General features: G+C 37.5%; 1 protein-coding gene across 1 annotated transcript; it reads left to right on the top strand.

The window, feature by feature from the left end:
• The first annotated feature begins 29,635 nt into the window (after positions 1–29,635).
• Positions 29,636–55,997, top strand: LOC128662225 (dynein light chain Tctex-type 5-like). The gene is made up of 4 exons (XM_053716043.1): positions 29,636–29,756; positions 31,124–31,231; positions 40,648–40,695; positions 52,945–55,997. Exons 1-4 carry the CDS (start codon positions 29,670–29,672, stop codon positions 53,290–53,292), a joined length of 591 nt encoding a protein of 196 aa, XP_053572018.1. The 5' UTR covers positions 29,636–29,669; the 3' UTR covers positions 53,293–55,997.
• Positions 55,998–72,089: the final 16,092 nt, after the last annotated feature.

Below are 72,089 nucleotides of genomic sequence, written 5' to 3'. Positions count from 1 at the left end.
CTTTGCTTGTTATTGTTTTCCACTGACCATAGTGTGATTCAAACTGAGCTCTAATTTACCTCTTTGGATTTCAACCTAAATTATTATTTTGAGGATTCACTAAACTTCTCTTGCTGAAATCAGCCTACATCTTCTGTTACTGGATTGTCATTTTCTCTCAAGCCGTTGCTGCCAGCTTGCTTCATTCAGCCTAATCCTCCGCCCTGCATCGTGGAGCTGTGACGTCACACGCCAACATTTTCGGCATCAGCGCTGCAACCGCTTCACCTATTCAAGCCGTGAGATTTCTCCTTAAACTTTCTCAATACTTTGTTTACCCTCAAGGTACAGTCTGTAACCGCTTACTTATTTTTCATGATATTATCTTTCTTTTGTAATAACTGCTACGCATACTTGCCATAATACCTGATATATTGTGGTAAAGCTTTTTACTTTCTTAGTAGCTAATTTTTGTGTTAACACTGTTTCATTTTTCCTTTTTGGTTATACTGATGGTTTTTCTGTTGTTCCTCAAATAATCAGTTCTTGATACAGCTATAGAAATATCTAAATTCCATTTAACCATATAACAAACTTGCAAAGTTTATACTCGGATTCTAACATTACTTCCTTTAGTAATCCATGTTATTATCTAGTTTAAACCTTGCTACAAAACCTTTGTACTCAGCAGTTGTGATTCATTCATATATTTTTCATACTACAACATAGTATCTTTAACATTACAGTAAATCTCACATTTGATGATGGACCACAGGTTCTCAATGGGGTTCAGATCAGGTGAACAAGGAGGCCATGTCATTAGATTTTCTTCTTTTATACCCTTTCTTGCCAGGCACGCTGTGGAGTACTTGGACGCATGTGATGGAGCATTGTCCTGCATGAAAATCATGTTTTTCTTGAAGGATGCAGACTTCTTCCTGTACCACTGCTTGAAGAAGGTGTCTTCCAGAAACTGGCAGTAGGACTGGGAGTTGAGCTTGACTCCATCCTCAACCCGAAAAGGCCCCACAAGCTCATCTTTGATGATACCAGCCCAAACCAGTACTCCACCTCCACCTTGCTGGCGTCTGAGTTGGACTGGAGTTCTCTGCCCTTTACCAATCCAGCCACGGGCCCATCCATCTGGCCCATCAAGACTCACTCTCATTTCATCAGTCCATAAAACCTTAGAAAAATCAGTCTTGAGATATTTCTTCACCCAGTCTTGACGTTTCAGTTTGTGTGTCTTGTTCAGTGTTGGTCATCTTTCAGCCTTTCTTACCTTGGCCATGTCTCTGAGTATTGCACACCTTGTGCTTTTGGGCACTCCAGTGATGTTGCAGCTCTGAAATATGGCCAAACTGGTGGCAAGTGGCATCTTGGCAGCTGCACGCTTGACTTTTCTCAGTTCATGGGCAGTTATTTTGCGCCTTGGTTTTTCCACACGCTTCTTGCGACCCTGTTGACTATTTTGAATGAAACGCTTGATTGTTCGATGATCACGCTTCAGAAGCTTTGCAATTTTAAGAGTGCTGCATCCCTCTGCAAGATATCTCACTATTTTTGACTTTTCTGAGCCTGTCAAGTCCTTCTTTTGACCCATTTTGCCAAAGGAAAGGAAGTTGCCTAATAATTATGCACGCCTGATATAGGGTGTTGATGTCATTAGACCACACCCCTTCTCATTACAGAGATGCACATCACCTAATATGCTTAATTGTTAGTAGGCTTTCGAGCCTATACAGCTTGGAGTAAGACAACATACATAAAGAGGATGATGTGGTCAAAATACTCATTTGCCTAATAATTCTGCACTCCCTGTATATGGGTAAGGTTTGCAATCCCACACTGGCATTACATTACCTTAGGTAATTGTTTTGTTTTGTGATTTCTAGTTATTTTTTTGGATGCCTGGGATATAGCTTATTAGCCATGTTATACAATGGGGTGGATTTGTCGTGGTGTGAGCGGGCATGATGAGATGTAGCGTGTCTTGTCCGCTGCATGTCGATAAATTCTTCTCATATATTATCTATGTGTTGTATTCGGATGACTTCTATATTTTAATTAACATACTGCTTACTCAACGCTGTAAATGAGGCATTGCGCAGGTAACTAAAACGGAGGCTGTGGCCTATATCAGTCTATAGAGTACCTCTTTTCTTTGCTGTGATCCAGTTGCAGGAGTGATCGGGCACTGTGTGAGGATGTCTGAGCTTGACTGCGCTCTTCAGCAAGGCTGACGTTTGACGGGTTTAGAAATCTAGCCTCTTTGTATTTAAGGGCTGATGCAGGCCTGCATGAATGTTGGCTTGAGCCGAGTCAGTGTAAAGAAAACTAAGATTTTGTTCCTCCTCTCTTCCACGGTCCCTTGATCAGGTCAGCGGTGTTGGACCTTACATCTCAGTCCCTGCCATTTTCGGAATCCACCTGGATGCAGTTAATTCTTTTGGCTGCGCGCGCTGCCAACATTCCTTTGAGGATGCGTGCGCAACCATCAACGGCGACGGACGCATTACAAACGCGATTATAGTATAGTATAGTAGTATATATAGTAGTATATAGTATATAGTATAAGAACTTTATTTATATATCAATCTTAAACCATCCAAATTTATTTATATATCAATCTTAAACCATCCAAAAGTATAAACAATCCAAAATGCCAAGCCATGCCAAACCCTATAAATGAGGCAAAGTGTTAAACCATGGAACAGAATAGATAGTAGTTGTTTTTTTGTAGGGTTTTAGACTGATAGATTTTTAAAAAAAACTTTTATTTAAAGGGACAGTCTAGTCAAAATTAAACTTTCATGATTCAGATAGGGCATGTCATTTTAAACAACTTTCCAATTTACTTTTATCATCAAATTTGATTTGTTCCTTTGATAGTATTTTTAAAAAGCTAAACCTAGGTAGGCTCAAACTGATTTCTAAACCGTTGGAAACCGCCTCTTAGCTCATAGCATTTTTCACAGTTAGACAGTACTAGTTCATGTGTGTCTCATAGATACCATTGTGCTCACTCCCGGGGAATTATTTAGGAGTCTGCACTGATTGGCTAACCTGCATGTCTGTCAAAAGCACTGAGATGAGGGGGCAGTTTGCAGAGGCTTAGATACAAGGTAATCACAGAGGTAAAACATATATTAATATAACAGTGTTTGTTATGCAAAATTGGGGAATGGGTAATAAAAGCATTATCTATCTTTTTAAATAATAAAAAAGATAGTGTATACTGTCCCTTTAAGCTTTTTACTTATACAGCATATATTCAAATCATATAAATGTTGACATCTTCAAATGAACATTCATCTTTAGCAATTTCAACAGATAAAGAAAAATAAACAATATGGTTTCCAATAAAATAAATTAGTCATCTTGAACAATGGAATAAGGAAACCCTATCTAAGCTTAATTTATATATATATATATATATATATATATATATATATATATATATATATATACACACACACACATAGAACCCATTGTTATTTCATGTATGTCAACGTGCATAATCAGAATTAAATATCATAATATTTGTACAAGTCAATAAATAAAGCTAATCATCTCATTTGAGTGTAGAAACTAAGGATAATTAAATGCATAAAGTAATCAAAACAAGTGTCAAATACGATAACATGCATTACCCAACAAGAAAAAAAAAAACACAATGGAAAAAACTAGCATTTGCTATCATATTCTTATAATCGAAAGAGATAGGGTCTCAGTCCTTTATAATATTTTATTCTAATATTAAATTCACTGGTCTCTATTATATTTCTAGAGTAGACATAAAAAAAAAACATAAGGGAGAGAAGATGAAATTCTGCGTTCACTAGGCTGGTTAGAGGGGAGAGAAGGGGAAAAAATAGATATGAGGGGAGGGGAGTAGAGGAATGGGATTTAAATCCTTCTTTGCCAAAATCCTGGGAAGCTACCTCTGTCAATCTGTTGTTTGAGCCAGTCTGATCCCTTAAATGGAGAGACAGCTTGGATTTGAACTTCTAGAGGCAAGGAGTCAATTTTAATCAATTTTTTAATTTTAAAGCCCTCAGTTTATGCCGGGGTTAGGTTTCAGGAGGAATGGTTGGAAATCAAAACTGTTGTAAATTGAAACCCAGTTTAAGTCAATGGGAAGTGAGAGAGTTAGGTTCCAGGCCCCTCTCAAAATTTAAATAAGTAACACCTAATACATTATTTTTAAAGCTTTGAAATGAAGACTTTAAATGCTAAACAGCATTATAAACCTCATAATATAGATGGTGTCATCATCAAACCAAGTTTAATGAACAAAAACATTTGCTAAACATCACCTAATAAAATAATTACACAACAGACTGCATCATCATCAAACTAAGTTTAATGAACAAAAACGTTTTTTTACTTGCATTTTTCTGCAAACAGTTCTCTGCATTGTTAGCATGTTAGATAATATTGGGTCTGCACCTATTCTATGCATTTCAATCTGCAGTGCTTAATAGGCAGTTAGGCACCTTCACCTGAAGCTGCTGGACAGGAAGATAATAGGGAAGTGGCTGCTAAATTTTGCTTGATAGATCTGGTCTGATCGATGTACACAGATTCATTTAAGGCTGTTAAGTTGCAGAACTTTGCTGCAAAACAAGCAAGCAGCTCCACCTACTGGCTATTTTAATTAGTGCATTGCTTTCCAAATGACTGAAAAAAAAGGTTGTTATTCTGAAATGGCGCAAATTGAACCGGCGTAAACCGAGGGCCACCTGTACAGTATATATATATATATATATATATATATATGTGTGTGTATGTGTATTGATCTGAAACTTACTGTATTGGATAGATGTCTGCTGTATTGAAGGGCTGCATTGGTGAATGTAAATGTGTTATAGAATCTCAGAATAATAACATCTGTTTCTTTTTATTTTTCAGACATGTAATAACAAGATGTCCTATGAATATTGGTCATAAACATAAATCCATGCACTCAAAAATTCTTAGAAACATACTGTATTCACATTAAGATACAATATAATGCCAGGATGTTGAACGCAATGATTCTGTGAAGAGCCAAATAGTTTACAGTATAATTGCTTACTAGTATGATACTGGAAGTATACTCATGTTTGGTCTCTATAAATACATGCTAAAATTGAATTAGATGGGATAGATATGTTGACCAGATAAGTTTCTTAATATCAGGAAATAATGAGTATATTAAAATATGTAGTAAACTGTTAGCAATATTGATAATGAGACTGCATTTCTGGTTGTCTGCTGCCACCTATAGTTCAAAAATGGTATTACAAACAAAAAGTATTTAGAATCAAGGAGGCATCTCCCAAATAACCAAGAGATGTTCAGCTCGAAGGGCCTATCACAGACAAGTTTCCCTGGTGCGTATCCCATATTCACCAATGATTAGAATAAAAGGTGTGTGGTATATCACGTGATATAACCTCACTCAAGAGGAAGTAAAAGGAGCTTGGCTGCTGAATTTTGACTGACAAACTGTTGCCTTGGAATCCCGTCTCTATAAAGCAAATCTGGGCATAACTTCCTTATCCATATTGCAAAAATACCTCTTTTAATTTATGAGGTGAACTTTAATTTTATCTGGTAACGTATTTTTTTGCACCTACCACCAATTTTGATTTATTTAACACTATACTAGATGCAAACATTTTTATACGTAAGATTGTGCTTAAGAAACATTTTTTTCAATACACTCACTGAACAAGATACTTTCACTTCGTTATTACCTCTTACGTCACGTTTTCCTTCAGTAGGACTAAATTACACTGAACTTAAAGATCTGACACATCTTATCACTTTATCTGCACAAGCTTACACACATCAACAATCAACTTCAGACACCAAATTTAATTTTAAAGATAAATCTCACTTCTATCCAATACATAGTAGAGACATTAATATTGATACGTATCAAAAAGCTATTGAAAAGGATTTAATTTCCCTTAATAAACAAATACAATTTGAGACTCATAAACATAAGGATAATCTCTCTAAACTAGAGAGAAAAGCATTGAATGAATTGAAAAATAACAGTGACATCATTATCACTCGGGCGGACAAGGGAGGGGCGGTAGTCATTTTAGATAAGGACCAGTATCACAGTGAAGTAATGTTACATCTTAATACTGAAGAACTTTATATGAAACTGTATTTTAACCCCACCTTGCCTTCAGAGAGGTAATGATGTCACTGTTAGGTACAGCCGTTGAAAACAACTTTATGGATAGAGACCTTGTGGATTACTTGTTGGTTGAAGATCCCAGAACACCATATTTTAGAATTACACCTATGATACATAAAACAGTAATTAATCCACCAGGTAGGCCCATAGTGGCCAGCAATGGTTCCCTCTGTGAGAGACTTGGAGAGTGGCTTGACCATATCCTTCAGCCTGTAGTACTTGCTCTTCCTGGTTACATCAGGGATAGCTCCCATCTAATAGAACAACTTACAGATGTACCATGGAAAGACAGATATAGATGGTTGACTATAGATGCTATTGCTTTATATTCTAATATACCCCATAATTTGGGCCTTGAAGCTTTATCAAATATGTTGTATAGACATACTGAATATGACAGCAATTTAATAACATTTATTGTTACAATCACAGAATTTCTACTCTCACATAACTTTTTTGTATATAAAGGTGAATATTATCTACAAGAAAATGGGACGGCTATGGGGGCTAAATTTGCCCCCGCCTTTGCCAATATCTATATGGGCTGGCTTGAATATTGTCTTATCTTTTCCGATTTTTGTCCTTTCTCCGATAATATCATACTCTATGGGAGACTTATTTATGACCTCATATTAATATGGAAGGATGATGACATACACACTATTGATAACTTCCTTTTATATATGAATTCCAATAAATACAATCTTCAGTTTACCAGTCAACACAACAGAATAAGAATAGATTACCTAGATATTCATTTATATATTGGAGCCAACCAACAGATAATGACATCAATATACAGAAAACCCTTGGCCAAAAACACTATACTACATGCAGATTCGTGTCATATCCCACATGTAAAGAAAGGCATCCCTAAAGGTCAATATTTGTGAATACGCAGAAATTGCTCAAATATTGCTATGTACTTTAAACAGGCTAGAGAACTTACTGATAGATTGATAGATACATAGAGGCTATAATATGACAATGCTTCTACAACTCGAACAAGAGCTAAGATAGATAGGAATACCTTGTTTTCATCTAAAAAAGACGCCTTAATACAAGAATTCAGGATGATAATATTCTGCTTATAACAAAATATAGTTTATAATACACGGAGATCTGTAATATTCTCATAAAAAATTACCTATCCTACACATAAATGATACTTTAAAACAAATCACAAACAAAAATAGAGTTAGATTTATAGCAAGAAGGGCTAAAACTTTGGGAGATATCACTAGAACGGATTTGTCAGATAGGGATAAGAATAAACCTTTGACAAAATGGTTAAATCCAACGAATGGTTTCTATAAATGTGGACATATCCCTTACAAAAGCTGTAACTACACACAAAAAAGTAAAACATTTAGTTCTTCCTCTACAGGCAAAATATATGATATTAGAAGCAGAATTGATTGCACTACACAATTTGTGATATATCTTATCACCTGCCAGTGTTGTTTCCTTCAATACATTGGGATCACTACTAGATGTCTCAAAGAAAGAATTAGACAACATATACTATCTCTCGAGGAGAAAGAACCCAAAACTCCTGTAGCGAAACATTTTAGACAACATGGTAAGGGCACTAAATATTTCTCCTTTATAGGTATAGATAGCAGCATATTGAAAAGTGCCAGAGGAGGCAATAGAAATGACCTAATATTAAGGAGAGAGGTCTTTTGGATTTTAGAACTAAATACTAGAGCCCCAGAAGGTATCAACAAAAGATTGGATGTAGATGCATTCATTTCTTGATAAGCAAAAAATAAATAAAACATTTGTTGACATAAAATGAATGATAATATAATGAATTATATATTTTGATTATAAGTGCTCACTTATAGTTTAGCCAAATTTTTAAGGACCTATACTGTTATATAAAATTGGTATTTCCTTATCTTTTGTTTAAGATTTAGAGTGAAATCTTGCTATATTGCATTTTTCTCTCTCTTTTTTATTACTCTTCTCCCTAACCTCTCTTGATCTTTATACACCTGTTTAAGACATTAATATATCTTCCCACAAATTACAGGGAGTGCAGAATTATTAGGCAAGTTGTATTTTTGAGGATTAATTTTATTATTGAACAACAACCATGTTCTCAATGAACCCAAAAAACTCATTAATATCAAAGCTGAATAGTTTTGGAAGTAGTTTTTAGTTTGTTTTTAGTTATAGCTATTTTAGGGGGATATCTGTGTGTGCAGGTGACTATTACTGTGCATAATTATTAGGCAACTTAACAAAAAACAAATATATACCCATTTCAATTATTTATTTTTACCAGTGAAACCAGTATAACATCTCAACATTCACAAATATACATTTCTGACATTCAAAAACAAAACAAAAACAAATCAGTGACCAATATAGCCACTTTTCTTTGCAAGGACACTCAAAAGCCTGCCATCCATGGATTCTGTCAGTGTTTTGATCTGTTCACCATCAACATTGCGTGCAGCAGCAACCACAGCCTCCCAGACACTGTTCAGAGAGGTGTACTGTTTTCCCTCCTTGTAAATCTCACATTTGATGATGGACCACAGGTTCTCAATGGGGTTCAGATCAGGTGAACAAGGAGGCCATGTCATTAGATTTTCTTCTTTTATACCCTTTCTTGCCAGCCACGCTGTGGAGTACTTGGACGCATGTGATGGAGCATTGTCCTGCATGAAAATCATGTTTTTCTTGAAGGATGCAGACTTCTTCCTGTACCACTGCTTGAAGAAGGTGTCTTCCAGAAACTGGCAGTAGGACTGGGAGTTGAGCTTGACTCCATCCTCAACCCGAAAAGGCCCCACAAGCTCATCTTTGATGATACCAGCCCAAACCAGTACTCCACCTCCACCTTGCTGGCGCCTGAGTCGGACTGGAGCTCTCTGCCCTTTACCAATCCAGCCACGGGCCCATCCATCTGGCCCATCAAGACTCACTCTCATTTCATCAGTCCATAAAACCTTAGAAAAATCAGTCTTGAGATATTTCTTGGCCCAGTCTTGACGTTTCAGCTTGTGTGTCTTGTTCAGTGGTGGTCGTCTTTCAGCCTTTCTTACCTTGGCCATGTCTCTGAGTATTGCACACCTTGTGCTTTTGGGCACTCCAGTGATGTTGCAGCTCTGAAATATGGCCAAACTGGTGGCAAGTGGCATCTTGGCAGCTGCACGCTTGACTTTTCTCAGTTCATTTGCAGTTATTTTGCGCCTTGGTTTTTCCACACGCTTCTTGCGACCCTGTTGACTATTTTGAATGAAACGCTTGATTGTTCGATAATCACGCTTCAGAAGCTTTGCAATTTTAAGAGTGCTGCATCCCTCTGCAAGATATCTCACTATTTTTTACTTTTCTGAGCCTGTCAAGTCCTTCTTTTGACCCATTTTGCCAAAGGAAAGGAAGTTGCCTAATAATTATGCATACCTGATATAGGGTGTTGATGTCATTAGACCACACCCCTTCTCATTACAGAGATGCACATCACCTAATATGCTTAATTGGTAGTAGGCTTTCGAGCCTATACAGCTTGGAGTAAGACAACATGCATAAAGATGATGATGTGGTCAAAATACTAATTTGCCTAATAATTCTGCACTCCCTGTATAGCTTATTTGTTAAACTAAGCTGAGCGATATTTATATATGTTTTTATATATATATATATATATTTATATATATATATAGATATATATATATATGTACATTGGTGTTTATTCATACATTATGGTATTTAGTATTGACTGTCCATTTCGTACCAAGTATATATATAGATACATATATATGTATACATTTTTATAAAAAGGAGCGGGGATTTAAAAATGTTATTACTGTTAAATGTATTATTTTTATATTTTATATATTTATAATTTATATTAGTTGTGTTACTTTTTATTTGTGATCCCTTATGTACTGTTATTATATTTCTTTCATGTAATTGGCAAGAGTCCATGAGCTAGTGACATATGGGATATACAATCCTACCAGTAGGGGCAAAGTTTCACAAACCTCAAAATGCCTATAAATACACCCCTCACCACACCCACAATTCAGTTTTACAAACTTTGCCTCCTATGGAGGTGGTGAAGTAAGTTTGTGCTAAGATTTCTACGTTGATATGCGCTTCTCAGCATTGTTGAAGCCCGATTCCTCTCAGAGTACAGCGAATGTCAGAGGGACGTGAGGGAGTATCACCTATTGAATACGATGATTTCTCTAACGGGGGTCTTTTTCATGGGTTCTCTGTTATCGGTCGTAGAGATTCATCTCCTACCTCCCTTTTCAGATCGACGATATACTCTCAATTTACCATTACCTCTACTAATAACTGTTTTAGTACTGGTTTGGCTATCTGCTATATGTGGATGGGTGTCTTTTGGTAAGTATGTTTTCATTACTTAAGACACTCTCAGCTATGGTTTGGCACTTTATGCAAATTATATAAAGTTCTAAATATATGTATTGTACTTATATTTGCCATGAGTCAGGTTCATGTATTTCCTTCTGCAGACTGTCAGTTTCATATTTGGGAATATAAACACTTTAAGAAATTTATTTCTTACCTGGGGTTTAGTCTTTTTTCAATTTGACTACTTTTGGCAATTGCGGGTGTTAGGCCCGCGGGTGCGTCAAATGTTAGACTTTATTGCGTCATTTTTGGCGCAAACTTTTTTGGCGCGGAAAAATAAGTTTTTGACGCAACTTCGTCATTTCCGGCGTCATACGTGACGCTGAGACCTTTCACACGGCGGCGTCATTAGTGACGCAAGTGTGTCATTTCCAGTCATTTTTGGCGCCAAAAAAGTTTACGTTACGCTGTGCGTCATACTTGGCGCCAATTTTTCTTCATTATATCAAGAGGCCTATGCTTTTGCATTTTTTCCCATTCCTGAAACTGTCATTTAAGGAAATAGATAATTTTGCTTTATATGTTGTTTTTTCTCTTACATTGAGCAAGATGTCCCAATCTGATCCTGCCTCTGAAGTTTCTGCTGGAACATTGCTGCCTGACATCGGTTCTACCAAAGCTAAGTGCATTTGTTGTAAAATTGTAGAAATTATTCCACCGAATGTCATTTGTAATAGTTGTCATGATAAACTTTTACATGCAGATAGTGTTTCTATCAGTAATAGTATATTGCCAGTTGCAGTTCCTTCAACTTCTAATGTGCATGATATACCTGTAAATTTTAAAGAATTTGTTTCTGATTCTATTATGAAGGCTTTGTCTGCATTTCCACCTTCTAATAAACGTAAAAGGTCTTTTAAAACTTCTCATTTAGTTGATGAAATTTCAAATGACCAACAACATAATAATTCATCCTCTTCTGATGAGGATCTATCTGAAACAGAAGATCCTTCCTCAGATATTGACACTGACAAATCTACTTATTTATTTAAAATAGAGTATATGCGTTCTTTATTAAAAGAAGTGTTAATTACTTTGGATATTGAGGTAACCAGTCCTATTGACGTTCAGTCTAATAAACATTTGCTGTTTTTAAATCTCCTGTGGTTTCCCCAGGTGTTTTTCCCATTCCTGAGGCTATTTCTGATATGATTTCTAGGGAATGGAATAAGCCAGGTACTTCCTTTATTCCTTCTTCAAGGTTTAAGAGATTGTATCCTTTACCAGCAAAATCTATGGAGTTTTGGGAAAAAATCCCCAAAGTTGATGGGGCTATTTCTACTCTTGCTAAATGTACCACTATTCCTATGGAAGATAGGACTTCCTTTAGGGATCCTTTAGATAGGAAACTTGAATCTTATCTAAGGAAGGCCTATTTATTTTCAGGTCATCTTCTCAGTCCTGCTATTTCTTTGGGTGATGTTGCGGCTGCATCAACTTTCTGGTTGGAAAATTTAGCGCAACATGAATTGGATTTTGACATATCTAGCATTGTTCGCTTACTGCAACATGCTAATCATTTTATTTGTGATGCCATTTTTGATATTATCAAAATTGATGTTAGATCCATGTCTTTAGCTGTATTAGCTAGAAGAGCTTTGTGGCTTAAAGCTTGGAATGCTGATATGACATCTAAATCTAGATTACTATCTCTTTCTTTCCAAGGTAATAATTTATTTGGTTCTCAGTTGGATTCTATTATTTCAACTATCACTGGAGGAAAAGGAGTTTTTTTGCCTCAGGATAAAAAAACCTAAGGGTAAATCTAAGGCTTCTAACCGTTTTCGTTCCTTTCATCAGAATAAGGAACAAAAACTCAATCCTCCTCCCAAGGAATCTGCTTCCAATTGGAAGCCTTCCTCAAATTGGAATAAATCCAAGCCATTTAGGAAACCAAAGTCTGCCCCTAAGTCCGCATGAAGGTGCGGCCCTCATTCCAGCACAGCTGGTAGGGGGCAGATTAAGGTTTTTCAAGGATTTTTGGATAAAATCTGTCCAAAATCATTGGATTCAGAGCATTGTCTCTCAAGGGTATCGAATAGGATTCAAAGTAAGACCTCCTGTGAGAAGATTTTTTCTCTCACGCATCCCTGTAAATCCAGTAAAAGCTCAGGCTTTTCTGAAGTGTGTTTCAGACCTGGAGTCTTCAGGGGTAATCATGCCAGTTCCTCCTCAGGAACAAGGTTTGGGGTTTTATTCAAACCTATTCATTGTACCAAAGAAAGAAAATTTGTTCAGACCAGTTCTGGATCTGAAAATTTTGAATCGTTATGTAAGAGTACCAACTTTCAAGATGGTGACTATAAGGACTATTCTGCCTTTTGTTCAGCAAGGACATTATATGTCCACAATAGACTTGCAGGATGCATACCTTCATATTCCGATTCATACAGAACACTTTCAGTTTCTGAGATTCTCTTTTCTAGACAAGCACTACCAATTTGTTGCTCTTCCATTTGGCCTAGCAACAGCTCCAATAATATTTTCAAAGTTTCTGGGTGCCCTACTATCTGTAATCAGAGAACAGGGTATTGCAGTGTTTCCTTATTTGGACGATATCTTGGTATTAGCTCAGTCTTTACATACTGCAGAATCTCACACAAATCAACTAGTGTTGTTTCTTCGGAAACATGGTTGGAGGATCAATTTACCAAAAAGTTTCTTGATTCCTCAGACAAGGGTCACCTTTTTAGGCTTCTAGATAGATTCAGTGTCCATGACTCTGTCTCTAACAGACAAGAGACGTTTAAAATTGGTCGCAGCATGTCGGCTCCTTCAGTCTCAGTCATTCCCTTCAGTGGCTATGTGCATGGAAGTTTTAGGTCTCATGTGAAAACGAGCAAAGGGGATTGCGTCCGATGCTGCAGTCATGAGACCTAAAACTTCCATGCACATAGCCACTGAAGGGAATGACTGAGACTGAAGGAGCCGGCATGCTGCGACCAATTTTAAACGTCTCTTGTCTGTTAGAGACAGAGTCGTGGACACTGAATCTATCTGGAAGCCTAAAAAGGTGACCCTTGTCTGAGGAATCAAGAAACTTTTTGGTAAATTGATCCTCCAACCATGTTTCCAAAGAAACAACACTAGTTGATTCGTGTGAGATTCTGCAGTATGTAAAGACTGAGCTAGTACCAAGATATCGTCTACAGCTTTGTATGCTGAATCAATGGTGCAGGGATTATACAAAGATATCACAATTAATATCCTTGAATCCCAATGTACGACACTCTCTGACATGGTGGATAGATCACCATCGTTTGGTTCAAGGGGGCTTCTTTTGTTCGCCCAACCTGGACTGTGATCACAACAGATGCGAGTCTTTCAGTTTGGGCGGCTGTTTGGGGATCTCTGACAGAACAAGGAGTTTGGAAATCTCAAGAGGCGAGATTACCAATAAATATTTTAGAACTCCGTGCAATTCTCAGGGCTCTTCAGTTCTGGCCTCTGATAAAGAGAGAACCGTTCATTTGTTTTCAGACAGACAATATCACAACTGTGGCTTATGTCAATCATCAGGGTGGGACTCACAGTCCCCAAGCTATGAAAGAAGTATCTCGGATACTTGCCTGGGCGGAATCCAGCTCCTGTCTAATCTCTGCAGTGCATATATCAGGCATAGACAATTGGGAGGCGGATTATCTCAGCCGTCAGACTTTACATCCAGGGGAGTGGTCTCTCCATCCAGATGTGTTTTCTCAGATTGTTCAGATGTGGGGGCTTCCAGAGATAGATCTCATGGCCTCTCATCTAAACAAGAAACTTCCCAGATACCTGTCCAGGTCCAGGGATGTTCAGGCAGAAGCAGTGGATGCGCTGACACTTCCTTGGTGTTTTCAACCTGCTTACATCTTCCCGCCTCTAGTTCTCCTTCCATGAGTGATCTCCAAAATCATCATGGAACAGTCTTTTGTGTTGCTGGTGGCCCCAGCATGGCCACACAGGTTTTGGTATGCGGATCTGGTTCGGATGTCCAGTTGCCCGCCTTGGCCACTTCTGTTACGGCTGGACCTACTATCTCAAGGTCCGTTTTTCCATCAGGATCTCAAATCATTAAATTTGAAGGTATGGAAATTGAACGCTTAGTTCTAAGTCATAGAGGTTTCTCTGACTCAGTGATTAATACTATGTTACAAGCTCGTAAATCTTTCTCTAGAAAGATTTATTATAGAGTTTGGAAGACTTACATTTCATGGTGTTCTTCTCATAAATTCTCCTGGCATTCTTTTAGAATTCCTAGAATTTTACAGTTTCTTCAGGATGGTTTGGATAAGGGTTTGTCTGCAAGTTCCTTGAAAGGACAAATCTCCGCTCTTTCTGTTTTATTTCACAGAAAGATTGCTATACTTCCTGATATTCACTGTTTTGTACAGGCTTTAGTTCGTATTAAGCCTGTCATTAAATCAATTTCTCCTCCTTGGAGTCTTAATTTGGTTCTGAAGGCTTTACAGGCTCCTCCATTTGAGCCTATGCATTCTTTGGACATTAAACTACTTTCCTGGAAAGTGTTGTTCCTTTTGGCTATTTCTTCTGCTAGAAGAGTTTCTGAGCTATCTGCTCTTTCTTGTGAGTCTCCTTTTCTGATTTTTCATCAGGATAAGGCAGTTTTACGGACTTCTTTTCAATTTTTACCTAAGGTTGTGAATTCTAACAACATTAATAGAGAAATTGTTGTCCCTTCCTTGTGTCCTAAGCCTAAGAATTCTTTGGAGAGATCCTTACATTCTTTGGATATGGTAAGAGCTTTGAAATATTATGTGGAAGCTACTAAAAATTTCAGGAAGACTTCCAGTTTATTTGTTTTATTTTCTGGTCCTAGGAAAGGTCAGAAAGCTTCTGCTATTTCCTTGGCTTCTTGGTTGAAACTTTTGATTCATCAAGCTTATTTGGAGTCGGGTCAAACCCGGCCTCAGAGAATTACAGCTCATTCTACTAGATCAGTCTCCACTTCGTGCGCTTTTAAGAATGAAGCTTCAGTTGATCAGATTTGCAAAGCAGCAACTTGGTCCTCTTTGCATACATTTACTAAATTCTACCATTTTGATGTATTAGCTTCTTCGGAAACAGTTTTTGGTAGAAAAGTTCTTCAGGCAGCTGTTTCAATTTGATTCTTCTGCTTTTGATTTAAGTTTTTTTCTTTCAAAAGTGAAAATAACTTATTTTTTGGGTTGTGGATTATTTTTTCAGCGGAATATGGCCGTTTTTATTTTATTCCCTCCCTTTCTAGTGACTCTTGAGTGGAAGACTCCACATCTTGGGTATTGGTATCCCATATGTCACTAGCTCATGGACTCTTGCCAATTACATGAAAGAAAACATAATTTATGTAAGAATTTACCTGATAAATTCATTTCTTTCATATTGGCAAGAGTCCGTGAGGCCCACCCTTTTTATGGTGGTTATGATTTTTTGTATAAAGCACAATTATTTCCAAATTCCCTTTGTTGATGCTTTCTACTCCTTTCTTTATCACCCCACTCCTTGGCTATTCGTTAAACTGAATTGTGGGTGTGGTGAGGGGTGTATTTATAGGCATTTTGAGGTTTGGGAAACTTTGCCCCTCCTGGTAGGATTGTATATCCCATATGTCACTAGCTCATGGACTCTTGCCAATATGAAAGAAATGAATTTATCAGGTAAGTTCTTACATAAATTATGTTTTTATCCATTGTTTTATATTAACTTTTTTTTCCAACTTTATTAAGTTATGTGACTCACCCCAACAAATGTACAGCTTAATAAGATACATAATATCCCTATTGATATGAACTGAACTGACTTTCCTGCAGATTTATAAAAAAAAAAATTTTCACATTTTTTTTATTGAAGCCAACCAGTAGCAATACATAATCAAATAGTATACACATGTGTCATGCAGGACACTGATATTGTACATCTTTATAAACATGATAGAGACAATGTCCTAAGCCAATCACGTTTAAACTCAGACCTTTTGAATTTGCAGAAAAAATCAATAGCTACCTGGCATTTTTCAAATAATAAGAATAAAAATAATAATAACATCAAACAAGCGAACAAACAAATTATAATTAAAAAAAACAAAAAATAAAAATGATATATAATTCCTCCCCTCAGGGACGCCTCCTACTGGGACATATATAACATTAATTTACCTCCCATTTACTACCTATTGATTCATTTCTCTATTATTTATAATCGAAGTCCCAGGGAACACATCTGCTAAAACTCGTTCAGCAAAACTTATGGATGACACAAAGGGTGCTACTAATTCCTTATGAAGCGGGAGTGGAAAAAACTAGATACCAACATTTTTCTTAGCGTACATGAATACAGACATTGCAAACCCCCAATGAGGCCCTCCAAATACCTTCTACTACACTCAGATATGAATAATGATAGAAAACAAAACAAGACACGACGGGACAAGCCAAGACAAGACGAAGAGAGGGAAGAAAAAAAATAAATAAATAAAAAAAAAAAAATACTTTTCTCCCCCTCACCCGTCGTCTCCTCCACCCCCACCCTCCCTAAGCGAGAGCTTTGTCAATAACATATTTCCCTTGCATTAGACACCCATAGCGGAGGGAACATCCCATGTACCACTAGATCAGCAAAGGTCTGAGAGCTTAAAAACGGAGACAAGATATTTTTCTGCACTGGCAAAGGATAGGATATAATAATTGGCAGCCATCTATAAATAAGTTTACTTATATGTTTTTCAGTTAAGAGCTGAGTATGAAAAACTTCAAACTGTATCTGAGACTGAATCTCTTTAAGAACCAAAGAAAATGGGGGGGCCTTATGCGAACGCCAGTTCTTAAATAATAAGAACCTGGCTATAAGAATAATGGCTCTGAAAGCATCTAAAAAAGCATTTTTTATTTGGTCCTCTATTCTAAGAAAAAATACCAGTTCAGGGGTAAAATGGCTGTCTACATTAAAGGATCGATTAACCCAGTACTGTATTTTTAGCCAGTATTGCTTCGTCTTGGGACATGACCATAGCATATGTAATAGGTTGGCCTTGCTGTGGGAACACCTTGGACACAAAAAAGGTTGAGAAGGGTAATACTGTGCCATTCTAGCCGGAGGTAAATAATATTTATTAACTAGTTTCAGGTGTGACTCTTTTACAGAGATGGGAAGACTACATTTATATACAGGGAGTGCAGAATTATTAGGCAAATGAGTATTTTGACCACATCATCCTCTTTATGCATGTTGTCTTACTCCAAGCTGTATAGGCTCGAAAGCCTACTACCAATTAAGCATATTAGGTGATGTGCATCTCTGTAATGAGAAGGGGTGTGGTCTAATGACATCAACACCCTATATCAGGTGTGCATAATTATTAGGCAACTTCCTTTCCTTTGGCAAAATGGGTCAAAAGAAGGACTTGACAGGCTCAGAAAAGTCAAAAATAGTGAGATAACATTGATGCACTGAAACAGATCCCTTCATGCTCCCATAGCATCAAAAGAGGTGCTTTATACATTGTGAGTACCACTCTTATCATTATCTGAGTTTGTTCACTTGTACCAACAATACTAGGCCATATAGGCACTTGTGTCTTTTCTCTGTCCACATAGACATCAGATCCTGTGCATGAAGTTGGTCTTCTGGGTGACCGAATAGATCCCAGACTGCCCCTATAGCACTAATTGAGGTGCTCTTCTAAATGTGAGTTTGTATCTCATCTTAAAATCTACAAAATTGGACCAAACAATATTGGGCCATGTGGCGCTTCTGTTTTTTCTTCTTTTTAAAAATAGTGAGATATCTTGCAGAGGGATGCAGCACTCTTAAAATTGCAAAGCTTCTGAAGCGTGATCATCGAACAATCAAGCGTTTCATTCAAAATAGTCAACAGGGTCGCAAGAAGCGTGTGGAAAAACCAAGGCGCAAAATAACTGCCCATGAACTGAGAAAAGTCAAGCGTGCAGCTGCCAAGATGCCACTTGCCACCAGTTTGGCCATATTTCAGAGCTGCAACATCACTGGAGTGCCCAAAAGCACAAGGTGTGCAATACTCAGAGACATGGCCAAGGTAAGAAAGGCTGAAAGACGACCACCACTGAACAAGACACACAAGCTGAAACGTCAAGACTGGGTCAAGAAATATCTCAAGACTGATTTTTCTAAGGTTTTATAGACTGATGAAATGAGAGTGAGTCTTGATGGGCCAGATGGATGGGCCCGTGGCTGGATTGGTAAAGGGCAGAGAGCTCCAGTCCGACTCAGACGCCAGCAAGGTGGAGGTGGAGCACTGGTTTGGGCTGGTATCATCAAAGATGAGCTTGTGGGGCCTTTTCGGGTTGAGGATGGAGTCAAGCTCAACTCCCAGTCCTACTGCCAGTTTCTGGAAGACACCTTCTTCAAGCAGTGCAGTGAAGTCTGCATCCTTCAAGAAAAACATGATTTTCATGCAGGACAATGCTCCATCACACGCGTCCAAGTACTCCACAGCGTGGCTGGCAAGAAAGGGTATAAAAGAAGAAAATCTAATGACATGGCCTCCTTGTTCACCTGATCTGAACCCCATTGAGAACCTGTGGTCCATCATCAAATGTGAGATTTACAAGGAGGGAAAACAGTACACCTCTCTGAACAGTGTCTGGGAGGCTGTGGTTGCTGCTGCACGCAATGTTGATGGTGAACAGATCAAAACACTGACATAATCCATGGATGGCAGGCTTTTGAGTGTCCTTGCAAAGAAAGGTGGCTATATTGGTCACTGATTTGTTTTTGTTTTGTTTTTGAATGTCAGAAATGTATATTTGTGAATGTTGAGATGTTATATTGGTTTCACTGGTAAAAATAAATAATTGAAATGGGTATATATTTGTTTTTTGTTAAGTTGCCTAATAATTATGCACAGTAATAGTCACCTGCACACACAGATATCCCCCTAAAATAGCTATAACTAAAAACTACTTCCAAAACTATTCAGCTTTGATATTAATGAGTTTTTTGGGTTCATTGAGAACATGGTTGTTGTTCAATAATAAAATTAATCCTCAAAAATACAACTTGCCTAATAATTCTGCACTCCCTGTATTGCTACAAACCTTTGAGCAACCATTTCCGGATTTAAGTTAGGAAAAGTATTCTCCCAGTTTTTACATATTTTCTCCACTCCTATTGCGCCCTGTTTGGCCAACATTATATCATATATAAGCGAAATTGCAGTTTTGCCAATTGAAAATCTATCAATGCATGTATCAATCTCGACCCACTCAGACCCCCAATCCTCCCCAAGCTGTAATTTTTGGACAAAATGTCTAATTTGAAAATACGCAAATAGATTGTTCCTGGATAGGTTGAATTTTTGGAAAAGAATACCTGCTGGATACACTTGCCATGAGTCTGCTAAAACCTGAGAAACCCTTGACAGCCCATTCTCTTCCCACTTTTTAAAGACCCCATGTTGTATTCCGGGAACAAACTCAGGATTACCTCTTATAGGGAGATAATTAGAAAAATGCGGATCTATTCCCAATTCCTTGCAAAATTTATGCCAGGCTATAATTATATTTTTAATAGAGGAAAACTTTGCAATCCTAGGAGATAGCTGTTTGATTCTATTATGTAGGATGGCTTTTAATGAAAAAGGGAAAATACATTGCGTTTCTAATTCAATAGTAGCAAAATTGTTAGAATTGGAAATCCAATCAAGGGCAAATTTGACTAACGTGGCAATATTGTATAATTTTAAACTAGGAAGAGCTAAGCCCGCAAACTTTTTTTTTGTGTCAGCTTCAGCAAAGATATGCGTGGTTTCTTATTATCCCAGATAAATTTAGTTATATATTGCTCAAATTTTCTAAGATCCGCTTTTAAGAGGAACAATGGAAGATTTTGTAATGGGTACAAAATTTGTGGAAACACAATCGTTTTTATTATATTAACACGTGCTGTTATGGATAGGGGAAAAGAGGCCCACATCTCCAGGTTAGTTTTTATTTTGTTAAATAGGGAAACAAAGTTCAGGTCGTACCATCTTTGGGGGTTTCTATGTAGGGTTATTCCCAAATATTTAAAATGATCAACGACTTTAACCCTTTAAAGACACAGCTTTCTGTTTGCTCAATTGTTTTATGACGGAAAAATTCCGTCATATGTCCTTAAGAGGTTAAAGGGATGATTTGAGCAGCTTGTTTTTGATTTATGAATCCAAAGTAACTCACTTTTGTCAAAATTAATTTCATACCCCGAGAATGAACTAAATTCAGCATAGATTTGTATAACTAGCGGAATATGATACGCTGTTGTATCTAAGAAAAGTAACATGTCGTCAGCATACAAAAGTGTTTTCAATTTTTGTGAACCAATTGAGATACCACTTATGTTTTGTCTTAGCCAAATGGCCAGGGGCTCTAAGGCAATATCAAACAATAAGGGAGACAGAGGGCAGCCTTGCCGTGTTCCCCTACCCAGAGTTACCTTGGGAGATAATATACCATTAATTAATAGGTAAGAGACCGGCATCTGATATATTTTATGGATAAAATGAAGAAATTGCCCTTGAAAACCAAATCTTTCTAACACGGAGAAAAGATACTGCCATGTGATGGAATCAAAGGCTTTTTCTGTATCTACTGTTAGAAGGGCCAGATCCGCGTATTTGTCTTTCTTTAAATTATCTCTATTCCAAAAGTAATCCAACAACGTCACTACTTTACGAATATTTTTAGCCGAATTCCTACCTTTAATAAAACCTGTCTGATCGGGGTGAATAATGTCATGTAAACCTTTCGCCAATCTATCAGCAATAATAGAAGCTAAAATTTTATAATCTACATTAAGAATAGAAATTGGCCTATACGAAGCAGGATCCTCTTTTCCCCTATCTTTTTTAGGTATTAGGGTAATATTGGCTGCTGTAAAAATATTAGACATCATGTTACTGGAAGAGAAATACTCATTATAGAGCCTTTCCAATGTAGAGTTAATTTCTTGGGATAGTAGTTTGTAAAATTCAGCTGGTAGAAAATCTGGCCCTGCAGCTTTATTTAATTTTGCTTTCTCGATAGCCTTACTGATTTCTTCTCCTGTAATATATGTATTTAGGTTTTCTAAGCATTCTTTAGGAATTTGAGGGAGTATGATCTGAGAAAAAAAATTGTCAAGATTTGTGACATTCACATCTGTTTTTGATAGAAATTATGAAAAACTTTTCTGATGTTTTCAGGATCTGTGAATCTGTCTTTACCATCTTTAATAGCCGTAATGTAGTTTTTGCTTTTCCTATTTTTAGTTAAATTAGCTAGATGTTTTGCAGAGGTACCGTGAAAGCCTTTTTCTTAAGATATTTTCTTAAGATATTCCCTCCCGATTATTTTTTACCTCCAGATATTTGCTCCAATTATTAGATGACCTTTCATTGTAGTAAGTTCTAAGCGCCTTCTTAACTTGAAAGGCGAGCTGAATTTCAGTCGCTCTACTTTTCTTGTTCCTTGCATTAATATATGCTTTTATTTCCCCTCTTAAGACCGCTTTCGATGCCTCCCAGAATGACTCCACATTAGGACTTTGTACGATATTAAAGGTGACATAATCTTTCCATTTTTGTTTTAACCAAAAGCCAAAACTAGGACTATTATAAAGAAAGCGAGGAAATATAAAACTTTGGTTCATATCTTTAGGCCTACTTAAAGAGGGAAAAGCTAATGAGATTATAGCGTGGTCAGACACAAGTATGTCAGCAATCTCAGATTTGGCTTTCAGAATCGATAAAGATTCTGAGACTAAAAGCATATCGATCCTGGAAAAGGTTCTATGTACTTTTGACTCACAGGAAAAAGTTCTAGAGTCTGGATACTCGATACGCCATATATCCAGAAGTTTAATTTTCTGACAGACCTGTTACAGACATTTTGCTCTTTTCTCATAATCTCTTGTTTTTTTCTGTGAAAGCCTATCTAGTTCGGTGCACAATGCAATATTAAAATCTCCCCCTAAAATAAGGTTTTGAGAGACAAATGGAAAGAGCTTAACTTTAATCTTCTCCCAAAACCCCGAATCGTGTATATTTGGGCCATAAACATTACAAAAAACAAAATCAACCCTATTAATCATAACTTGTAATATAAGAAATCTTGCCTCCGGATCGTACTCTATCTTTTTAACCTTATACTCTAAGTTTTTGTGCAGCAATATAGCAACCCCTGCCTTCCTATTTTTAACTGGGTGGCAAACACCTCTCCTACCCATTTTGTTTTTAGTTTTGGAATTTCCACCTCTTTTAAATGGGTCTCCTGTAAAAAAAACACCGCTGGAAGATGTTTGGCTAGAGTTTTTATAACAAGTTTACGTTTCATTGGAGAGGTAATACCACCTACATTCCACGAGAGTACTTTAAAATCTTGACCCATATCAAAGGTCATTCCAAACTAGAGAAAATATACACAGCATAGAACCTGTCTAGAAAGCCCAACGGGGAGGAAAGGCGGGAGAGCAAGAGAGGACACAGGTGAAGGAGGAGAGAGAAAAAAAAAAAAAAAGAAAAAAACATAAACTCCAAAAAGTATTAAAAACAATTAGTATCGCAGACTCAAACATAATGTCAGCTCTTCTATTAACTGAACTAAAATGCACCTTGATGTTTTATTTAGATCTAGTCTAAGACTCAATAAGCTTTTTAAAAGCGAATAAGATGCCAGCTTATTTCACCTCAGCAATTTTTTTTGCAGCCATAAATTCTTTCGCTTCAATGGTATTATTAAGTGTAATACGTTTATCCTGATCCTCAAGTATAATTTTCGCAGGATAAATTAATCTTGCTTTGAAGCCATTCTTAATAAGACTAGTACAAAACGGGGCCATGGATTTCCTCTTAGCAGAAGTCTCACTAGAGAAATCCTGAAATAATAGGAGTTTATTGTTATCTATAATAAGAGAATCCATCTTTTTATATAATTTTAACATTTCTGTCTTATCCTGGAATTTAAGGTATTTGACAATACTCATCCTAATCCTAGGGGAGCCATTCATATTTAACTTAGGTAGGCCAATTCTATGGGCTCTTTCAACTACTAGAGGGAGTTGGTAGGCCGGGAAGCCCAGAGCCTGAGGAAGAATTTCCGAGGTAAATTTAATAAGGTCACTATACTCCAGTGTTTCAGGCAACCCTACAATTCTAATATTATTTCGCCTGGAGCGGTCCTCCAGGTCCTCCAGGCGATTTTGTAGGTTAATAATTTGAGATTCTTGGGCAAGGAGTTGTGTAGCTTGGGTATTGGATACATCCTCTATATCTGAAATTCTACTTTCAGCTTCTGATAATCTCTTTGCAAATTGCTTTACTTCAGTAGAGAGGGCTATAATATTAGTAGAGATATTTATTAATTCCTTTTTAATTTCATTAAATTGCGGAGCTATACATTCTGTTATTTGAGCCATTATAAGCTGGGAGTCTAATATCGGGTTACCCACTTCTGAATTAACCTCTGTGCTAATGTCCAACCCTTTTGTCTTACGATCTTTAATCTTGGGAGGCATTATGGGTGAACTGTGTTTTACTTGTGTAATAAACCTTTCCATAAATTAGTGTGAACACAACAAATTCCAAAAAAAAAAAAAAACACCACCAAAAGGGCTTCCCCTTTCTATACTCTTTTTCCTTCCACTCTTTCTATTACTCTATGTGATATATTCCAACTCCAGGAATAAAAATAAACAAAACCTCAAAGTATATATATTCTTTTTTTTTTTTCCCCCTTCTTCCCTTTTTTTTTCTTTTTTTTCTTTCTTTTTTCTTTTAAAGTGAAATTTTCTAAATCTTATGTGATAAAAAGCTGTGATATAAGAAAAATAGGTCCCCCTATATCAGACTACCCTCTGACACAAGCAACAAGTATCTATTGACTTAAAGCCAAGCAGGAATTGAATAGCAATATGACAGCTCTGCAATAAATTTAACTCATTCTAACCCTGCTTTTTTTTTTTTCTTTCCTTTCCCCTTTCTTCCTTTTTTCTTCTCTTTCCCTCCTCCTTCTTTCTTTTTTTTCCTACTTTCTCCCTCTTTTCTTTCTTTAACTCTCCCTTTCTCTATTCCTCCCCCTATATAGCAAAGGAGCCCTTAAACCTTATATTGTGTTGAAGTTGTTAAGATAGGCTTAACCTATACTAATACAAACATGAAAAAGGATATACTCTTTTGCTCATGATAAAATGCCTTGTTGCAATACCATAACATGCAACTACAGAAATTCTTCAAGCTGTTTCTCCTTTTTCACAACCAGAGATACATTACACTCTATAATACCAATGTTAGATTTATACAAATAAATGTGCTAGTAGCGTATTATTATATTCAATATGCTAACAGGAAAAGGGGACAGTATAACATAACCTAACAGCACATCAATAAAACGAGGGACATAAGGGCAGCATTACTAGCCCATACCACACTCTGATTCAAAATAGCAACATAGCTTTTTAACCAGTGTAATCTTATAAACTTAAGCAGTTCCGGCTAAAGTTCTCAAAGATTACACAACTCAGCAGGCTGGGAGTAATATAAAACTCCTATGTGCACAATGAAAAAGTCTCTCCAAACATGAAAGGCAAAAATAAGCACAGGTCTTCTTTCACACTGTCAAGCTGTATACGAAATTCCTCACGTGGTTGTACAAAATTTTCTTATTATATTTTTTTATCTTTGTCTCACTTTCTAAGGCTGAGCAGATAGATGAAACGCTGATAAGATCACAGCCCGCTATATATTAAATACATATGTTCATCAGGGGGAAACATTTGCAACACAGTTCACTGCTCATGAGATATAACAAAATTGTAACAGTATTTTCGCGAGAAAAACAAAGTGAGCTTAACGATCTTTTCTATTCTCATATGATACTTGCAGTTTCCACAGAGTATTTGTAAATCCAAGCAGGCTCCTCTTTCTGCGGTTTTTCACCTCACCGTTGACTATCAGCGTGGAATTGCCTTCCAGCCATCAGTGGAGCCAGATATTTTATCTCCCAGGGGAAAGGAGGTGACCCCCAGATCACTCCGTGGGTCAGCAACCCCTCTCAACCACCAGATAACGTGCCAGGCACTCCTCACAGAAGCTGAGAAGATGGATCGACAACCCCAGATCAGCTGTAGAGTTTGTATGTCACCTGCCGTCTGAGCCGTCTGCGATTTCCAAACGGGTCCAGCGGATCACACCGCAACTCTTTAGAATCCTGCTGCTTTCGGAGCCAAATGATCAGCTCAACGCCCAAACAAGCCCGTGAAAACGATAGGGCCTCGGGGCTGGTAGCGTGGGGAGATGGAAGCGCAGGAGCTGCAAACCAGCGTCCGCTATGGAGAATCACACCTGCGTGACTAGCTCCTCCCCAAGACAGGAATCCGTCAAAACTCCTTTCTCAGATTTATAATTTATTGGTTGAACAGATATAGATGTCTGTTGAATTTTTCACAATCTCCTCTCTGTATGCTCAATCCATACTTTGGTAGTAGGTTACTATAGGGTTAACTTCACATTTTTTGTGGGAGTAGTTTTCTCCTTATTTTCCTGCATCTCCATTGGTTAAGCTTAGCCTTTAAAATCTCCATACCTGTTCTGAATGATCACCTCTGTTGAAGCGTGGGTGTGCCCATGCGAAACATGTCAGGTGTTTGTCTGCTTATGTCTCTGTGGATGAAATAAACCTTACCTGATTTGAACAGCAAGTAAATTTTGTTTGCAGTGATTTCTTTTTTGTTCCCATTGCAATAACTTAATTATACTTGTCTGAAAGTTATCTTAAATTTATTGAGACCCAGTAAGATTTGTGAAGTTAGCGGTCCATATTCTGGTACTTTATTGTGGTATTTTAATGCGATTCATTGTGAGTAAGGTTCATTTTAAAGGTATATTTTTATGATCTGTTGTATAGAATATTATAACAGCATAAGCGTGTATAATTTGATTCATAGTCTGGTTTCTATAAATATATTGCAATGTGTATATAAATCTTAACTAATCTAAAGAATTTAGGAATAATTATTAATTTCAATTGTTTTGTATTTACATTTTAATTGGGGGTTTGTTTTAAAGAATAATAACAAATAAATTATATTATAACCCTGGCATATATTGACAATATTGTGTCAGGGAAAAACCTGTAATGGCAATTATTTATTGCAGCAAGTATGTCTCATCTAGGATTCAAAAACTGGATTTAAGCAGAAATTCCACCTGTACACAATATTTATGTGGAAGAGTTCTGCAGCATTTCTAGTGAACTCCATGAATATGGCACTTATTCATGGAACCATAGGGCCACTGGGTAAAGTTATATATTGTGGTACTGCTTAGAAATGTAGGTTTTGTACACCTTCACCACTACAGCAGTATATAGATAGATAATTTGGATATACTTGCAGTTTGGTGTCTCAGCGGTCCGCTGGAACCAGGCCAGCTGCTGGGGATCACCGCTCTTGCCTCGGAGGAGGGGTGGGTCATTGTTGTCAGACACGTCTTTATCAACCCGGCCCTCATCCAATCTGAGGGGGTGGCGAATGAACAGATCGCACAGCTTCCTCTTATATCAAAGGATTTGAGCCGGCAGCGTGCGAGGTAAGCAGAATCCTTAACCAGGCCGAAGGGATTGAGGGTGGACAGGTTGCCGAATAACTCTTTTACCAGAGTGGCCAAAGAGGCAGAAGGTTCACCTTCCTCGTCTCTCTACTATGGCAGCATTCAGCCAACGTGTTAGTCAGACACTCAGGCAGGTGATCGGCTCTGCAACCAAGCCAGGCGGCAGCGTTGGAGCCTCTGAATGCTGTATGGCTCTGTCGAGCCCAGTGTCCGGGTTAGTGGTAGACAACTCAAGCCAATGGACAAATTCAGCATGGGTAGTTTGAATTTACCCTTCTTAGATTTAGACCATGCAGTCAGTGTTACTGGTCTTGCTGACTCTACCCAACCAGAAGCTCAAACTGATACATTTTCTAAAGTTTTCTGTAGTGAAAAGCACAAGTGAGTTAAAAGTGGCTTCTCCTGGAGCAGGGATAGACTGAGCAGTCAGGCAATAGGACCTGGACCGAGGGCCTGGCATGTAAAGTGGTCCCATGGGGGGCTCCTGGTGCGCTACTTATGCTTACAGTCACATTTTGTTAAAAGAGCTAGCACCATGGTGACAGGATCTACTCTAGTAGTTGTGACTGTGAGGGAGAGGGCAGCAGCAAGCAGGTACATTTTTAGTATGGGACAGCTGCACTAATGTTTGTGACTTGAGGTGGGCAGCAGATGACCAGGACTCAGCGTAGTACTGACAGCTGTGCTAGCAGTAACTAAGCAGTTACGGGTGGGCAGATTGGATGCCCTATACCTGGAGTGGGTGCCCTGTGCCTGGGTAAGAGGTCTGTTGCTCTGGAGGCCCTGTAGTGTGGGGTTTGGCCTTGGAGGTGGGGGGAGGGTCTAAGGCTGTGGGGCCCACTTGGTGTATGGGCTCCCTGGCCCTTGAGGTGGGGGGTCCTGATGGGGTCAAGGCTGGCAAGCAGTGAGTTGAGGGAGGGGCATAGGAGGCCGGGTGCCCCTGGTTGTTTTCAGTCTGCCCCTGTCCTTGAGTGAGAATTTGCCACATTTTACTAGCATAATATGGTCATAAAAATGTAGTTGTGCAAGATTAACATGTTTCAGCTCTGGAATGGCACCACTAATTTAATTGCTGTTTCTAGCTACATTTTACATGGTACAAGTTCTAGCTAAATCCATCCTGCATACAACGTGACCTCTGTCTTCTGCATTTACAACAGCAGAATAATAAACATGATATACCTAATTTGGTGAACTGGCATTTGTGAAAATCACTGCAGTTTAGAAATTAGAGTGAATAATACAATATCTAATTTTTGGGTGCATATTGTATGCTTTTTATATATGGTGATTGGAGTGGAGCTATGGAAACTAGCAGTGGGTATGGTCAATAGTATACAGGTGGCCCTCGTTTTACAACGGTTCAATTTACACCGTTTCAGAATAACAACCTTTTTTTCCAGTCATGTGACTGCTATTGAAAAGCATTGAGAAGCAGTACATTTATTAAAATAGCCAGTAGGTGGAGCTGTCCACTTGTGTTGCAGCAAAGCCAAGCAAGCTGAAATTAATCAGTTTAACCAGACCTGAGTTATCGAGCAGATTTCAAAGGAACACGATCTTCCTGTCTATAAATCAGTCCAGATTGGAATGCATAGAAAGAACAATTTTCAGAAAAATGCAAGTGAAGTCTGTGTTGTGTGATTATTTTATTAGGTTTATAATGCTGTTTAGCAAATGTATTTGTTCATTTAACTTAGTTTAATTATATATTCTGTGTTGTGTGATTATTTTATTAGGTTTATAATGCTGTTTAGCATTTAAAGTCTTCATTTCAAAGCTTTAAAAATAATGTATTAGGTGTTACTTGTGACAATTTTGAGAGGGTTCTGGAACCTATCTCCCTCACTTCCCATTGACTTACATTATAAACTTGGTTTCAATTTACAACGGTTTCGATTTACAACCATTCCTTCTGGAACCTAACCCCGGCGTAAACTGAGGGCTACCTGTAATCCTTTAACCAGCTTACTTTATTGCTGTGCTGAAAAGTGTCCCTAAATTATTATTGTTTACAATTGCAAGCACTAGCTAAATCATGAAAGGTTCATTTTGACTTTGTTGTTCCTTTAATTTGTTTCAGAGTTGCTATTTCTCAGCTTGTGTTTTACTTCTGTCCTGATAAACTGCACAGTAGGTGATTCTACAGTAGCTAGAAACCTAATACTTTCCAAAGTAAATTTGTATTAGAAACCTAACACTGTCTGAGCATGTCTTGATAATCTGCATTCATATATTTTATTCCACTAGCTGAGATTTCTAGTATGGGGATTTCCCTATAAACTAATCACACATTTGTTAGTGCCACATATCTCAACTCCTTTTTATTTACAAGAAGGATTAACTGCCACTGTGCAAGTGACATATGAAAAAAAATGACTTTACCAGGTGCACACAAAGCCTTATAGAGTGAGCTGTTGATATCAATATTTGCCTGCAGAATGACCCTCCCATCTTAGCTCAGTTTCTTGTAGTATCCAAAGACGATTCAGAGAGAGAGAGGAGATCAACAAAGCAATGGCTTCAAAACCAGGAGGAAAGAGGGCATCTATCGTCAGCGTTAAAGGGATTGGGACTGGTGAAACCCAGGAAAAGGAGAAGACGGTATGTTTTTAAAATAGCTTTTCACTGTATAATGATGCCAATATTTATTATTGAGTGTACAGAAAGGCTGTGCTGTAACTTTTAGCTCTGCGACAGGTCCCACGGCAAAAGTCTTTACATTTCCTGTGTCTGCACATAAATGAGTGGATTAAAAAGGAAAGGGAATTAGTAAAATAGTGGAGGTGTTTTCTTGACTAAAACAGAATATATATTTTTCTTGGGTAAAAAAGAACAATGTTTCCTGCTCCATAGAAGAGGATCAGGCTACAGAGGTAGCCTCTGTGGGCCACACAACCCCCCCCCCCCCCCACGCTGCCAGTAACTACTGTTGATTTATACTCTGAAAATAATATAAAATAATGATGAGCATCTATACACTTGTAGTGAACATATGTTTTCACTGATAATGGAAATACTCTAATATACTGTACATTGATGACGGATATCTACAGTATATACTGACAAAAAATAAAGGTATATGTATGATGATGATGTGTGTGTATATAATGGCCTTGAACATGCTGTAATATATAATGACAATGAGTATATATATATATATATATATATATATATATATGTGTGTGTGTGTATTGATAATGAATACAACACACTGTATAATTCTACTGGGTATCACTACACTATTAGTGAACAAGCTATACAGTATAATGAACATCAATATACAGCTAATGAACACATGAATACCTGTCATCATTCTGTAGTTTGCTATGATTATCCAAATGAGAATATATCAATGCAAATGTTGCAGAGTTTTCATAGTTATGGGTAGAATTTAAGAAGAATAGAAAGAGGGCGCCACAATAGCGTGATATCGTCTGGAATGCAGGTACAGATAAAAGTAGGTATTATGCTTACCAGATGGTGTGGCACTGTACTGTGACCAGTGCAAGAGAGCAGGCTAGCACTTAACAGTGGCTAGTACACTGTAGGAGCCAGGCTCCAAAGGCACTTGTTCTAGTTGCAACTTGGTATTTATCTCCTGTTGTCTGGACTTCAGGTGCTGCAAAGGAGTGATCTTATGTGTGTTGTTCAGTGGGTATATATGAACCACAACACAGACAACTTCAAATAAAAATGACTTTTAATATTTTATGACGCGTTTCTCAACCTACAGGGGTTGTTTCATCAGATAAAAAAGTGAATGTGGTAGAATTTACATCCTGAAAAGGGGAACCCCTCAACATCCGTAATCATGTGGAGCGTCTGTATAATGTTATTTTGTTTTGTAATTTATTATCTAATAAATACATGAAGTACAACTATGGCTTGTTCCACTCTAACCTTCAGATGCACAGCATTACTTTTACATGATGCATATTAGATTTATTTGCCATTTTCTCTATCTACAGGCCACTCTGAAAGGAAAATTATCTCTGGGAAACGTATCCTTCAGTAACCAGGGTTCCTGGAGCTTAAGTGGACTGCTTGCTGCTCAGAGAATGACCAAGAATCTTAAGGTACATTCTTTATATACGCCCTGCAAGTTCATGGGAAGAGTGTGTTTATCACTATAGTGATTTCTGCGCAACAGATTTACATCTTTCTGCCATTATAAAATAATTAGATACATCATTAATTATGCCTTATCACTTCCTTTGTGCTCAGTGACATTTGCATTAGTGTGAGCAGTTATCCTGTTTAAAGTCGTAGATAAGATTGGAAGCATTTTTGCAATATGTGTTTACAAAGATACTTCTAAAAATAAGCACAGCTTTTGTGGTTCAGAAAGGACCTCAAGTTCTGGCTCTTCGACCGAACTGCAACCCTCAGCGCCTTGAGACCCTTACGGGTGAATAGCCGCGCTTTACAAGAACTAGATAGATAGATAGATAGATAGTGGTAACTTTTATAATAAATTTGGCTTTCTGCAGATTCAGGATAAGGTCACATGCATGCTCTGGGTGCCAGTGATTTAATTTGTGTGTATGCACTGATAACGTTTAAAAAATGCATATTGCAGGAAATGCCTCTTGTCAAATTAGTTAAAGGGACAGTCTACAATAGAATTGTTATTAGTTTAAAAGATAGATAATCCCTTTATTATCCATTCGCCAGTTTTGCGTAACCAACACAATTATATTAATATACTTTTTACCTGTGATTACCTTGTACCTCAGCATCTTCTGACAGCCCCCTGATCACATGCCTTTTTATTTATTATTGACTTGCATTTTGAGTGCCGTGTTTTACTTATTCTTAAATTACTCCACGGGCATCAACACAATGTTATCTATATGGCCTACATGAACTAGCCATCTCCTGTTGTGAAAAGCAAATAAAAAAGCATGTGATTAAGAGTCTGTCTGTAGTGACCTAGACACAGGCAGAAAGTTAGAGGTTTAAAGGTTATAAATTATATTAATATAACAATGTTGGTTGTGCAAAGCTGGGGAATGGGTAGTAAAGGAATTATCTATCTTTTTAAACCATACAATTTTAGTGTTAACTGTCCCTTTAATTCTGAAATGCTCTCTAGTGCTTAGTTTAAATTAAACTTGTTTGTGATCAAAAATAGCTACCCAATCTTGACAAATCACATTTGCTTAGATTACGAGTTTTGCGCTAAATAATGCCAAAAAAGTGCGTTATTTCACTCTCCATAGCGCTGCCATTACGAGTTACTGAAAAGCATCCTTGTGCTATGCGTTATGGTTGCGTTAAACTCCATTCCGCACAAAAGCCAAGGGCTGAATTTACGTGCTCGTGCATGCTTTCCCCCATAGACATCAATGGGGAGAAAGTGTTAGAAAAAAAACTAACACTTGAAGTGCGGAATGGCGATTGCCGTAACGCAACACCTTTAATGTCTATGGGGAAGAGAAAGTTACATTTAAACCTAACACCCTAACATAAACTCCTAGTCTAAACACCCCTAATCCGCCACTCCCCGACATCTGCCACACTAACCCCTAATCCTCCGCTCCCCAACATCGCTGCCACTAAATAAAGTTATTAACCCCTAATCCGCCGCTTCCCAACATCGCAACACCTGAATAAAAGCTATTAACCCCTAATCCGCTGCTCTCCGACATTGCAGCCAATAATTAAAGCTATTAACCCCTAATCCGCCGTTCCCCGACATCGCTGACACCTAAATAAAAGCTATTAACCCCTAATCCGCTGCTCTCCGACATCGCCGCCAATAATTAAAGCTATTAACCCCTAATCCCCGACATCGCCGACACCTTAATAAACCTATTTACCCCTAAACCCCCGGGCCCCCCCCACTGCAAAACACTAAATTAAACTATTAACCCCTAAACCTAACACCCCCTTACTTTAAATGAAAACTTACAATATAACTATCTTAAAATAAATAAAAACTTTCCTGTGAAATAAAAAAAAAGTTTAAACTATAAATTAACCTAACATTACTATTCTAATAAAATAAAAAAAATACCAAATAAAAAAATCTAAATTACAAATTTAAGAAAACCTAACACTACGAAAAAAAAATAAAAAAATACAAAAAAATAATAAACACTAAATTTCAAAAAATAAATAACACTATGATTACAAAAAATAATAAACAAAATTTTCAAAAATAAAAACAATTACACCTAATAGCCCTATAAAAATACCCCCCCAACATAAAAACACCCCCTAGCCTACAATAAACTACCAATAGCCCTTAAAATAGCCTTTTGTAGGGCATTGCCCTAAGTTAAACAGCTCTTTTACCTGTAAAAAAACACAAAGTACTCCCAACAGTAAAACCCACCACCCAACCAACCCCTCCAAAATGAAAAACCTAACTCTAAAAAAAAAACCTAACTCTAAAAAAAAACCTAAGCTACCCATTGCCCATAAAGGGGCATTTGTATAGGCATTGCCCTTAAAAATTGTATTCAGCTCTTTTTCACTGCTCTTAAAAGGACACTGAACCCAATTTTTTTTTCTTTCATGATTCACAGCATTCAATTTTATGCAACTTTCTAATTTACTCCTATTATCAATTTTTCTTCGTTCTCTTGCTATCTTTATTTGAAAAAGAAGGCATCTAAGCAAAGGAGCCAGCCAATTTTTGCTTCAGAACACTGGACAGCATTTGTTTATTGGTGGGTGAATTTATCCACCAATCAGCAAGATCAACCCAGGTTGTTCACCAAAAATGGGACGGCATCTAAACTTACATTCTTGGTTTTTAAATAAAGATACCAAGAGAATGAAGAACATTTGATAATAGGAGTAAATTAGAAAGTTGTTTTAAAGTTGCATGCTCTATCTGAATCACGAAAGAAAAAATTAGGGTTCAGTGTCCCTTTAAAGGGCATTGAGCTCTTTTACAATTGGCCCAAAGCCATAATCTGAAGAAAAAAAACACCCCAAAAAATAAAAAAAATACCCAACACTAACCCCAGATTATCTACTCATGTTTCCTGAAGTCCGGACATCCATCTCCATCCAGGCGGCAAGAAGCTTTCATCCAGGCGGCGACATCTTCATCCATCGTGGGAGCGTCTTTTATCTTCATCCCGGTGGCGCAGAGCAGAGCCATCCTGGACCAGCGATGACATCCTGATCGAAGCGTCCTCTTCATATGGTCACCGCTGTATACTGAAGTTGAATGCAAGGTACCCATTTTAAAATGGCGTATCTTGCTTTCCTATTGGCCTATTCCTAAATTTTAATTTAAAATTAGGGGGTGTTAGGTTTAGGGGTTAATAGTTTTATTTAGTGTTTTGCGATGTGGGGGGCTGGTGGTTTAGGGGTTAATAGGTTTATTTAGTGGTGGCGATGTGGGAGGGCGAAGGTTTAGGGGTTAATAGGTTTATTTAGTGGCGGCGATGTGGGAGGTTGGAGGTTTAGGGGTTAATAACTTTATTATAGTGTCGGAGAGCGGCGATTTAGGGGTTAATGTATTTAAATCGTGTTGGCGATGTGGGTGGGCGGCAGATTAGGGATTAATACATTTATTTAATAGTTGCGATGTGGGTGGGCGGCAGATTAGGGGTTAATAAGTTTCAAATAGTGTTTGCGATGCAGGAGGGTGGCAATTTTGGGGTTAATAGGTAGTTTATGGGTGTTAGTGTATTTTGTAACATTTTAGTTATGAGTTTTGTGAAACAATTTTGTTTCACAAAATCTATAACTACTGCTCTCAGATGGCGGTATGGATCGTGTCGGTATAGGCTATAACACAAGCATTTTAGCCTGAACGCACAACCTGTAATACCGGCACTATGAAAATCCCGCACTCAAACGTAATTTTTTTGAGTGCGGAATGGACGTTGCGTTACAGGCTAAAATACTTGCGGTATAGCTATACCGCTGCGACTGGTAATATGCATTCCTGGCCATTCCACAGGCGATGACCAATTTTTCAGCGGTATAGCTGTACTGCAAACTCGGAATCTAGCCGATTATTAGATAATGTGACTGAGGTTTTGTTTTTAGATCATACTATTAATCAGTTCACACTATGAAATGAGAAATCAAATCTCTCCTTTAATCTAAAATCTGTAACAAATTTAGATTTATCATATCTAATATGTAATATGGTTCTGTTATACTACAATTATTAAAATGTTATTCAAATAGTTAACCATACAAAAACTAGATTACATAAACAATATCCATTTTTTCTATATTTTTTAAATATTATATAGTTACAAAATATACTTAATGCTTAAAATTATAATATATTAGTATCTTTAGTATCTAATGTAATGACACCTCTTTTACAATATTTTTCAATAAAAAAAATATATATTTTAGTATTTAAAAGAATTAAAAGTAAGAATTAATTTAGTTATGAAACAAAAAAATATATATTGTGAACACATTCTCAAGAATATAATTGGGCTATAGGTTAAAACATGCCACATTAAAATCCACTAAAATTTAAATATGAATAAAAAGAGGGAGGAAACAATTTATATGTTATAAAAGATATAATTATGGGCCATCACCAGATATGCAAATTAATGTATACTATCAAATAGTGAGTGTATATGGTTTCTGTACAGAATTATAGTAATTAACGGGACAGTAAACACTGAGATTTCTGCATAAAATGTTTAGTTATGCATAATGAAACAACTTTGCAATATAATTCATTATTTCTCATGATTAATTTTGCCCTCTTTTCGTGTTATTTATCTCTGCAGACTTTTCAAGGCTAAACCTGCTACATAAATTTTCCTAATTGGTTTTAAGTCATAACAACTGCAAAAAAGTTCACTTTATATTAACAATATGTCCATGGCTAGCCTTGTTATCTGCAAACTAGAGCTAGACTGACTCCTCTAAATAAGGCAAATGGTGGATGGGCTTTAGCAATTGAAAAACAATTGCAGTAAAAAAGGATTGTTTTAAAAACATTATTATTATTCTGTTATTCTATAGCAACACAACAGAATTGTTTTGTAATTAGAAGCTAAGAATTTTCCTTCAGTTGAGTGGCATCTTTCCAATTACCATGTTAAAGTGATGGTAAATTCGTATGTATTGCAAAACATATTCTAGATGCTCTTACTTTAACTAGCAGATCAATGTGCTTATATTTAAAAAATAAACTTTTTTTACTTTGTTATTCCGTTTTTATTAGGGTAACCGTACAGTCTAATAATCTGCCTCTCTCTATATTTTTCACAGGTGCAGCTGTGATTGACATCGGTTTTAGCCAATCATCAGCTCACCATGCGCCCCATGTGAAATTGGACCTGCACGCTCCCGTGCTCTCAACTCACTCATTGCTATGGACTGCGCATGCGCAATTCTTACGCTAATTGCGCATCTCTAAATGATAATACTCATTATTATTAGTATTATCATTTAGAGATGCGCATGCGCAGTCCATAGCAATGAGTGAGTTGAGAGCACGGGAGCGTGCAGGTCCGATTTCACATGGGGCGCATGGTGAGCTGATGATTGGCTAAAACCGATGTCAATCACAGCTGCACCTGTGAAAAATATAGAGAGAGGCAGATTATTAGACTGTACGGTTACCCTAATAAAAACTGAATAACAAAGTAAAAAAAGTTTATTTTTTAAATATAAGCACATCGATCTGCTAGTTAAAGTAAGAGCATCTAGAATATGTTTTGCAATACATACGAATTTACCATCACTTTAAGGCACAGAGCTTCCAGTAGTTGTGCAGCCTTTGATAAGATACTTCTGAAATACCCTTCAATCTGATCAAACCAATGACTTTTGTTCTTTTTGCTCAGGGGTTAAATATATGTCAATATTTTGTATAATGCATAACACTGAGCTATAGTATAATATTTGTTTAACATAATTACATGTAGTAAAAGGACAATTTGAAATGATAAAATAATTAATATGTAGTAAAAAAAACAAAACTGCAATATACCTCCATTATTTATTTTGTCCCCTTTACTGTAATTTAATCCTAACAATTGTTGACTTTCCAATTCCTGTTAAAATGTAAAAGAAGTACATAATCCAGACTTAAAGGGACATAATACCCATATGTCAAATCACTTGAAAGTGATGCAACATAACTGTAAAAAGCTGACAGGAAAATATCACATGAAAATTGCTTAGCTCACACTAGTAAGTGCTCTGTGAACAGTTATCCTTAAAGTGAGGAGGGAAATAACATGACTGTGCCTGTAGATGCCAGATGCACACGCCCTTGCAAGTCCTGGGACTAGAATCTTGATTGGCTGCTTAAAGGGAAACTAAACCCACATTTTTTTTTACGATTCAGATAGAGCATGAAATTTTAAGCAACTTTCTAATTTACTCCTATTATCAATTTTCTTTGTTTTCTTGATATCTTTATTTAAAAAGCAGAAATGTAAAGCTTAGCAGCCAGCCCATTTTAGGTTCAGTACCATTGATAGTGCTTGCCTATTGGTGGCTGACATTTAGCAAACCAATAAGCAAGCATAACCCAGGTTCTCAACCAAAAATGGGCCGGCTCCTATGCATTACATTCCTGCTTTTTAAATAAAGATAGCAAGAGAACGAAAAAATAATAATAATAGGAGTAAATTAGAAAGCTGCTTAAAATTGCATGCTCTATCTGAATCATTAAAGAAAAAAAATGGGTTTAGTGTCCCTTTAAAGGCCCTTTACATTGGGATGTGGCTACTAAGGAAATTTTGAGGTAAAATATCTTCCTTTTTTACATAGAGATGTTCAGGTGATATTCTCTACTCAGCTTATTACAGCTATGCTGCATAATTTTCAAGGTATCATGTCCCTTCAACGCCGCTATTTTTGACATAGTCATTGGCTACAAACTCTAGCAACCCATTTACAATTGTCCCTTTATCTATTGCTTTATGGTCAATAAAACTCTACACATTTTTTTTTCAGTATTCAAACAAGCAATATAATTTTAAAAAGCACATCTCCATATTATTCTCATGCTAATGTTTGCTTTGAATACATCATTCTGTCTAGCATTTATTTAGTGTTTAATGACCCTTTTAAGAGTTTTCTTTCCATTTAAGAGTTAAGTTTCCAATTACCATGTTATTGTATAGAGTCTTTTTTGTCAAAACCTGACCAGATTCCAATAGTTGTGCAGCCTGTAATTAGATTCATCTGACCTTTGTGTATTAATTGCTTCACTCTGTTACAAATCTATTTCCTGTTCATGGGTTAAAGAAATAGCATTATTTTCTATCAGACATTTAAAATAGCACAGTTAAAATATAAAATGACTGTGCATGAAAAAGTAATGTGCAACAAAACTGTATTATTATGATGCAGCACTACTACGCATTAAAGGGACAGTAAAGTCAAAATTAAAGGGACAGTTAAGTCCAAAAAAAACTTTCAATTTTCAAATAGAGCATGTCATTTTAAACAACTTTTCAATTTACTTTTATTAACAGTTTTGCTTTGTTCTCTTGGTATTCTAGTTGAAAACAAACCTAGGAAGGCTCATATGATAATTTCTAAGCCCTTGAAGGCTGCCTCTATTTTATTTACTTTTCACAGCAGGGGAGAGCTAGCTCATGTAGACCATATAGATAGCATTGTGATCACGCCCGTGGCTAGTGGCAGACACTGCACTAATTGGCTAAAATGCAAGTCAATAGATAATAACTAAAAGTCATGTGATTAGGGGCGGTCAGAAGATGCTTAAATACAAGTTAGTCACAGAAATAAAATGTGTATTAATATAACTGTGTTGGTTTTGCAAAACTGGGGAATGGGAAATAAAGGGATTATCTATCTTTTTAAACAACAAAAATTCTGGTGTTGACTGTCCCTTTAAGCTTACATGATTCAGATACAGCATGCAATTTCCAATTTACTTCTATTATATTACTTTGTTCTTTTGGTATCCTTTGTTGAAGAAGGCGCTTAGGAGTGTGCATGTTTCTTAAGAAGTCTATGGCAGCAGTGTTTGTAACTATGTAAAACATTGCTATAAACCATGTCGCAGACACATCTGCCAGATGGCTTAAGACACGTGCACGCTCCTGAGCTCACCTAGTATTACTCTTTAACAAAAAATACCAAGATAACTAAACAAAATTGATAATAGAAGTAAATTAGAAAATTGTTTAAAATTCCATGCTCTATCCAATTAATTCAAGTTTAATGTTGACTTTACTGTCCCTTTAAAGTGTTTGCTCTAACCCTCTCTAGGCTCATAGCTAAGGCATTAAGTAGAAAAGCCATAATTACTGAATGTCAGGAATAGCTCTATTTTTAAAATGAATAAAATACATTTCATCAGTATAGAAAGAATAAATAGAAATTGATGTAGAAATAGAAATGTCCAATTTCTGAAAGCTTCAATCCATTTAATAGTATCTTTAAATATATTCTGCTTGCTATGTATTTGATGCAAACAATACAATTTTGTTAAAGGACCATTAAATACAGTGGGATTTCATAATCAACAACTACAATGCAATAGCACTTAATACGTCTTTTAAATGAGCAGAAGATTTTTTTTTTTTGACAAAGTTAAAAATTTACTTAAAAATTGCTGACCTCCTGTATCATGTGACAGCCATCAACCAATCATAGATTCATATACATATTCACTGTGAGCTCTTGCACATGCTCAGTAGGATCTGGTGCTTTAGAAACTGTGCATATATAAAGGCAATTTTATAATGGAAGTAAATTGTAAAGTCTCTTAAAATTGAATGCTCTGTATGAATCATGAAAGTTTAATTTTTACTTTAATATCCATTTCAAGCACAACAACACTGGCTGTGTCTATGTGTAAAGAAAATGACGTTTACATAGAGAATATAAAACTAATAGACAGAGACCTGAGAGAATATAAATTCCATATTCTAACCCCATTGATCCACTGAGTAATGCCAATGCTAATGTGCGCTAGTATTACAAGTTAAAGGCAATTGCTAGGAAGCATTGCGCTCATGAGAGCGCACTTTCATAGGCTCCAATGGGAGCCTCGCTTTCATGCCATCATAGACGGCATCAGAACCTAAGCCCAGAGAAGGGGGTTCCCTCGTGACTTTGGGCCCAATGATCTATATATCTCCACTCAGGTGAGATGATCTAAGAAGTCTCATCATAATGAGAGCAATTTAGTCATCACCCTTTTGAAGGCCCACCACCATTATATATAACTTGCAATAAAGTGCACCTTTAGACACATGGCTTAGACCCAGTAAAATGCTCATTGTCTTGAGTTGGATGGTACCTATTAAATGCAATAGGGTTTAAATGAGCTTCCACTGCTTAGTACAAGATACATGATGTGGCACTAATAATCTTAAAATCACTGTGGATCTTGGTTCAGGAGGTTAATAGGTTACAGGATTAATCTTTCACTGGAAATGTTACTTTATTGGAATGTGTTATCTGGTTTGGCAGCTATAAATAAATGTATAAACACTAAAATATTGTAAATATATTAAAAAATGTTATACAGTTATTTTACACATTTTTTTCTCAGGGAAGAAGAGCACAAAAAATAAAGAAAACAGAAATTGTGACCCCTCAGGTATGTGTAAATACATAGACGTATAATGTCTGTTTGTTTACTGCAAATAATAAAAAAAAAGTAATCTTGATCACTGTTCCTCTGGATACAGAGGCTTTTATTGCCCCTTCAAAATAAAAGACACACAAATAACATTCACCTTTGGTTACGATAAGTATAGAACAGCCTACTTTTCCATTGTCACCCACTCTGTAACTTTCACACTATACTTCCTGTCACTTCTGTTAGAGTTAAAGCTTTCCAATGCACTAGATGTGAGCCGATGAAAGGTTTAGTTCACAGTGTGCTCTACCTCTTTGGAAAACAAAAAATTGGACTATGACCACTCTACCACCCTGCTCTCTTCCACATGCTCTGTGGTCTGTAATTGTGTCTCACAGCTTACCAGTAGGCACTTTAAGTATTATTTTAAAATATGCACCATTTTTTACGAAACTTCTTTTATTACTTTTCTGGAAAATGCTGAATGTGTGCGCAGTACTCACGTACAGGTTTCTTATTGGATGGGTTTTAAACCCTTGCTCTGCCCCTGTAACCAAGTGACTCCACCTCTTTTGTCTACTGCTATTCCTACACTTATGGTGTAACCCCATGCTTCATGTTCATCTATCATCACCCTGCTCAGCGGCTGTTACCTATACTCTTTGTTACTGTAAACCTGAGCTCCCTGATTTGCCACTGTCTACACATTTGATTCTTAATCTGTGTTAGTCACCCTAAGTCACTTACTCTTTTATTATTACACTAATTTTCCCGCTGTGCCATTGTCATTATGTGCTCCCTGCTCTTGCACTGTGGTAGTATCACCCTAACCCTTGTAGTCTGCCAATGTCAGCTTGTTATTTCTATGGTCTCCCTAATCTCTCTACTCTGTGTTCTTACAATCAGTCTTCTGCTCCTCCACTGAACCTCTAAACTGTGTCCTGCATTACCACTGCCACCCTGATCTCTATGCTCTGCTACAATTACCCTGAACAGTTCCTTGATGAACTTCTTTATTCCCCCTTCTTTGTCCCTGTACCACTCTTAACCTGGACTTCTGTGTCACAACCTCCCCTACACCTTGTCCTATGACCGACACACTTTTCTATTAACTTTGCAGTAGTAACCCTGTGCTATTTGCTCCTTTTATCTTTGCCTTCTGCACAACCACAGTTCAGGCTTTGCCTCTGACAGTGACAAATAGTGTTCTTTGTTTATCTGGCATTCTTACTGTTATAAAACTGAGCTTAGATCTTTTTTGAAAGAGGAGGAAAAATGTTTGTTTGTGTAACCACAGAGCTCCTCTGAAAAGTAAATAAGATCTAATCCTTAGTCATACCTGCAAAAGAGTTTCATTTTATAGAAAAATCTTTTTCATATACACTGAACAAACACCTCTATTTACTGGTTATACACAGTCATATTATCTCTTTAAACTAATGTTACCTATACATTTCTCCTGTTAAAAGAACTCTAAAGAATGATTAGGTGTTTCTTAGGCTATTGACAGTTTGAGTTTCTATATATTATTAGAGACAATCAGCAAATATGCATTCTATATTCATCCTTTTGTTGAACAGGTAATTAAAAACTCAGCAAAAAAATAAATAATAACAAATCATATTTATTTATATACCAGCATTTTTAACCTAGGCCCAGATTACAAGTGGCGTGCTATTGAGAGCGCATCTATCAATATCACAAGCCAGCACAATCTGGTATTACAAGTAAATGGTTAAACAAAATTGCCAGATGTTTAGCGCAGCCAACATCTCATAAGCGCGTCCTATACTTTCAATAGGTAACGCAGCCGCGCTAAGCATTGTTGTGAGTTACAGTGTTAAAAATGTTAGCACAGCTAGAGGCCTGAAGTAAAGTGTTAGGGATAGAATCAAAATATATTATAGCACATGTAAAAGATATTAAAATAAAGTATTACACACACACATATATATATATATATATATATATATATATATACTGTGTATATATATATATATATATTTTAAACAAAAATAACATTTTCTACTCAGTGAAGTACAAAGCTATTTAGTAGTGCGCCTTCAGCTTAGCGCTGTTTAGTTTAGCGTACCTTCGGGTTAGCACTCAAGTAAAATCCAAGAAACAGTTTTGTAGAGAGCCCCATAGAAGTCTATGGGATTTAGCACAGCATGCTATCCGGCCTCCAGATGTAAATGTGCCTGAGGCTTTTGCTCAAGCACTAACTTTTTACTTTCAGCGCAAGAATACAAGCACTATTGATTTAACTTTAGTGCTAATATTTTTGTGCTCTGCTTGTAATATGGGCCATAGGATACCTAAAGTCATAAATGGGTCCTAATGAAAAATACTTATGTCAGGGTTCTTACAATTTCAAACTTTAAAAGGCCAATAAAATATGTATTTTTCACAAGGGTCCTCTTTTAAAGAAGTAATATGATAACCCTGCTATATCACCCATTACATAGTTATGTATACACCCATAAGGTATTACATTTAACTGCAGATTGAATGATGAAAACTGCTTCAAGTGTATGAAGCATCAGTTTGGATTAATTTAAAAAGATCCCCCTTGACGGTTCTATGGTGGGTGCTATTCCCCCCCATTCATTACTGTAGCACCCTTAAATGTGCCAGAAAGGTACCTTCATTCAGATGAGAATAGCCTGCTATTTTGGGCCTGAACTGTTCTTTCAGGGACATGGTACCCAAATGTTGAAGCACTTGAAAGTGATGCAGCATAGCTGTAAAATGCTGACTAGAAAATATAATCTGAACATCTTTTTAAAAAATGAAGATATTAACTCAAAATTCCCTAAGTATTCACACCCCATTGTAAAGGGACTTTAAGCAGCCAATCAAGATACTAGTCCCAGGACTTGCAAGGGAGTGTGCATCTGGCATGTGCAGGCACAGTCATGCTATTTACCCTATTCAGTTTAATAAAGTTTACTTCGAAATATCAAGAGATTTCAGTGAAATCTCATGAGATCAAAGCAAAGCATAGAACGACCTCAGCACTGCTGATGCTGTGATTCACTATATTTTGAGATAAAATATATTTGGTTTTTACATAGAAATATTCAGGTGATATTTTCTTGTCATCTTTTAACCGTTATGCTGCATCACTTTCAAATGATTTAGCATACGAGTATCCTCCTTTCCTTTAAAGATGGAGTCAAACTGATATACTGCAGGAAATTTCTCTTCTGTAAAAGACACACCCTTAGTGGGCATCCTCCCATAGGACAGGCTACTGAATGATATCCTTTCCCAGTTGAGCACCTCTCTCCAGTATTCTAAATATGAAAATCCCTCTTTTGGATCTAGTCATAATCAAACATACATAATCAAAAGCTTGGATGACTGATGGTCCACAGATCCTTTCAGTCCTTAACATTTCAATGGATTAGAATATTAATTTTTAGCACAATGTTAAAGGGATACTAAACCCAAATGTTGTCTTTCATGATTCAGATAGAGCATGTGATTTTAAGCAACTTTCTATTTTATTCCCATTATCAATTTTTCTTTATTCTCTTGCTATCTTTATTTAAAAAGCAGGAATGTAAAGCTTAGAAACCGTCCCATTTTATTTTTAGCACCCTGGATAGCGCTTGCTTATTGGTGGGCTACATTTATCTACCAATAAGCAAGAGTAACCCAGGTTTTGAAAAATTCCTGCTTTTTAAATAAAGATAGCAAGAAAATAAAGAAAAATTGATAATAGGAATACATCAGTGATGTGCGCTGACTTCAGAGGCTGGTGAGGCAGTGGCTAGGAATCGGATACACCTTCATTCTTTAGATATCCTTTGTTGAAGAAATAGCAATGCACATGGGCGAGCCAATCGCATGAGGTATCTATATGCAGCCACCAATCAGTAGCTACTGAGCATATTTAGATATGATTTTCAACAAAGGATATCTGGTTGTCTTCATTCTTTTGATATCCTTTGTTGAAAATCATATCTACATATGCTCAGTAGCTACTGAGCATATTTAGATATGATTTCAACAAAGGATATCAAAAGAATGAAGAAAGCCAGCTATTAGATGTAAATTGGAAAGTTATTTAAAATTACATGCTCTTTCTAAATCATGAAAGAAAACATATGGGTTTCATGTCCCTTTAAATGGTGTCTTGGAAAACTGGTCAACTTAGTAAACATGATGATTTTAGTCTAAAGGATTGTAACAGAAACTCTTGCCAGATAACAAAATGCTTGCTCTGATTAGGAGATCTAGAAATCCAGGCCCATTAAAATATGTTTAAAACATACTTTTTACTTTAATGCTGCAAATTATACTTATAGATTCCTTCATTATCATGGATCTACTTTTTTTGTGTGACTGTTGCAATGTAATTTCAAACATGTGAGAAATATCAGGGAATATAAATAGGCACCAAAGTATGGTGCCTACTGCCTAATCCAATTTATATTCCCTGATATTTCTCACACATGCTGCCTTGAAATTACATTGCAACAGTCACACAAAAAAGTAGATCCATGTCTGATCTCATAGAAGAATCATGGGATGGGCATCGTGAATATAGATTTAATACTAACAATATATACTCTGTCTCTGGATGAGCATTTTTGTCTTAGTATCATGATGAGACACAGGTAATTGGTGGAGTGCAAAAACACATTTTATTTGTAGCTTGAGCAAGTTGAGCTTCCATATATATATGGTACATGACTGTTCATATCTTGTTATTATTTGACATGACTATGCCTACTTATGCTATCTGGAAATTTAAAGGGACATGAAACTCAGTTTTTCTTTTGTGATTCTGATAGAGCATACAAGTTTAAGTAATTTTAAAATTGACTTCTTTTATTAAATTTGCTACATTCTTTTGGTATCATTTGTTGAAGGAGCAGCAATGCACCATTGAGATCTCGCTGATGACATGTGGTAAACCAATGTCAAGAGATATATATCTTCAACCACCAATCAGCCGCTAGCTTCAGTAATGCATTTCTGCTCCTGAACCTATCTAGGTATGCTGTTCAACAAAGGACTACAATAGAGTAAAGCAAATTAAATAATAGAAGTAAAGTGGAAAGTTGTTTAAAATTCCATGCTCTGTCTCAATCATAAAAGAAAATATTTGAATTTACTTTAACCTCACATTAGAAAGTTGCTTAAAACTGTATGCTCTATCTGAATCATTAAAGAAAGAATGTGGGTTTAGTATCCCTTTAAGCATCTATTGCTTTAACCCAGACTTAAATACAGTAATAACAAAACAAAATGCCATATTTAGGGCTTAAAAAATATAAAAGACATACCCAACAAAAACACTACGAAGGTAGAAATAAATCAGGAAGGTTACTAGCTAGGTATCTTAAACAAAAAGCACATAAAAAATATATTATGCAGATTAGAGACGACAATGGAAACCCCCAGAAATCCACCAAACAAATTTCTTATACTTTTAAAACATTCTTTCAAAAACTATACAACCTCAAAAGCTCAAACCCCAACGACCCCAATCAGGTCGCAAATAGGGCACAATTGATAGACAAATATCTTGAAAATCTTCATTTATCACAAATTACTGAATCTCAAAAAGAACAATTAAAGGAGCCCATTACATTAAATAAACTAAGATTAGCCCTGAAAGGCCTACCCACTGGGAGGTCACCAGGGCCGGACCCACATATATTAAATTATTTTCAATCCATCGACGAGCATAAATCCTTCTCTACCAGAGCATTAGAAGCTCACATAATATTAATTCCCAAGCCCAATAAACCTCAGGACCTTCCCTATAATTATCGTCCCATTTCGTTGTTAAACACTGACATCAAAATATACGCAAGAATATTGGCACATAGACTAAATAAAATTCTTCCAGATATAGTTCACTTTGACCAAGTTGGTTTTGTCCCGGGGAGGGAAGCAAAGGACAACACGGTCAGGGCCCTCAATCTAATTCACTATGCCAAATTTAAAAATGTCCCCTCTGTTCTGTTATCAACAGATGCTGAGAAGGCCTTTGACCGTGTTGCTTGGGATTTTATGAAGGCCACCCTAACTCATATGGGACTAGGGATTAAAATGCTCAACAGGATTTTTGCCTTATACTCTCAGCCCACTGCAAGAATACTGGTCAATGGTACCCTCTCCCCCTCCTTTCCAATTACAAATGGAACACGCCAAGGATGTCCGTTGTCCCCACTCCTCTTTGCGTGTGTCATTGAAACCTTAGCAGTAAAGATCAGACAAAATCCCCAGATTTCTAGACTTACTATAGTTGGGCAGAGATACGTGTTATCTCTGTTTGCAGACAATATGCTTTTTACACTTACAGACCCTGAACAGTCCATCCCACACCTCTTGTCCGAATTCCACAACTTCCAACTATTATCTAATTTTGTTGTAAATATGTCAAAATCCAAAATCCTAAATATTAACCTAACCGGGTTACAACTAACAGCTACCCGAAAAGTTACCCCATTCACTTGGTGCCCTCGCTCCTTGAAATACTTAGGAATACAGCTTACACCCTCATTAGATGACATATTTCGCTTGAACTACATACCTCTTAAACAAATCATAGTGGGAGATCTCTCTTCATGGAGCTCGAAAAAACTATCATGGTTGGGGCGAATAGAAGTCATTAAAATGAATGTGTTCCCAAGAATCCTCTATCTCCTTCAAACCTTGCCAATCCCTCTGCCTAAAGCATATTTCCCCTCATTACAAAAAGCATTTAGTGATTTTATATGGCGTAAAAAAACGCCCAGAATAAACAGATTAATAATGCAAACTCCTAAATCACAAGGGGGCATGGGAGTACCAAATCTTTCTGCTTATCGCCAGGCCATCTTCCTACAGAGACTAGTAGATTGGAACATTCACTTCAAACACAAAAGATGGGTCCCACTGGAACACTCAATAATGGGTAGGTCACACCTAGGGAGGCTGTGCTGGAGCAGCCTGAGTTTTCTTAAAAAGATCAGATTCGTTAATCCATTGATCCAAGAAACCTATCAGATTTGGGAACGCACCATAAACACGACTCACTATATATCATCAATCCCATCACCACTGATCTCCTTAATTGAAAATGGAGAATTCGTAGTGAGACCCTACACCAACCAAACTACAGTGGCCACGAAAAATAGGGATTTTACAATCCACCTAATAACCAGTAATGAATCACTGCTTTCCCAGACAGACCTTATATCAAAGGGACATGACTGCTTTGTCAACCGGTTTACCTATAGACAAACTACCCACTTTATAACCACACATGTACACTACAGAAACATGGTCAGGCCCCTGACCAACTTTGAATCCATGCGTGTTCAGGAACCCCCTGTAAGACACACATTATCAACCATCTACAAAATTCTAACACACACACCACCGAGTTATATACCCCCATATTTAGAAAGCTGGGAAAGGGACCTGGGAGTCATTATTTTACCCCAAACAAGTACGCTAATATTACAAGCCACAATGAGATCCTTAATCTCCTCCTCCATTTTGGAGACTAATTATAAATTGCTACATAGATGGTAACTCACCCCAAGGACTATACCACACTCATAGCAATAAATGCTGAAGATGTGGTCACGTGAAAATTGACACAGCCCACATGTGGTGGTGGTGTAACTCCATTCAGAACTTTTGGAGAGAGGTAATCCTGGAGGTGCAGAGCATACTAGGAACCCAACTCCCACTCGACCCTTTGATGTGGCTTTTACACAAACCTCCCTCAACAATAAGATACAAGCCATACCTACACCTACTTAACATCTTGAGTAATGGAGTTAAAATTCTGATAGCTAAAAACTGGAGAAGTAGGGAAGCGCCAACTATAGACATGTGGACCCGGAAAGTCTCTGAAATAATAGACTTAGAGGAATACTATTACCTTAAACATAATAAAATGGATTCTTATGCTGAATTTTCACAGCTTTGGTCTACTTACATCCAGACTAGAAATAACAGAAACGATTGAAAAACACGATTTATATAATACTGGACATGGGACTTATCATACACTGTAGATATTATGGAATTTATTAATCAGGGCGCGGACGGACTAGGAACCTACTGGTTGGTTTTTCTTTTCTCTTTATTTATGATTTATTGTTTCAATGTTTATCTGTTGTAATATATTATATTAAGTGGAAACCTACTATTTAAATTGTCAACACACTCCCTCAGCAAACTGGTTGACCTCAATATGGACACTCACATAGACTGTCTACCCAACATCTGGTCAATAAATAACCTTAGAGGATAATCCTCATATCTTAATTTCAAACACCACTGGGAGTGGGTTGCTACTACTCTACACTGTAGATCTTATGGTTTCATTAACGTTTCCCACAAAAATTAACAGTTGTTGTTGTAACCCTGCAAATTGGAGCCGCGTCTCCAAACTTTTGTAATTTTCATTTATTTACAATAAAGCTGTTTTAAAAAAAAATATATATATATATATAAAAGACAAAATTGAAATGTAAACCATTTCAGTGTAGGAAATTGTCTGACAATATACATGTGTTTATAATACTGTTTCTTTTAAATGCGATGAGTGCTTTGTAACGTTTATTATGGACATGATCTTCTTCTCATACAGCAGTGTGTTGTCGGCTCCTGTATTTTCCTTTCACACATGTTCAGGATGCTGGTTATGTTACATGGCCTATATAAATTACCTTAGAGTAATAAGGGAAAACCAGAGATAGACTCCTTGCTCACATGCCCTAGAAGGATGCAACTGCACCTCACTGATGAGGCTGAGAAAGGCCAGAACATATGTCTAGTGTTCAACAAATACAAAAAATATATAAAACCAGTGAAATATACAAACAATTTTGAAATAAAACAAATAAAAATAAAATGTATTATTATGCACCGTGCACTAATTACCAAATAATAGTAGGATAGAAACTTCCGAATAGTAAAAATGTTCAAGTATAAGCTGGAAACAGTTCCTACATACCTCTATATCAATATAATCTTCATAGAAACCTACAAAAGAAAAGGGCAATAGTAATGCATAATCCATAAAAAAAATATAGCCAGACAAGTGGTTAATCACGTTTTACAGAGCTACAATAGGTCTAAGGTATGCGCACAATGCACCTCCCCCAGCTCACAGGAACTCTGCCAAGATGTAGGAACTTCTCCAAAACACAGATTTATTACATGTATTTAAATACAATAGAACAATAATAAATTAACCATCACTTGGGGTGCCACATGTATAACTGTTCATTTATCATTTTACATCTTGGCAGAGTTCCTGTGCATTCCTTAGCGCTATTGTAGTTCTGGAATACATGAATAACGCCTTCTCTGGCTATACGTTTTACCAATAATGCTGTATTCCACTATGAAAATGTTATTTTTATTTGAAAATTATTTCAATATAGATGGAGGGAGGAATACTCATACTTGATGTAGTTTCTATATAACTTATATTTGTATATTTATAAGTTCACTGTGGTTTGTACTAAATGATATATATATATATATTTATAAACAGACAGTCATGGCCAAAAATATTGGCACCCCTGCATTTATGTCAGATAATGCATTATTTTGCCCAGAAAATTGTTGCAATTACAAATGTTTAGGCATTCTCGTGTTTATTTATTTTGTTTGTATTGTTATGACACAAAAAAGTGGAGAAAAAAATGCCAAATTTGACACATTCAACGCAAAACTCCAAAACTGGACTGGCACCTTCTCAAAATTGTAAGAAATAATTGCATTCCAAGTTGGTGATGCTCCTGTAATTTGTAATTAAACTCACTTGTATCAATTAACAGGTGCTGACAATATAGAAATCACACCGGCAACCAGTTAAAATGGTGAAACATTTACTCAAGCTTTCTGTTGTGTGTCTCTGTGTGCCACACTGAGCATGAAGAATAGAAAAAGCAGCAAAGAATTGTCTGAGGATTTGAGAAAAAAATTTGTGGAAAAGCATGGACAATCTCAAGGTTACAAGTCCATCTCCAGAGATCTTTATGTTCCTGTGTCCACTGTGCACAACATTGTCAAGAAGTTTACAGCCCATGGCACTGTAGCTAATCTCCCTAGACGTGGACAAAAGAGAAAAAAATATTAAAGATTGCAAAAAAATGGAATGTTTGAATGGTGGATAAAGAACCTCGATCAACTTCCAGAAAAATTCAAGATGACCTTCAGGGACAGGGTACAAATGTGTCAGCTCGCACTATACGTCGCCATCTGAATGAAAAGGGACGCTATGATAGGAGACCAAGGAGGACCCCACTGCTGACACAGAAACATAAAAAAGCCAGATTGGAGTTTGCCAAAACTTACCTGAGGAGCCAAAATCCTTTTGGGACAATGTGCTGTGCATGGACGAAACAAAATTACAGCTTTTTGGTAAAGCCCATCATTCTACTGTTTTCAGAAAAAGAAATAAGGCTTTTAAAGGAAAAATACAGTCCCTACAGTCAAACATGGTGGAGGTTCACTGATGTTTTGGGGTTGCTTTGCTGCTTCAGGCACTGGATGTCTTGACTGTGTGCATGGCGTTATGAAAACTAAAGACTACCAAAGAATTCTGTGGTGCAATGTAGGGCCCAGTGTTAGAAAGTTGAATCTCCATCAGAGGTCATTGGTCTTACAGCAGGTCAATGACCCAAAGCACACATCAAAAAGCACCCAGAAATTGTTTAAGGCAAAGCACTGGAGAGTACTGAACTGGCCATCAATGAGTCCAAATCTCAATCCCATAGAGCACCTTTGGAGAGATCGCAAAACAGCAGTTGGGAAAAGGAACCCTTCCAATCCGAGAGACCTGGAGCAGTTGGCGAAAGAAGAGTGGTCCAAAATTCCAGTAGAGATTCATAAGAAACTCATTGATGGTTACAATTTATTTCTGTTATTTTCCAAGGGGTGTGCTACCAAACATTAAATTGAGGGTGCAAATAATTTTGTCCAGTCCATGTTTGGAGTTTTGTGTGGAATGTGTTAGATTTGGCTTTTTTTTCTCCACATACCAATACAAACAAAAAAAATAAACATGAGAATGCATAAACATTTGTAATTGCAACAATTGTCTTGGTGAAGTGGTGCATTATCTGACAGAAATGCAGGGATGACAATATTTTTGGCCATGACTGCATATATATATATATATATATATATAAATATATATATATAGGGCTCAAAATTTCAGGTCGTAAGCTACAAGTTAGGTCAAAATGTTACTAGCCACTTTTGTTCCTACCCACTACCTGCCCACACCACACCCATTACCCCACTCTTTGCATATGTTTAGTCATTGTGAAACACCTTATTGTGCAGTAATTTTAAATATTTTTTATTTTATACCATAACAAATTAAATAATGCTGCATACAGTAGTAAATTAACAAAAATAAGTTTATAGCAATTAGAAACATCAACTAGGGTTTCCGGGGAAGACAACAGCTGAATAGAAATAGGAAGTTGTTGAACACATGTAGAATAGCAGACCTGGAGATTTTCTTTTAATTATTATCATCTCTCCCTTCTCTCTCTTAACTATCTTTCTCCCCTCCCTCCTTTCTTCAGTCTCTCTGTTTATCCTCTCCCTTCTCTCTCAGGCCATATCTTCTCTTTACACTCTTTCTTTCTCCTCTCTCATATCTCTTCACTCTTTTTTTCTCCATTCTCTTAACTCTACCTTATTCTCCACTTTCACTTTTCCTCTCCAATCTCTCTCTCTCTGCCTCTCAGAAGTCTAAACACTAATGGTGTTCCTAAAGCCCTAGAGAAATAACATATCCCTTTACATAATAATTTCGCACATAGCCCAAAATGTGTGTTTTGCAAAATGTAGACTCCTACTGCAGCATTGTGCTAACTTTGCTACTTACAACACGCCACCAGACTTCGGACCATGAGTGAATGTTGATTCACTAACTTTCACTCACCGCCATTAAATTTCAACTTGCAAATGGCTAGTAAACAGTGGAAATTTTGATCCCTGTGTATATATAAATATATATATATATATATATATATATATATATATATATAAATACAAGACTTGACAATATACTGGTGACAATATAATACCCACACAAACCCATACACAAGCAAATGTAGCTGTTGTTTTCTGCCAACATCTCAAAGCATTGGCTATTAATCTTTCATATCATTCACTTTCTATAATTTATTTAGTTGTCTTTTTTTCTTCTATGTCTTCCAGACTCTCATTCCTTCCTCATTCTCCTCAAATTAATCCCCTCCATCTTTTTCACTCTAGCCACCCTCCTTTGCATCTCGACCATCAGAAAAGGTCCGTGTCACAGCTATCAAGAGTATCCTTGAAAAATACCTGCCGGATCGATTGGGGCAGCTTACTTATGACCCTAAAAATGTTCCAATCCTGGTGAAGGAGGTCAGTGAGGAGGTCCGGACTCAAGTGAAACACGTACTACCTCCTCGTTACAAGGCATTGTGCGTTGTCACCTTGGGAGAGCGGGCACAGGAAGACATTGCTGTAGTCAGCCGCTGTCTCTGGGACCCACATGCTGACAGCTATGCGGCACATGTGTACCAGAACCAGAGTATTTTCTGTGTGGTTGCAGTCTATGTAGTGTACTTTGAGTAATATTGTAACTAGTAGCTCCTGTTTGTTGTAATTTCACTGAGTGTTTTACAAGCTGTTACACTGTGTGTACTCAAGTGTGTGACTTTACTTGTCATTTTCAGAGTGATTATGTGGTCATATTGTGTTTGTGTGCTGTTATGCTTTTTTTACTGCAGAGCATAATTTATTGTCTATATCTAATATCTGGCATGTGAAATTTTCTTAGTGCCAACATAATTTGGCTAATGGCTATGTTGTAGTGAGTGAATGAAAATGGGGCTTTGATGCCTGGCTTCAGACAATTTATAATTGTAAAATGCATAGTCACATATCCTTCACTAGATGTGTTCAGCTAGGGAACAGTAGTGCATTACTCTGGAGCTGACTATACATATATGTACATACATAATAAAATATTTTATGTTTTCCATTATGGATTTATAAAAGCCAAACATCTGATTAAGTTAGACTGTCTAACCTCACGTCAATTAACACTGTTATTACCTTTCACAGGTACATTTACACAATACTAATTTCTAGATACTATAATGCCCTTTAAATATCTTAGAAAAAAAACAAGACTCTTGGATCTATTGAGTAGGTGTTCTATTTATACCATATATTTTCATTTTCTGACTGTAGTTTGCCTTCATATGGGGTCATTTATTAGGTAATAGAGACATTGGGGTAGATTTATCATAGTGGGAGCGGACATGATACGATGTAGCGTATCATGTCCGCTGCACATCGATAAATGCCGATAGCATACACTGTCGGCATTTATCATTGCACAAGCAGTTCTTGTGAACTGCTGGTGCAATCCCCCCCCTGCAGATTTGCGGCCAATTGGCCGCTAGCAGGGGTGTCAATCAACACAATCGTATTCGATCTGGTTGATTTCTGTCCACTGGCTCAGAACAGGCGGACAAGTTATGGAGCAGCGGCCTTTAGATCGCTGCTTCATAACTGCTGTTTCCAGTGAGCCTGAAAGCTTGTGCACAAACAGGGGCATCACGCTCTATACGGAGCTTGATAAATTGTTGACATTGTCATAAACAGATAAATGTTCTTTTTCTTTAAGACATTTTATTTTTAAAGAAAATCCTTCATACTACTTACTATGGGGTACATTCCAATCTATTGGACGATTTGTTTCTGTCCTTTTTTTGGGGCAAAAAAGGGCATTTTTCGATTTTTCATTATCACAATCACAGGTTTTCAGCTGTTATAAGGGCTCAAAGATGTGAGGTTTTACGTGTAAGAAAAAAAAAGTCAGGTAAAGGGCTTTAACATAGAGATACATACATATACATGTCTAAATATATATAAATACAATCATGTAAAAAAGAAAGTACACCCTCTTCAAATTCTATGGTTTTACGTATCAGGAGATAATAACAATCATCTGGTCCTTAGCAAGTCTTAAAATTAGGTAAATAAAACCTCAGATAAACAACAACACATGACATATTACACTGTATCATGATTTATTTAACAAAAATAAATCCAAAATGGGGAAGTCATGTGTGAAAAACTAAGTACACCTTATGGTTCAATAGCTTGTAGAACCAGCTTTAGCAGCAATAACTAGAAGTATTCATTTTCTGTATAACTTTATCAGTCTCTCACATTGTTATGCAGGAATTTTAGCCCACTCTTCTTTACAACGTTGCTACATGACGCATGCAAAAACCTTACTTTTAGCATGGTTAGCGCGCGAGCGCTAAATACTGCTCCACTTGTAATCTGGCCCTGTGTTTAATGTCCGTTTAAGGTCTGATTGCATTACTTTGTCATCTGACTGAATCAATGAAATCACGTATTGCTTCACACTGTAAACGTCTATTATCTCTTTCTTTTTATTAATTTTGATATTATTACCAAATCCTTCATTTCAGAGCTATTGATGATAATAGTAGTGCACCTCTGCTATAGTAGTGAAGGGCTTGCTGCCCACAGGCATGCAGGAATGCGCTATTATCGTCAATAGCTTGGGTGGTGCAGGTGCAGCTTCTTATTGGCTGTACCCCCTGCCTTGTCATAAAAGAAAAACATTTACTTTGCAGATGGGTGGCTGGTTGAGAGTGAATAAACATTCAAAAAAACAAAGCAAAAAAAGACAGGAACAAAGAAATGTGTCTGCAATATGTGTGTTGCCGTCATTAATATGCAGGGCTTTAATTGCTATTGTTTCCTATGACTTTAAATATGGAATTAACAATGGGTAGGCAAGGGCCTAGTTCTGTTGAGAAAGTAGCAACTTGTGTTGTATTATGAGAGTGGGTCGTTTTCCTTACCTGAAGAGTTTTCCTTTCCTATTTCTCCTGCTTGTCAAGCTGGTTTTTCACAGTAACATTTCTATTATGCAATAAAGCTCAATTTAAATATTTCATTTTTTTATTTTTTGCATTAACTGTTTATTTTGATTTTGAAGCAAAATAATAATACAAGGAAGTGGAAATTTGTGTACAACTGAACCTTGGAGACTCTTTTCTCATTGGCTGACGCCAAGAATGAAAACAGGAATTTCCATGTTCCAAAAAAACTGTGATATATATTAAAATGTTGTAACAATAAATATTGGTCCTACAAGATTATCAAAAATATTTCAGTTTTATATACTCTGTTTAATATTTTTTAAGCCTTAAATATTTTGTTTTGTACTTGGTTGCTTTTTAAGTCTGTTTTGTAAAAATAATTCTTAATAAAACATGTTGAAATTCTAATATACTTGTTTTTGTTTTGTTTTTTACTAGATTTATTACAGAATGTATGGTAGATTACAAGTAGAGCGGTAAATATCGCTACCGCTCGAGCGTTAACATCTCTAGAAGTTACGTTTTTGTGCGCTTCAGGTGGTAAAAATATTCCGCTTGCACAAAACCTGATGCATGCAAAAATTGAACTATAGGATATCGTGTTTGCGATTTCACCGTAACCCCATTGAAAACAATGGAACAGATATTACAGAAAACCTAACACCTACACTCACACTTTAACCCCCATTGCAATAAACTCCATACTCTAATAACTCCTAAACTGACACAACCCTCACCACAATAAACTCTCTACACTATTAACCCCTAAAACACCACATCCCACATCACAAATTACACTGCTACACTATTAACCCCTAAACCGCTACATCCCCCATCACAAATTACCCTGCTTCACTATTAACCCATAAAACACCATATCCCCCATCGCAAATTACCCCACCACACTATTAACCCCTAAACCACCACACACCCCATCACAAACTACCCCCTAACCTATAAACCACCTAACCGACACACACCCCAATCACAAAATACCCCCTAACCTCCTAACAGCTAACCCCATAAGACCTAAAAAATAAAAACACTAGCAGTACAAATAAAAAATTACCAAAACAAAGAACCAATCAGTACAAGCCCTATCCTAAAACAAAATGCCATGAAAAGGGCATCAGTGATTAAGCTTGTTTGCTTAAAAAACAACCCTATCATAAAAAATGCCCTGAAAAGGGCATCAGTCATTTAGCTCTTTTGCTTTAAAAAAAATCAACCCTATAGTTAAACTAAAAAACCCACCCCAAAAAAACCTCTACTGCCGAACCCCAAAAGTTGGTACTCACAATCTTGAATATGGCTCTTTAGGGCTTAGCTGCGGGTCCATGGCAGTGCTCCTCTGGGGCTGTCCTCTTCTTCCATCCTCCATCCAGCACGTCTTCTATTCTTCCAACCAATGTGTCTTTAAGCTGTCCCCGCAGCACACTAACGATTTAATGCAAGGTTCCCCTTATATAGGGGTACCACTGCATTCCTATTGGCTGGTTTTCAAATCCAAGTTCAAATAAACCAATAGAAAAAGCTTTCCCCCACTCCGTACTGAGTCCAAAAAACTAATTCTGTAGTTTGCAAATGCTACTTATCAAATACCTGGTCTAGGCAATTTACAGCATTTTGAAAAGTAGGTGACTAATTCTTACTTTTTGGTCTCTTTAGGGGCAGTGGGACAAAGCACAGTTTTACACAAAAGCAAGAGGTTTAATGTTCCTTTAACCTGTATAGAGATTAGTGGCGATTCCCTTTAAAGGGTCATGAAACAAAACATTTTTCTGTTATAATTAAAATAGAGCACACAATTTCAAACAACTTTCTAATTTACTTCTGTTACCTAGGAATCTATTTAACAACCCTTGGAAACAAAGCAAATATGATAATAGAAGTAAATTACAAACATTTTAAAAATTGGATGCTCTGTCTGAATCCCAAAATTTGTTTTATAAAGGAGTCCACGAGCCATTACTCCTGGAAATTCCACTCCTAACCAGTAGGAGGAGGCGAAAATTCCCAAAACTCCAAGAGCCCTTAAAAACCTTACTGGAAACTAGTCGCATCTTTGCCTCTGCAGGAGGAAGTTGCAGAATGTAGGTGCTCCAGATGTTCTTCTGTGAGAGAGGTCCTCAGACAGATTTGATGCCTATCATACCCTCTGAGAGCTACTGTTTGGACAGAGGGAAGCTTATAGAGCACTGGATTTGCTATCTACTGTAAGCAGTTTTTTCTGCAGATGGTAAGTCCAGTAGTGTGGGTGCTTATCAGGTAAATATATAGTTTATTTATGTGGGCACCCAAATAGGGCTAGATTACAAGTGGAGCACTAAATTATCGCATTGCCTGTTTGCGGGCGCGTGATCATTAATCAACCATTACATTAGAGATCAGATCTCTGGTTAATTTGATAAATTTGCCCCAAATACTCTCTAGTGTAGTTTTTATTTAAAAAAAAAAAAAGATGGCAGCATCTTTAATTTTTTAAATAAAATAACTGCACTAGGTAGTATTTGGGGGTAAAGTTGGCGGTGTGGGTTGTTAGAAAAAAAGCGGCATTAAAAAATTCCTTTGCATTGCAGTCTATTTGAACTGTATGTTCCCAGTAAATATATATATATATATGTATATGCTTATATACATTTATATTTATGTGTTAAAATGTGTATATACATATATTAACACATAAATATATATGTATATCAGCATATACATATATATTTATATTTCCTGCCATGGCTGCTCGACTCACCCCCTTTGCTGGTGCTGAAGTTCTGATGCCATCTCTGACGGCATCAGAACAAGGCTCCCATAGGGGCCTATGGAAGCGTGCTCTCGTGAGCACAATGCTTCCCAGCGATGCGAATGCAAGGTCACATTCGCATTGCTGTGAACGACTAATACCAGCCCACATTAACGTGCGCTAGCATTACACAGTGGGGCGCAAATATCGCTTTCATTAAAGCGATATTTAGCGCTCCACTTGTAATCTGGCCCTTAGCCTATATGCTATTAGTCGGTACAGTCAGTGTTGAACATCACAGCCTGGGGACTTTTATGACAGCCATTTTTATAATATATTATGTACGGGAACTTAAGCTGCAGGAACCTTATTTTTAAATACACCTTATATTTGTTTTATTTCTAGTGCGCATCTATTATTTTTGAGCGTGTTATAGTAGGTTAGCGTGTGTTGGCTTATTGCAGTGTTTCTTATATGTTTAGTGCGCTGTACAAGTTTTTGCGCATATTATTATTTTTAGCATACATTGGCTTATTAGCATGCCTTGCATGTATTGAGCGTGCTGGTTTTGTTGGTGCTTGCATAAAACACTTTTTCTTTAGTGCACTACTCAGACGTGCACATGCTGGCTTTTTATCTCTCCGGCTTGTAAGCAAGAGTTGCATGTATAGCGCACGTCGCTTTAGTTTTTTGCACGCATACGTGTACTGCTGTCTGTTTGGTGCACTGCTTAGACGAGAGCAGGTTATCTTTTTTGTGGTCTTTGGTTTAGTGTGTATTGGCTATTTAATTATAGCGCCTTGGCCGTTTGAGTTTTTTCAGTTTGTGCTGTAGTTCTTGGTATATGCCCATCGGTCTTACCCCTCTGCACTATCGTACTGTGCTGGGTTAGCGCACATTGCTTCTTTCCAATGCATTATGGATGCAAAACGCTCCTTGGTTTGCTTTGGCCTTATTTGTGGAGGGGTTAAGATTTTCAATTGTTTCAAGAACCACTTATACCCAAATGATATGCTTATGTATTTTCCTGCCTATTTTCCTTAAATATTATTCTTATGCTTAAGGTACAGTGTAGTCCATATAAAACTTTCATGATTCAGATAGGACATGTAATTTTTTTTTATTTTTAAGGGAAGGAGCAGGTAGAGGGATGTGTTTTATATTTTTTATGTTTTTATGGGTACACATATGAGTGTTATATGTATGTCATTTGCAGTGCAGTGTTGGAATAAGGATAATAAGGATAATTTTCGGGCAGGTCCACCATATATGCAGCGGGTTCCCAACGCGTCGCAACCTCTCAACAGTTAGGTGAATTAGTATGTGAAATTTTGAAAAGTCGGATAGGTGTCAAATGCCATTGTAATAGAATTTTGAGGAATAACTTGTATAAAGTGGTGCAATGAATAGCTTTTTTCGTTAGTTGGATTGCTGTTTTTCCCAAGGGTAGATTGTGTATTATTTTAAGAGAGGATTCCCAGTGTTTTATTAGGGCAGATTTATAGAAGAGTGGGGGATTCAAGATGTCTTGATAAGAGAACGAGAGTGATTTTTTTAGAGAAATATTGGAGTCCCATCTTGATTCCCACTTAGTTTTAGCCCTCAAGGGACCCTTATCAAATCCCCAAGACCTGAGGAAGCTGCGTAGTCTCCAGAACTCGAAATTTAAAGATATGGGTGGGTTAAATTTGCAGAGAAAAGTTTGGTACGTAATGAGGTGACTTCCTTCCTAGAGATCTGTAATTTTAGTTATTCCTATGTCAGACCAGAGTGTAGGGTGCGTATCAAGTAATGTCAGTAGTAACCCTTGTATTGTGTGGGAAGGGGATGGGTGAGGGGCTATAGTGGGCAAATTATGAATTTTGTCCCAGAATTTTAGATTAGAAGCTATAATGGGATTAGAAAATAGGGATTGCGGCCTAGAATGTTTAGGGAGCCAAATCAAATCTCTTAAAAAAGTATCAAGACGGTAGGGATGCTTGTTCTATTTCTGACCATTTACTCTGTGTGGCTACTTGGGATAGTTTTGCAGCTTTGTGGTAGTTAAGTATATTAGGGGTTACTGCCCCCCCCTGACAATATAGGTTGTTGTAGACAGCTACTAGAAATTCTTGGGACTTTATTGTGCCATATAAATCTATTACAATGTTGTTGGAATTTGTTAATTAGGGATCTTGTGATTGGAATGGGAAGAGATTTAAAGAGGTATGTTAATTTTGGGAGAAGACTCATTTTAAAAGCTGGTATTCGTCCCATCCATAACAGCGAAGGGACATTCCATGTTTCTGTAGATGTTGTGATGGCAGATAGTAGAGGGGAAAAGTTCATAGTAATCATAGACGAAATATTATGGGATAGATAAACACCTAAATGTTTAATGTGTGACGTGGACCAATGGAATTTATACATATTCTTAAGTGTGGAGAGAGTGTCTTCTGGTATATTGATGGCATAGGCTTCTGTTTTTGTTATATTGAGTTTATAATAGCTAACTAGTGCGGATCTCTCAAGCAAAGAAAAAGATGAGAAAGAGAGGTGATAGGGTCGGAGGTGAGTACCGTTAAGTCATCTGCAAATAAAGCAGTTTTCTGTGTTGTGTTATGTACATCCACTCCTATTATCTGTGGACAAGAGCATATGGCCGTGGCTAGTGGTTCCATTATAAGTGTGAATATAAGGGGTGACAGGGGACATCCCTGACTGGTTCCATTAATTTTTAGAAAAGACTCAGAACAGAATCCCAGATCTTTAACTATTGCAGAGGGAATAGAGTATAAAGCTGATACAGAGGTGATAAATGAGGTTGGAAAGCGGAATTTTTGGAGAACTGCAAACATATATTTCCAATTTACCCTTTCAAAGGCTTTTTCAGCGTCCAACGACAGGGTAACACAGAGCAGATTTAGCCTATGGGTTTTAAAATATATATTTACATGTCTCCTAGTATTATCGGGACCCTGACATCCCATAGTTAAACCTACTTGGTCACTGTCGATTAATAATGGTATAGAGTTAAGACATGATGCTATTATCTTGGCATATAGTTTAATATCTAGGTTTAGCAGTGATTTTGGTCTATAGCTTGTGCACTCAGTGATATCTTTGCCTTGTTTGGGGATCGTTATAATTATTGATTGCAAAAAAGCGTAGTAGGAGGGGTATTAGTTGTTTTTGGATTTTCTTTTAAAAAATATGTCTGAAAAGCCATCCGGCCCAGGGGATTTAAAAGCCTTAAGAGACTTAATAGCTGTTTTGATCTCCAAAGTAGAGATTGGGTCTTGCAGTTGGTCTACCTGCTCTTGTGAAATGGAGGGAAGATTTAATGTGGCGAGAAAAGCATTGATGGTATCAGGGGTAGGGGGGTGTAAATGTTATCTTGTGCTAAATTGTAAAGAGAGGAATAGTAGTCTGCAAAAGCCATACCTATGTCTTTTGGTTTGGTAATATTTTGTCCCTTAACTTTTATCGATTGTATGGGTGCTGCAGCTGTCCTCTGTCTCAATTTATTAGCAAGAAGCCTATCGGCTTTATTGCCCTTATAATAATATATTTCTGTTAATCGAAGGAGTCTATCAGCTGTTCTTTCAGTTTCAAGTTGGACTATTCATTGTTTGAGGTCTGCTAATTGTTTGGAGAGTTGAGGAGTAGGGTTATGTTTATGATCTGCAGACATTTTACAAAGTTTTACTAGAAGTTGTGCTAGAGTTTCCCCTTTACGCTTTGTTATTGCTGCAGCTATTTTTATAAATGATCCCCGTATGTATGCTTTTTTTTTTTTTTAACTTTATTTTTGAAGTTTTTCTTAGAGGAACTTGGACAGCACCACATAGCATTACACAATAACAATCATCATAAAGCATATTATAGATAACAATGTATAGTCTTCACAACGTGGTTGAGTCTGCTTCGAGTCCATAAAGTCCTTTCTTAAACCATGTGAAGCAGCCAAGCCCCATATATTATTAAAACATTTAAATAAACTAAACAAAACAACAAATAAACAAAACAACAAATAACGACAACTGGCATCAATAAGGCTAGAAACGTTGTAGCGCCTTACAAATCAGTGTGTATCAGAGGGTTACTCTAAGGCACTGTCAGCACAATAATGAGCTTCCCATTAACACTAATGTAAGTTTCATCTTGCGCCAAATGTGTTTGTGCATGTTCAGGCCTTCCATGTAATTCGGCAACATAAAGAAACATTGATCAATCAGATAATTAGATGCAGTGATGCCAACAGTTAACATAAAACAATGCAAATACCTTCGCTATATGAATGTGATTATGCTTATGCTTCTGCTTCGGCGGATGGCTGTAGTCTCAGTTCTCAGGTCTCCTCGTTCAAGCAACGGTCCCTCCAGTAGGTCAGTCATGGTCGGTTAGGAATCAGAGTTAGATTCCGGTATGCACCAACGTCCATGTAGGTTTTCGTTAAGCATGAACACAGAATGTTGAAAGGGACGTAATAGTTTTTCCCTTAGGCCCCTCGGCAAATACAGTATGTATGGATCCCACTTGTTTATGAATGACTTAATTCTAGCGTCACGATTACTTTGTGTGTCTGCATGTTCTGTCAGAAACTGCTGGTATAATGCGTGAGTTCGTTTTTTTGAAAGGGGGTTCCCTATTCTTGGCCCAGTATTGTAAAATTAGTTTCCTGGCCATTAGTACCACTATATTAAAGAATTTTTGGTGGTTAGGAGGTAGGGAAATGTCCTGAAAAAAGAGTATGTTAATTGCAGTTAATACTAGGTCAGTTGTGAGTATTTTTGACAACCAGAATCTGACCTTGCCCCAGAACCTCTGCATCTTAGGGCAATCCCAGACTAGGTGTATCAAATCCGGAGTAGGGGCCGAACACTTAGAGCACTCGTTCACTGCATCCTGAACCCATTTGGATCGGATTTTGGGTGTTATGTACGCTTGGTGCAGAAATTTTATTTGCATTTCTCGTAGACCCGAGGACAGAGTGGTTGCTCTGACTGCTGATATACTATGTGTGATGTGTTCTTGTGTGACCTCAGGAATCCTCTGTCCTTGCCATTTAGAAATAATATCCTGCATCGTTTGTGACTCATAATGTGTAACTATTAGCTTATAGATTGGGGTGATGGAGTGCTTTCCATGAGAGGCTAGGCTGCAGAGAGTGACAATCTTGGTTATGTCCAATGAAGCTAATCCCTCAGTCAGGAGGTTTTGGACATAGTGCCGACTTTGGAAATAAGCAAATCTGTGCGTGGCAGGGAGGGTGTTCTGTGCTTGGAGGTCAGAAAAAGGGAGCACTTGATGTGTCGTAGGGTTAATCAGCTGCGCTACCATAGTTAGTACCTGGCGTTCCCAATGTTTAAAAACAGCTGTAGTATATCCTGGGATAAAATTAGGGTTTCCTTGGAGCGTACGTATGCTTTTAATGAGGCCCATAATGTAAAGTCGTCCACATGGACATTATCATTAATCCTAAGGAATTCTATAAGATCTTTAGAGGACATGTCCTTTTAAACTTTCCAATGTACTATTATCATCAAATTTGCTTTGTTCTCTTGGTATTCTATGTTGAAAGCTAAACCTAGGTATGCTCAAGCTGATTTCTAAACTGTTGAAAGACAACTCAGTTTTTCACAGCTAGACAGTGCTACTTCATGTGTGCCATACAGATAACATTGTGCTCCCATGGATTTATTTATGAGTCAGCACTGATTGGTTAAAATGCAAGTTTGTTAAAAGAACTGAGATAGGCTAACCAGCGAAGAGAGCAGTCACATACTGGCTGGGTTCTGTGCTTCTAACACCTAAAAGTCACAAACTATACCTTGTAATCTAGTTTTTTTTTGCCTACAAATCCGGTACATATCATCTACAGTCGGCTGGCACTTGAGGATACCCCTGACTAACTACCGGGTATTTAACATCTGCTACCCAGTGAGCTGGCTGACCTCTATGTGAAGCCAGTATCCAGATCAGGGCTCTATTACTAAACCAACAGTCTCCAGCGATATGCCCCCCCAAGATTGCAGAGACATTACCACCTGGCACGAAGCTGACCAACTAGTGACCTGCCGCCGCCTTATCAACCTTGTGGCGAGAGCGTCCTCCATCTTGGGCCCAGTGCTGGAGCGGAGGACCATCTACCGAGCCCTGACTCAAACCTGCTCCCCACGAGGTGCTCCACCTCCTCCTGCTGTGACCCACATCGTCCCGAGAAGAGGCTGCCCGGAGAGACCCAGTATTGCATTTTGAACAGGAGACACAATAGGTCAAAGCCCTTCACATGTGGTGGCTCCCAACTGATCGATAAGGAGGAGAGGACCAGAGTTTGTGTTGGCGTTGGGGCTACTCTATAGCAGCTGACACGGTACCACAGTATACACATGGGAAGATTAATAGGCCGCGTCCTAGGCCTCACCCAGATCACATAATAAAGCTGCCTTCCCTCCAACCCTAAGTGTAACATCCCTGCAGAGTAGCTGACTTGCTGGTTTCTGCAGCCTACCAAACAGCAGCCGGTCACAGTCTTCAGGAAGTTCAGTTGGGTGAGATCCTTGCCTTTTACTTTTGCTGCACACAGCTCTATATACCAACTGACATTGAGGCCTCCTATTCCCCTATGGAGAATTTATATATTGGGACTTGATAAGCTACTCACATCACTGCCACTGCTATTATAACCTACACCTTTTCAGATACGTGTCTGAATCAACATTAAGCTTAAAAATACTAATAGTACTGTACTCTAAAGGGAGACCTACAACTAGGCAGTGTTTTCTGACTCCCACTCTCTCTCCTCTCCCTTTCCTGTTCAGCCTGCCTGAACAGGTCACCTCCACCTACCTTTTTCCCCCTCTAGGACGTATCCCCCTTCCCTTGAGGAGATTGATTGGTGGGCCTAAGCCATCTTGATTATTAGGTGTCTTGTATTTATTCAACTTAGTGTTTAGCTCCACTTTGCAATATATCTGTTTATACAATCCTAACCCCCTGCTGATTGTTAGTGGAGCATTGTACCATAACATATTTTGTTTTTGAATTGTGCACACGGACACCTGCTTTCTCTTCCCTCCCTTTCTTTCATGTAATTAACAAGAGTCCATGAGCTAGTGACGTATGGGATATACATTCCTACCAGGAGGGGCAAAGTTTCCCAAACCTTAAAATGCCTATAAATACACCCCTCACCACACCCACAAATCAGTTTTTACAAACTTTGCCTCCAAGGGAGGTGGTGAAGTAAGTTTGTGCTAGATTCTACGTTGATATGCGCTCCGCAGCAAGTTGGAGCCCGGTTTTCCTCTCAGCGTGCAGTGAATGTCAGAGGGATGTGAGGAGAGTATTGCCTATTGAATGCAGTGATCTCCTTCTACGGGGTCTATTTCATAAGGTTCTCTGTTATCGGTCGTAGAGATTCATCTCTTACCTCCCTTTTCAGATCGACGATATACTCTTATATTTACCATTTCCTCTACTGATTCTCGTTTCAGTACTGGTTTGGCTTTCTACAAACATGTAGATGAGTGTCCTGGGGTAAGTAAGTCTTATTTTCTGTGACACTCTAAGCTATGGTTGGGCACTTTATTCATAAAGTTCTAAATATATGTATTCAAACATTTATTTGCCTTGACTCAGAATGTTCAACTTTCCTTATTTCCAGACAGTCAGTTTCATATTTGGGATTATGCTTTAAATTATCATATTTTGTCTTACCTCAAAAATTTGACTTTTTTCCCTGTGGGCTGTTAGGCTCGCGGGGGCTGAAAATGCTTCATTTTATTGCGTCATTTTTGGCGCGGATTTTTTTGGCGCAAAAATTAATTTCCGTTTCCGGCGTCATACGTGTCGCCGGAAGTTGCGTCATTTTTTGACGTTATTTTGCGCCAAAAATGTCGGCGTTCCGGATGTGGTGTCATTTTTGGCGCCAAAAGCATTTAGGCGCCAAATAATGTGGGCGTCTTATTTGGCGCCAAAAAATATGGGCGTCGCTTTTGTCTCCACATTATTTCAGTCTCATTTTCATTTGCTTCTGGTTGCTAGAAGCTTGATGTTTGGCATTTTTTTCCCATTCCATTTTTTTCCCATTCCTGAAACTGTCTTATAAGGAATTTGATCTATTTTGCTTTATATGTTGTTTTTTCTCTTACATATTGCAAGATGTCTCACGTTGCATCTGAGCCAGAAGATACTACAGGAAAACCACTGCCTGCTGGATCTACCAAAGCTAAGTGTATCTGCTGTAAACTTTTGGTAGCTATTTCTCCAGCTGTTGTTTGTATTAATTGTCATGACAAGCTTGTTAAAGCAGATAATATTTCCTTTAGTGATGTACCATTGCCTGTTGCAGTTCCCTCAACATCTAAGGTGCAGAATGTTCCTGATAACATAAGAGATTTTGTTTCTGAATCCATAAAGAAGGCTTTGTCTGTTATTTCTCCTTCTAGTAAACGTAAAAAGTCTTTTAAATCTTCTCTCTCTACAGATGAATTTTTAAATGAACACCATCATTCTGATTCTTTGGACTCTTCTGGTTCAGAGGATTCTGTCTCAGAGATTGATGCTGATAAATCTTCATATTTATTTAAGATGGAATTTATTCGCTCTTTACTTAAAGAAGTACTAATTGCTTTAGAAATAGAGGATTCTAGTCCTCTTGATACTAATTCTATACGTTTGGATAAGGTTTTTAAAGCTCCTGCGGTTATTCCAGAAGTCTTTCCTGTTCCTAATGCTATTTCTGCAGTAATTGCTAAGGAATGGGATAAATTGGGTAATTCATTTACTCCTTCTAAACGTTTTAAGCAATTATATCCTGTTCCGTCTGACAGGTTAGAATTTTGGGACAAAATCCCTAAAGTTGATGGGGCTATTTCTACCCTTGCTAAACGTACTACCATTCCTACGTCAGATGGTACCTCGTTTAAGGATCCTTTAGATAGAAAAATTGAATCTTTCCTAAGAAAAGCTTATCTATGTTCAGGTAATCTTCTTAGACCTGCTATATCATTGGCTGATGTTGCTGCAGCTTCAACTTTTTGGTTGGAAACCCTAGCGCAACAAGTAACAAATCGTGATTCTCATGATATTATTATTCTTCTCCAGCATGCTAATAATTTCATCTGTGATGCCATTTTTGATATTATTAGAGTTGATGTTAGATTTATGTCTCTGGCTATCTTAGCCAGAAGAGCTTTATGGCTTAAGACTTGGAATGCTGATATGGCTTCTAAATCAACTCTACTTTCCATTTCTTTCCAGGGAAACAAATTATTTGGTTCTCAGTTGGATTCTATTATTTCAACTGTTACTGGTGGGAAAGGAACTTTTTTACCACAGGATAAAAAGTCTAAAGGTAAAAACAGGGCTAACAATCGTTTTCGTTCCTTTCGTTTCAACAAAGAACAAAAGCCTGATCCTTCGTCCTCAGGAGCAGTTTCAGTTTGGAAACCATCTCCAGTCTGGAATAAATCCAAGCCTGCTAGAAAGGCAAAGCCTGCTTCTAAGTTCACATGAAGGTACGGCCCTCATTCCAGTTCAGCTGGTAGGGGGCAGGTTACGTTTTTTCAAAGAAATTTGGATCAAATCTGTTCACAATCTTTGGATTCAGAACATTGTTTCAGAAGGGTACAGAATTGGTTTCAAGATGAGACCTCCTGCAAAGAGATTTTTTCTTTCCCATGTCCCAGTAAATCCAGTGAAAGCTCAAGCATTTCTGAATTGTGTTTCAGATCTAGAGTTGGCTGGAGTAATTATGTCTGTTCCAGTTCCGGAACAGGGAATGGGGTTTTATTCAAATCTCTTCATTGTACCAAAGAAGGAGAATTCCTTCAGACCAGTTCTGGATCTAAAATTATTGAATCGTTATGTAAGGATACCAACGTTCAAGATGGTAACTGTAAGGACTATATTGCCTTTTGTTCAGCAAGGGAATTATATGTCCACAATAGATTTACAGGATGCATATCTGCATATTCCGATTCATCCAGATCATTATCAGTTCCTGAGATTCTCTTTTCTAGACAAGCATTACCAATTTGTGGCTCTACCGTTTGGCCTTGCTACAGCTCCAAGAATTTTCACAAAGATTCTCAGTGCCCTTCTGTCTGTAATCAGAGAACAGGGTATTGTGGTATTTCCTTATTTGGACGATATCTTGGTACTTGCTCCGTCTTTACATTTAGCAGAGTCTCATACGAATCGACTTGTGTTGTTTCTTCAAGATCATGGTTGGAGGATCAATTTACCAAAAAGTTCTTTGATTCCTCAAACAAGGGTAACCTTTCTGGGTTTCCAGATAGATTCAGTGTCCATGACTCTGTCTTTAACAGACAAGAGACGTCTAAAATTGATTACAGCTTGTCGAAACCTTCAGTCACAATCATTCCCTTCGGTAGCCTTATGCATGGAAATTCTAGGTCTTATGACTGCTGCATCGGACGCGATCCCCTTTGCTGAATCAATGGTGCAGGGATTACACGAAGATATCTCAATTAATATCTTTAAAACCGATTGTTCGACACTCTCTAACGTGGTGGACAGATCACCATCGTTTAATTCAGGGGGCTTCTTTTGTTCTTCCGACCTGGACTGTAATTTCAACAGATGCAAGTCTCACAGGTTGGGGAGCTGTGTGGGGATCTCTGACGGCACAAGGAGTTTGGGAATCTCAGGAGGTGAGATTACCGATCAATATTTTGGAACTCCGTGCAATTTTCAGAGCTCTTCAGTTTTGGCCTCTTCTGAAGAGAGAATCGTTCATTTGTTTTCAGACAGACAATGTCACAACTGTGGCATACATCAATCATCAAGGAGGGACTCACAGTCCTCTGGCTATGAAAGAAGTATCTCGAATTTTGGTTTGGGCGGAATCCAGCTCCTGTCTAATCTCTGCGGTTCATATCCCAGGTGTAGACAATTGGGAAGCGGATTATCTCAGTCGCCAAACGTTGCATCCGGGCGAATGGTCTCTTCACCCAGAGGTATTTCTTCAGATTGTTCAATTGTGGGGGCTCCCAGAGATAGATCTGATGGCCTCTCATCTAAACAAGAAACTTCCCAGGTATCTGTCCAGATCCCGGGATCCTCAGGCGGAGGCAGTGGATGCATTATCACTTCCTTGGAAGTATCATCCTGCCTATATCTTTCCGCCTCTAGTTCTTCTTCCAAGAGTAATCTCCAAGATTCTGAGGGAATGCTCGTTTGTTCTGCTAATAGCTCCGGCATGGCCTCACAGGTTTTGGTATGCGGATCTTGTCCGGATGGCATCTTGCCAGCCATGGACTCTTCCGTTAAGACCAGACCTTCTGTCACAAGGTCCTTTTTTCCATCAGGATCTGAAATCCTTAAATTTAAAGGTATGGAGATTGAACGCTTGATTCTTGGTCATAGAGGTTTCTCTGACTCCGTGATTAACACTATGTTACAGGCTCGTAAATCTGTATCTCGAGAGATATATTATAGAGTCTGGAAGACTTATATTTCTTGGTGTCTTTCTCATCATTTTTCTTGGCATTCTTTTAGAATACCGAGAATTTTACAATTTCTTCAGGATGGTTTGTATAAGGGTTTGTCCGCAAGTTCTTTGAAAGGACAAATCTCTGCTCTTTCTGTTCTTTTTCACAGAAAGATTGCTATTCTTCCTGATATTCATTGTTTTGTACAAGCTTTGGTTCGTATAAAACCTGTCATTAAGTCAATTTCTCCTCCTTGGAGTTTGAATTTGGTTCTGGGAGCTCTTCAAGCTCCTCCGTTTGAACCTATGCATTCATTGGACATTAAATTACTTTCTTGGAAAGTTTTGTTCCTTTTGGCCATCTCTTCTGCTAGAAGAGTTTCTGAATTATCTGCTCTTTCGTGTGAGTCTCCTTTTCTGATTTTTCATCAGGATAAGGCGGTGTTGCGAACTTCTTTTGAATTTTTACCTAAAGTTGTGAATTCCAACAACATTAGTAGAGAAATTGTGGTTCCTTCATTATGTCCTAATCCTAAGAATTCTAAGGAGAAATCATTGCATTCTTTGGATGTTGTTAGAGCTTTGAAATATTATGTTGAAGCTACGAAATCTTTCCGTAAGACTTCTAGTCTATTTGTTATCTTTTCCGGTTCTAGGAAAGGCCAGAAAGCTTCTGCCATTTCTTTGGCATCTTGGTTGAAATCTTTAATTCATCTTGCCTATGTTGAGTCGGGTAAAACTCCGCCTCAAAGAATTACAGCTCATTCTACTAGGTCAGTATCTACTTCCTGGGCGTTTAGGAATGAAGCTTCGGTTGACCAGATCTGCAAAGCAGCAACTTGGTCTTCTTTGCATACTTTTACTAAATTCTACCATTTTGATGTATTTTCTTCTTCTGAAGCAGTTTTTGGTAGAAAAGTTCTTCAGGCAGCGGTTTCAGTTTGAATCTTCTGCTTATGTTTTTTGTTAAACTTTATTTTGGGTGTGGATTATTTTCAGCAGGAATTGGCTGTCTTTATTTTATCCCTCCCTCTCTAGTGACTCTTGTGTGGAAAGATCCACATCTTGGGTAGTCATTATCCCATACGTCACTAGCTCATGGACTCTTGTTAATTACATGAAAGAAAACATAATTTATGTAAGAACTTACCTGATAAATTCATTTCTTTCATATTAACAAGAGTCCATGAGGCCCACCCTTTTTTGTGGTGGTTATGATTTTTTTGTATAAAGCACAATTATTCCAATTCCTTATTTTATATGCTTCGCACTTTTTCTTATCACCCCACTTCTTGGCTATTCGTTAAACTGATTTGTGGGTGTGGTGAGGGGTGTATTTATAGGCATTTTAAGGTTTGGGAAACTTTGCCCCTCCTGGTAGGAATGTATATCCCATACGTCACTAGCTCATGGACTCTTGTTAATATGAAAGAAATGAATTTATCAGGTAAGTTCTTACATAAATTATGTTTTTCTGCCCAGCCTGTCTGGGCAGGTAACTTCCACTCACCCAAGTTATGAAAATTCGCTGGTCTGTGTTTTTCCACTGCCTTCCAGTGGCTAATTATATTACCTAAAACTCTCATATACCCCATACAAAAGCTTGATACCCCAGATACTCTCCTAGTTCAAAGATAGCCCTAGCCACCCCCCACTCCCCCTGCTCTAATCTATATATGCAATGTATTGATTGTGTAAAAAGTATCTAGTGATTTAATCTACGCAACAACTTGAACTCCAATAGGTCTTTCTCTTGCCCTCTCCAACAACTTACTTCAAAATCCAACTATGCCGCATTCATCAAGAATACATCCCAAAACCCCATCCACCGTTAAAAAAATGGTTCTCGATCACTTCTCGCAATCTACCAAGGATACAGGTCATACCACCAAAAGAGACGTAAGTGAGCCTGACTCCCAAGATGAGGAATCCCTATCGAGCACCCACTCAAGCGCACCCCTGCAACATTATATTACTGAGTTTACACTTAAAAAGATGCTAGCAGCACAAACAGTATCCATCATGAAAGAAATTCAACGAAGCCCTGCGGAGCTTCGCAAGGACATTTCTGAGATTGGAGAAAGGTTGGATGCCTTGAAACGCAAACAAGATGATCTCACCACTGATCACTCTAATTTATTAGAGTGAAAATAGAAAGAAAGAAGTACTTTATGGAACACTTGTAATATATATAGATGAGGATTATATCAAACAATAGGAGAGGGGGAAAGGGGTGAGAAGGGGGGGGGACTTAAAATAACATTTTACTTTTAATATTGTTTTTTTTTAAATATCTTTTTTTATTGATTTTCAAAAGATA

The sequence above is a fragment of the Bombina bombina genome, chromosome 6 (genome assembly GCF_027579735.1).
Source record: "Bombina bombina isolate aBomBom1 chromosome 6, aBomBom1.pri, whole genome shotgun sequence".
NCBI lineage: Eukaryota > Metazoa > Chordata > Amphibia > Anura > Bombinatoridae > Bombina > Bombina bombina.
This window is presented reverse-complemented; position numbering and strand designations above follow the sequence as displayed.

Coding starts and splice junctions, on each gene's coding strand:
- LOC128662225 (XM_053716043.1), top strand. CDS start 29,670: ATGGCTTCAAAACCAGGAGGAAAGAGGGCATCTATCGTCAGCGTTAAA. Junction 29,757..31,123: donor CCCAGGAAAAGGAGAAGACG/GTATGTTTTTAA, acceptor CTCTATCTACAG/GCCACTCTGAAAGGAAAATT. Junction 31,232..40,647: donor GAATGACCAAGAATCTTAAG/GTACATTCTTTA, acceptor TTTTTTTCTCAG/GGAAGAAGAGCACAAAAAAT.